At 42.2% G+C, this 72,089-nt stretch overlaps 1 long non-coding RNA gene across 1 annotated transcript; it reads left to right on the top strand.

The window, feature by feature from the left end:
• The first annotated feature begins 21,364 nt into the window (after positions 1-21,364).
• LOC132249063 (uncharacterized) lies at positions 21,365-47,487 on the top strand. Its single transcript, XR_009460450.1, has 3 exons — positions 21,365-21,487; positions 29,637-29,708; positions 46,960-47,487. It is a non-coding gene; the product is annotated as an uncharacterized LOC132249063 (long non-coding RNA).
• The last annotated feature ends 24,602 nt before the right edge of the window (positions 47,488-72,089 follow it).

Raw genomic sequence — 72,089 nt, 5'->3', positions numbered from 1 at the left:
TTTCACAAGCCTATCCCATGGTGCTTGGTGCTATATTAAAATGAGTTGTTTTTTTTCCCCCCACATGTATTGCAATGGAACTTGTTTATCCTGAACACACAGAAGGAATTGTGGGAACAATTTTGAAAGCTGTCATTGCTTGAATGACTTGGCCTCTGTCATTTCTACAAAACTAGTTGAGTGAAAGCTAAACCCAAATTCAAATCCACATTTTCAGTCATGCCAAGTACCTTTTAACTTGAGTGAAAGGTTTGTTTGTGGACAGCAACTTCCGAGTATGAATCCAAGCTAACCCTGCAGTGAAGACACATTCTTAAACTGTATACATTTGGAATAGTTATCACTGTATTTAAGGACTGGCAGACCTCATGGAAACATTCTGGCCAGCATAATGCCTAGAAACCCTAGGGAAGAGTTTGCCGAGATAACTGTATTAGAGAAAGCTGTTTCTGTTAAGCAAGCCTGAGGCAGAGGCTCACAGAATAGTAACTCAACATCATATCAGTGAAACAACAGAATATCATTGCACCGAGAGGATTTGGAGTATTTTTTTCTCTCCAGATAATGTCATTATCCTTTGATATTTACCTTCAGTTAAAATTCTGTAGGGAAAAAAAAACAACAACTTTGGACATTTATAGACATGCTCTGGGAGGTGGGGGGGCACTTTAATTAACACAACTTTGAAAGCCATGCTAATTAAAGAACCCAGTGTCATGTGTATCAGTGTCCCTGTATTGGAGCTTTGAACTAAAGCTTGTTTGATGAGCTTTAGTTCCAAGCACACTGCTGCCCCATTTTTCAGTACAGGGACACTGATACACATGATGATGGCTTTCGCTGGAGCATGCTAATTAGCACACTCCAGCAGACTCGATTAATTGAGTATGCTCCTAGGCACTGTAATCAGTGGCAACGCGTAGAGGATATACAGGGGTGCATGTGCACCCCCTGAGAGTGTGGGTGCACCCCCTGACAGCCAGCATTCCCGGCTTAGGCAATGGGCCGGGGGGGGGGAGGTGGGAGCACTGGTGCCCCACTGTTCAAGTGCCTTCCCCCCCAAGAGCACTAGCCAGAGAGTGGGGACACCAAGAGAAATGCCCCTGGCATTTCTGGGAACACCCGTGGTACTTCCAAGTGCAACGCTGGCGCCCCGCTCCCTGGTCGGCACAATTGGCAATGGGGGGGGGGGGGAACCCAGTCTCTGACTGGCTGCTGGGGGGGCAAGTGCCTCCCCTGACTCAGGAGGCATCAGTCACCCATGAATGTAATTACAGTGCATCACAGAAGTCTTCCTGCATGTGTATAGGAGCCCTTTGTGACTATGTCCTCTGCCTTGCTAAAGTTGAAAACTTAGTATCTATATACTGAGCAAAACCTTTACTATCTGTTTGTGGAAAAATATTCAGAAGTAAGTAACAATTAGACAGAAGACATATCTGCATCCTACACACATTTATTTGGAAATGTTTGGCAGCAAAATAACTTCTTTGGCACCAATCATACCCTCTGCAACTCAACTGTAGTCCTCCTGGCCCTATCTGTTCTGTGCCTTAGGGCACAGACCACCTTAGGGCTGTTAGTTATGGTCTCCATCCTCCCCTGTAGCTACACCCATACCTCATAGGTGTTATTCACGATTCATGCACCAACCTGTATAGGCTACACCCCTCCTGGTCTACTTTAACTGTAGGCTTCTAGTCCAGGCCCACTTGCTGTGGCCTGGCTTCTGGGCCTCAGCCTCCCCTTTATTATGCCTCACTCTCTCAGGACACAGGCTCTGGCTGTCTTAGATCTGGCCTGCCCCCTATCTCACACTCTTGGGGCACAGACTCTGGCCCTCTCAGCTCTAGTCTGTCCTGTTTTGCTCACTCTCTCACCCATTAGCAGGGCATAAAACCCCAAGAGCCCCATGCACTCTGGTGTGTGGTCACCAATCATCCCTGGGAGCCTCTAGTGTTAAACTTGCACAAAACACAAATAAAAACAACTGCTTCCAACCAAAAGTTATCCCCACTCCAGGTCAATGCCTCTATTTCAAGCCATACTTCCCCCTTAGCTGTCTCCATCTAGTTCCCTTTCATAGCTTAGCTGTCTATGGGCTAGTTTCCTGAACCCTCTCTCTTCTAGGACCTCCTTCCTCTGCAGCCTTTAGAGCCAAACTGACTTTCTTGCTCCAAACATTAGGCTTATATACTTCTAAGCACCACCCCTTCTGGTCATGTGGTTCCTCACCCATCTGTGGGTGTTCCCCTTTGGCAGGATGACCAACCACCCTCTTCTGCAGCCCCACACAGCTAGCCTAGCCTGCTACACTTCCCACTTAAGGTGAAAGGAGGGACAGGCTCCTTGTCACATGTGGTAGATAGGCACACCTTATTTTGTTGCTACAGTTACAAGGTATAAAAGTAATTTGTCCTGGATGCACTATACATACATAGAAGATACTTCAACTCATATTTTTACTAGATCTTTAGTCCAACCTCAGTTTTGCTAAGGCCAAGGCTGATTCATATTGGTTCAGGAGTGGCTGTAAACATTGTGTGTAGCCATTTTTGTTTCTCCTTCCCTGGTCTTGCAGGAAGTGCAACAGGCCCTAGATTGAATGTTCTAGTCTATTCTTTCTCTGATTTTTTTTTTTAATTTCCCCGCTTCATTGCTTCCTTTGCACAATTTTCTGGCATTAACTGTTTCCTCATTTTTCAAGCTAGTTTTATTCTTCTCCTGCATTTACATTGTGTCTTAACTGGAATGTTTGAGTTATACTTTTGACCTCACAAAAATTCAGACTGTTTTTGTATTCTGCATCCTGCCAAACTTGGGTTTGATTTAAGACATCTGAAATGAAACCATTGCAGTATAAATACCACCCCCCACCCCCACATAAGGAAATGTATCAAAAGTAACTTTTCTTACTAATCAGATTCTCAAACTAAAGCCATAAATCTATGCACAGTTATATTTAGCATGCTAGAGTTATGGAGACACACACCCTCTCTTGCTTTACTCTGTCATAAAAAAGAAATGTGGTTAAAAAAATGGTGAGCCTCAGAAGAGACAATGGTCAGGGCTTGGGGGTTTGTGTTCTCTCTCTCTTGCTTTCACCACATTTGTTGCTGCCTTTGTTATTCTGAATATAAGTACTGAATCCTTCCAGAAACCTATTTTAACTGCTACTTTGCAATTCACCACAGGGAATTATACAGAGTAGGGAAAGGGAATAAAGAAAAATAAGCATCCCCATATATTGCTGCTGTGTAATATATGATATACACTTTTGATGGAAGACTTTGGGTTTATCTTGTCCTGATTAATATTTAAGGCCTTGTTACACCTTACGCTGTGAGCCATATGAATGTTGATCAGTGTTAGTGTTAGCTCCAGGTTGCAGAAGTCATACTTCAGGCCAGTAGGGGTTGAGGACTGAATTTTCCCACCCCCTTTCTGGGCTTCCCTCTTGCCTTCCTGCTCCTAGAGCACCTCTCTCCCCACTTCCCCCCATGCTTACTTCTGGCTGAATTTAGTGTCTGTACCAGGGAAGCAGGCAAGGAAGGGTTAACCTGTTTGCCTGGCTGCCCCAGAATAAACTACTGCTCTTCTCTGAGCTGAGTCTACACAGGGAACAGCAGCTCCAGGGGTGGCTGGGCAGGCAGGTTAACCCTTCTGTGCCTGCTTCCCCAACACAGAGAGTATGGGCATATGGACAGCCACAAGTAAGCAAGGGGTAGGGGCAGTGACTCCCCAGAGCTGGGGTGCTGGAGGCAGGTGTGGCGTGGGAGAGGGGAAGTGGTCTTGATCCAAGCCAATGGGAAGGGGTGTTTATATTAAGGTGTAGCTACTCTAGGCTAAACCTTAATGTAACACAAGCTGGGTAACATGGATCAGAGATGCTCCTTTCCTGGTATTATGTAACTTTGAGTTGCGTCACGAGTACTTAAAACTATTTTCAGGTATTAATGTATGGACAACCTAGGTGTTAGGGGCTCTAGGAGCCACCCAAAATTACTGTGTAACAAGGCGCTTAAATGGTGACTCTACTGACTTCAGCATATGTGCCTTAAAATAACAGGAATCCTGGTAGCCATGTTTGGAATGCCTTGTCTTTTATGGAAGCACCAAATTCCTCTTCTGGGATCATGATGTATAATTATGTAGGACAGCATTCCAGGAAGAGCCCAAAACTATGTCAATGGTAGAGTTTTATGTTGTGGATTTTCAATGTAAATAGAAAAGACTTCAAAGCCACATTGTTCCAAGTACATCTTTTTGATTAATTAAAACAAACTTTTTAATTGAATGACCAAGAAGAAAATCTTGCAAACAAAGAAAAGGCACAAGAAAACAAAACAAAACAGTGATGGTTCACTTTGAAATTGTGGTATGCAAAAACTTAAAACACTTTGAAACAGCGTTAATGACCTTGTATGTGTGTTTTCATTTGACATCTACTGAATATATGTGTATGTACACTGCTATGGGTAGCTTTTGAGCAAATCAAAGCCAGGCATGTTTGGTCATGCCAGCAGAGCAGACCACTTTTACTTTTGCTGCTGGCTTTGGCTAAGGACCCACTGTTCAAGGCCCTTGCCTCTGCTGCTGCAGAGCTAGTAGATAACACCATGAGGCCACCTAGGGCTTTTTAAAAATGCAAAATAAACTAACAAAGTTAAACAAATAAACTGTCACTTAGCTCTTTGCTGGCTTCATGCAGCTCTTCCCAGGCCTCACCTTCTGGTCACCTATCTTTCAGAGGCTTTGACAAGCCTGCCAGGCTTGTGCTAATAAAGCAAATGCTTCATGTTTGGTGTGCTGGAAAATTTGTGTGTGTTTCTGTAATGTAATGTATGTATTTATGTAATATATAAATATATGTTCTATAATATATGTTGTTCTTTTATGTAGAGAAAGAATTATAGATAATAATAAAAACAAAAAGAGGATTTTGGGGGAGGAATAAATTGAAAGGAATGGATTAAGAAAGGGTATTAGGGTGTTTTGAAAAGGATTGGGTCTCATTTGCTAGGAACAGAATAGCAAGTAGAAAGTGAGAGATTTCCTGATGCTCCTGATGCTGATGGAGGACACAGTTCAGTAAGCTGACAAAGGCACAGCTGACAAAGCTCATTGCAAACAATGCTTTTACGCTCCTTCTCTGTCCCTCCCCCAGAGCACTGGGATTGGAAGGGACCTCAGGGAAGGATTACAGTCATTGGCCAGCTATACATGTTAATATCGGAGCAGTCCTTCCTCCCACTTCCCCTCCTTCTCCTTAGTTTCTATTTCCCTGCAAGCCCGGCTTGAAAACGTGAAACTCTTCAAAATTTTTTAAACGTTTTGCTCTAAAGCCTTGCATTTTATTTTGGTTTCAGTGTTTTAAGCTCGAAATGTGTCAAAACACCTCTGAAATGCAGCATCCATCAAAATTTTGCTGAAATCTAGTTTTCAGCATCTTTTATTCTCCCCCCTGCTGGTCCATGTAGCTGGCTCTTCCTCATTCATCACACCTGGGTTAGCACCCTTGCTGGGAGGCTCACTGTACCCCTGGACCTGGATCCTCAGTCTTTGAGACCTTCCAGGGCTGGGGTGGGCATGGGGAAGTGCTCCCAGGATGTGGGGCTGTTCAGCAGAGCCCGTGGTGGTTGGGCGGGGGGGGGGAGGAAGAGGTGGATGTGGGCTGCCCACTGTGGGCCCAGGGCTTCCTGCCTGCTGCCATTCCCCTAGGCTCTCATGGTCCAGTGGGCAGGACCTAGCACCAGTGGGCAAAGAGGCTGGGTGATACTGCTGGGAGCCCCATACTGACCTATCCATCATGGCAAGGCATTCCTGCCCACTCCACAGCAGTGGCAGTGTGAAATTGTGCCCCCTTCTGCTAATGGGCAGGCAGGGAGCACCTCGCCATGGTTGTGTGCCTGCCATGGGGCTCCAAACAGTGGCACCAAGCCTCCCTGTGCTGCTTTGAAGTGAAGGCCCCTGGTGAAAGGTCAGCAGGGTAGGGAGCCCCCATCTGTCCACACAAAAATCTGGGGAGCACACGTTCCCCATGCCTCCCCCTCGAGGAGTGCATCCCCCACACTGCTTCCCCAGAGGAGCCACCTGTGTCTCCATCCTGCTCCCTAGCTAGGTCCAGCGGTTGCACATTCTCACCTCAGCCCCAGGCCCCAGGGAAGGTTTCAGTAGAAATACAACTACTTTTCTGGTCAACTGTTCTGGAGCCTGCATCAGTTATCCATGCTGAAATCTCCAGACTCCCAACCTTACAGCTTTCATAAGACTAAACTGCACCCCTTGCTAGGTATGTATTACTCATTTCATAAATAGAGAAACTAAGAAATGATAAGTTGAATTGACTTGCTGGAGGTTCCATAACAAATAAATAACAGAGGCCAGAACATTAACTAGTCAGCATTTAAGATGTAACAGAATATGCTCCATTTATCAATAATATCTGAGGGTCCTAAAGGATTTAGGCACCCACCCTTAAGCTCCTCTAAATTGCCCACCTAAACAAAGGTATTTTTTAATTAAATATAAAGAAACAATAGAATGGAGAAGAAATAAGGCTTACATTCAAGTTTTAGAACAGTTTGCAAATAGCATTTACAGCATTTAACAACCTCTCTTAAAGCTTCCTGGTTGTTTCAGATGCACCCTGTTCATTAGCCTGTGTACTAGTGCTTTTTAATCTTAGTTCTGGTAAAAACACCTTATTTTCAGCCAGCATGTTCATAATAGCAATTTTCTTTTTATCTTTCTACTTTTAAAATGGTTTCACAATGTGTAACATATGTGAATTATAAGACAGACATAAGAGAGGAGGATCATTCACATACATATGCTGCTTAACGATAACAGAAATGAAACAGTATATTTTCAAGTGGCATATTACATTATTAAAGTTAGTAATAGTAGCTGATACTATGCCGGTATGAACCTAAAAAAACAACAATGCAATCAGAGCAAAGCTTCTGAATGGATTAATATAGATATATGAAAGTAATAAATGCTAATATCCCCCCACCTCCCACACACACACGCAGTGTCTGAAGTCTGTCTAGTTTTGTTCTCTAAGGTGCATTAACCTATTTTAATGTCCATTCGCTAAAGAGCAAGTGTTTATGATGCTTAAATGCACATGAAAATAGGTTAATGCACATTAAAGCACGTGTAGATGCAACCTATATGATTTCCTAGTAAACTAGTTAATTTGCAATTGAGAACTAAAAATAAATAGAAAAACCTAATGAAATGTCAAGCACAATCTCGATACAATAACTTATCATATTTTTTCCATATTGTACATTGTTCCATATTTCTATATTATAGAATAACTTGTTGTATTTTTTCCATATTGTCATTCTGTAGAATAGTATATACTAATAAGTTACAAACTTGCATGCAGGATATTTTAAGAATTATTTTGCACTAGTTTACCAGAAGCATGACATTTCTCTAACATTTTCTTTCTTCATGTATTGTAGATGTCCGAATTCTTACTGTTTTTATTCATATATTCTATCTGCACTTAATAACATCTATTAGACTAGAAAAAATAAAGTATACATTTTGATGGTTTCACATAAAATAAAATGGAGCAAGATGTGAGTCAGTATAGAAAGAGAAAGACAATGCAAACATATTTTAGAATTAAACTATAGATATAATTGTTAAGTTTCTGCTTCTGCATATTGTGTACCACAGAAAAATTATTTCTGATTTTTATGTGACTAAAGAAGAAAATTAATTTTTCGCATATGACGTCAAGCTACTCCAGCTATCTTTAATATCCTAATCTATACTATGTCAGTTCTTCAGTGCAAACTAAAATATGCAGCCTGGGCCCCTACCATGTTACATATATTATATAAGTAACTGGTAAATCATGCCTATACATTTAAATTGGACACGTGCAAAGTAATTATCACATCATAAAAATGTCCATCCAGATGTAAGTAGAGCTAACCATCTACATAGTTAATACTTGAAAATGTGTAACATCTTTATAGCTGGTTTCTATCCAGCTTATATTTGAACATGTGGCAGGGCCCTAGTTTTCAAAGTAGTAGCAGACAACTATTAAAATGAATAGCATACATTTTAATCTTATGCTACTGCTTCAAGTATTATACTAAGTATATTCTGCTGTTGATTGTTCACATGCTTCTGTCAGCTTTTAGTACTATGTATTTTAATATTAGTACTTGGCTCATCAGTCCTTTTTACTAGAAAAAGTCCAGTCTTCCACCAGTGGACAGATGCCATAAAAAATATGGAAAGTCATCCCTTAAAGGGAAACTATCATTCTTTAAGATGCCTCATATAGTAGAGCCTTTCATATATGCCCTTTTGATATTGACACTAAAAGAAAAAAGATACCAATGTTAGTTTCTTAATCTTAACAAGTATATTTTTTCTTTACTGCTAAAAAGATGTAGATTAACAGCAAGGTAACTAGTATTATCTTAATGTAGAAACTAGCTGGAACAAATATCTATAGTCTTTATTTAAATGTGGCTAGTAGAGCTCAACTGTGAATAAAAGGGGCATAACGTTAACTTATTTATTTACCTTCATCTTGCCTCCACTAATGTACATTAACTATCATGCAAGTAGAACACAAAATGAAATGAAACAAAATTAAAAATAACCCAAACAAATACTATTTTAGCTACAAAGACCTGGCCTAATTTTTTCCTGTAAGGTACTTTGATTCCTCTAGGGTTTGTGTGACAAAATCACTTGTAAAATGTTCTCTTTGAAATATGTAGATTTCTTTTTATTGCACTTGTATGCACCATTATTCTACTTGTTCTCCAAGAAGCTTAGAATAGGTTAGACCTCTCTCACACCATTTGATCTTAAATCTGCATGACAGGGTTTCTGGATGGTGGCAATATTGGAACGGTATCTGGGTTGACCTCTGTTAAGTTTTTTAATTAGATTTTTCAGGAAAAGGGAGGTTTGACATGGTTTAGAAGTGAGGCAATTTGTTGCTTCAGAGAGATGGCATCCATAATAGGAGAGGCTAATAATTTCAGTTATCAGGAGTCAGTGATCCTAACACTTTTTAACTGGATCAACCCAGTTAGGGATTGATTGGTTTTCCTATAGCCTAATTTGAATTTTTTACTGGTGAATGACCTACTTCAGAGATGGAGGATATCAGTTTAGCATGCCTAAATTGACTCTGGATTCTGACAAGCTAAGAGCCTTTTTGATGTGTAATTGCATGCAAGGAAATCCACTAAAAGCACTGTCTACTATTAAACTTCTGCCAAAGCAGCATTTGCTGAGTAATGGAAAGAAACTATTAAGTTGATTAAATGCAGCCAACACTAAAAATGACTATAAAACATGTGCCCTTATTGGGCAAACATGCTGATAGGAACTTGCCATAAGATTAGGTTAGTAAAACACATCTAAAAAAGATATATAGTAGTGCCTATTAAGTGCCCTCCTCACCACCAACTCTTTTTCAAGACATGGTGAGCCACTACATTGCATACCTTTTGACTTCGTCTTCACTCTCACAGCCGAACTGTGCCTTTCTTTCCAATTTCCAATGATTCCTTTTTATTCACCAGCCATAACTGTTTGGTAAATTTCACTAAGCAGAGCACCAAACAGTTTACCCAGAATCCCTCTGTTACCTCCTTCTCAGCCTGTTATACATGATTAATGTGACTCTCCCTTCCATGAGGTGAAGCCAGATACGGCTGCTCTGAAATTCTTTTGTATATATATGTTTGAAGGATCCTAGGACTCATGACAAGAACGCTCTGTTCTAGTCATGAGTAGGGGGATAATTAGCACGTGGATCCTTTGTATCTGGGGGATCTGGACTACAAACCCATACTGAGCAGAGCTGAGTTGTGGGGTCATCCTGGCTTGAAACATTTTTTGTACTGCTGAGGCCCAGCCCAATGATCTATATGGTAGGTCATGTGTAGTGACCTACCAAAATCGCAGCAGAAGTCCGCTTTGTGGCAGCTCCTTGAATCTTGCAGTTTCCCCTACATGCCTACTGATTTGTAGAGAGGCTCATTGCTCACTGATCACTTCTGATCAATGGGGAGGCAAAACCCTTGATTTTAAATACGGCATGTTTTTTGCCTCCTGCTGCTGATTGGTTGAGTGGCCCCAACAGCCCCACTGTTCACTACTGACTGGCTAGGAGGCAAAAAAACATGCCATATTTAGAAATGTAGTTTTCTCTTTTCCACCAATGAGGAGTGAGCAGCAAGCAGTGGGGCCCCTCTGCCAAACAACTATGGGGGGAAATGTGGGTGAAACTGCAACATTAAAGGAACTGCCATGCAGCACACTTCTGCTGCGATTTAGGTAGTTCCCTAATCATGGTCCTTTGAACTAATATTATGCATAGCCTATACTATATGTAAGTAGATGCTAAAGTGTTGCTTAAAATAATATATATAGAGAGTACCTGTGCTAAAACTTCCAGCGGTTTCAAAAACAGGTAACATGCATCAATTCTGGATGAACTACGTCTATGGATACTATATGTAAATTACTACAGCTATGTGGAATTTCAAGGTTAGTGTTTTCAGATTTGCCCCTCATTGCTATGTTCTCAGGGAGAGTAGGGTTGGATACTAAGGAGGGGTTTGTGGGGAAGTGGTTGCAGGGTGAAGAAGGTGGGGGGAGGCAGAGGGCAAGAGAGCTTCTTGACCACCCAGATTTATTTTCCCTGATGTAGCAGTGGAAGAGAGAAATATTCAAGGAAAACCTCCAATAATTAGATTCTATACCTGAAAAATTATAAGAAACGCATAATTTTTCCATATATAGAGTCTTTTTATTGAGGGGTGGCCATATAATCAGGGTCAATTTATAGTCAAGTAAATATGGTAAATAAATCAATGTTGCTATCTGGGACATTGGGGTTACATGATAATTTTTCACAGTCCTACATTATATTTGTTTATTTTGAAAGGGCACACTTATCCAAGAGATGCAACCCTCATAGTCTATATTAATTTTGAGGTATATCCTATTGACCACTGGGAACACCTCTGTGTCTCCTGATTAGGTCCCTTTAATTGCCTAAACTTGGAAAACAAGTGAAGTATATAGAAAGAAGGAGAAGAAGAAGAATAGTGCAAAAACACTTTATCTAATAAATATTGCCCTGCAAAACCTCTTGCAAATCAAGTAGTGGAATCTTTGAAGACCAAATTTGTCCTTCCAACAGTTATATCAGTTGTTCCAGTAATGTCCTCTGGTGAAACACAATAAAGACCATAGATCTGATAAAAATCAACATGGGCATCTAGCTGGAAGCATACTGTTATTTAAGATTATTAATAGTCTGGGTCATAATCCAGGTCTGGAACTAGATGGATACTGATCCATAGGTACCTGGAGCTGCCCTTCTACAAGCATTGATAACTTTCCTCCAAAGTTCTGTACTAATTTTGTTTTGTTTTGTTTTTACTTCCTTATTTATTAACTATAGAAAATATTGGTGTTAATTTCTGCCAAGAAAAATTCAGTATGATTATAGTTAGGTTAGATTCTGACTTTAAATCATTTTGAAATACTTAAATTATATCAAAAGAAATTCTAAGTAAACATCCTTTTCATAGTTTTGTGGTTTCATAGTTGTTTTTTAGTTAATAAGCCAGTCTTTAAAGAATTCAAGATTTATTCCAATTGAAAGGAATAAATAAGAGAACGGTGACAAAAAAGCAAAACCCACACCAAAACAACAGAACCTTAATTCTATATTCTTTTCCTAATATCATTCACTCAGAGGATCTGAACTACATCAGGCATTAATACTATAAAAGCACATTGGGTGAAGTATGTTTGAGACCTGTGGTTTCAGATGGAAAGAATCTATGCTGTTATATCAAAGACATTCTCAAGATAAGAAACCCACACAGAATTCTGGGGTATATACTCGTTTAATGGTTTCTGCAACAGAATTAAAAAGTTACCATAGCAATTGGTGATTGGAACAATGTGTATCATCTATATTTCTGATGCACTTTGATATTTGACACTATATCACGTCACTTTATCATACTTACCAAAACTGTAGTTTGAATGGATTGTTTTTATAATTAACAATTAATAAGACAACACATTTGCATAGAGTGAAGAGTACTTCAGTCAGAACACTCTGAAGTGAAGGTCATGTATTTGCATTTTAATATAACTCACTGAAGAACTGGAGGAGAGGTTGGAATACTTAGCATTGTCAACAAAGCTAAACTGGATGACATGAAAAACTCATTGATAAAGACCCTAATTAACCTTGCAGTTAAAGCTTCCTAATGATATTATGTTTCTCCCCAGTGAAAGGAAGCACGGCCCACTGGATAGAACAAGGTATGTGTGAGATCTGGATTCAGGTAGTGCTATATTCTGGGAGACTTTTGCAAGTGTCTTAGGGATATTCCTTAGATCTGCACTAAAAATTATTTACAAGCATCTAAAATGTGACAACTATCTCTTGTTGGAGGGCATTGCATTGGGAAGCCCTTGACCATCAGCACCCTTGCATCCATTGCTCAGGAAAATATTATCCTATCTTCTATGTTCCTTTTTGGTTATGCAATAGTTTTGCTCCACTGTAAATTGCTCTACTATAATATTACCCCAAGTTGTAAAATATCAACAAGCTGAGAAATTATTGTCACATATCTGCATTGAGTATATGAAACTTATTATATTATTAAGAATATAGGCATGTCCTCTTCTTAAAACATCTGTACAAATGAGAAGGATGGACATTTACCAAGAGAAAACACATACACAAAAAAGATTATAGCACCAGGGCTACAGATTTATGCTAAGGGTAGAGGTTAAACTTGTGGTGCATGGAGTAGTTCAGGTTTGATAGCCAATGGAATTTTTCCTTGAGTCACCAAACTGCTGTAAAAAAGACCTGCTTGCAAACCCTCTTCCTTAGTATTGATGCATGCAAAGATTTCAGTCCTGGGTGCGTTTAGCACATAATACTTGAGAGCCAAGCTCTTCCATTAATCATTATTTTTAGTGTTGTTTCCCAGATGGTGCGTGGGTGCTGTACAGTAGCTCAAATGAATGTTGAGTGCCAGAGGTCAGTTCTTGATAATTAAAACAAAAGTATGAGCTGCTGATCCTCACATAAAAAGGTTATGAGAACCTGTTGAGACTTTGTAAAATGCTGCATCTTTTTGCAAAGCCATACTTCAGGAATTCCTTCCTCACATGGACCACAAACACTAGTGAGCATCCTGATGAGGTATGGCAAGATTTAAGATAATCTGAGTAATCATGTTTTTACAGCACTTAGCAGAGCTAACTTTAAATAGAAAGTGCCTCTCAGTTTTAACTGGCGCCTTGAAAATGCAAACTTATGGCAACTCATTGTTCAAAAGGAAAAAAAAACAAACAGATGGACTCTATGGGCATCATTACAGATGCTCGGGGGGCGGGGGGGGGGGTGGAAAGCAAATGCTTTAATTAAAGCGACTCTTGGGAGCCCCTCTAATTAAAGTGCCTGCAGCATCACATCTATTTAGCATCTTGCACTTCAAAATGGCAGCAGGGGTGCTTTAACTAAAGCTCATTGAACTATATTTAAAGCGTCCCTGCCACCATTCATTTTGAAGTGTGGGGATGCTGATACATGAGATACCGAGGCTGTTGGAGTGTGCTAATTAGCATGCTCCCACAGACTTGATTAATTGATTCTGATCCAATGTTCTGTAAGTTACCGTATGTCTGCAAGCAAGCATGCTTGTAGGGGTGTGAGCATCATTGACATCACCCTTGAAGCCCAAATCTGCAAAGAGAAATGTGATTATCAGCTCTTTCAACATTGCCATGTTATATGATGTGGTCATCAGTGGAGCTGGATTAACCCCTCACTCTCCGTTGGCTCCTCACTGTCCTTTGGATGCTTAGTAGCTGTACTTTAGAAGAGAGGTTGCCTGCTGGCATAGGAATGGAGTATACAATAGTTCCACATCTGGCTCTGTTCCTTAAGGAACAAAGGACGGTCTGTAAGGGAAGGTCAAGAGCTGTCCAGGAGGATCTAGCTTTCAGGAATCGATGACCTGATGGGGGAGTGAATTGCTGGGTTGACATATTTTGGGTTCAAGAACTGAAGTGAGGGAGCAAAATGAACCCATTAGTTGTTATGTGAGCTCTTGGAGAGAAGCAGAGAACTCAGGCATGCAGCAGAATGGGAGCAAGTAAAAATGTATGGGCTGAAAGAATGTAACAAAAGTAATCTAGTAGTAGCAGCAACCTAATGTAAGGAAATCCCAGCGAGCATTAATTGAGGGGTTAAGATGACTTGTATTCAGGTACAAAAAGGGCAGGATATTAAAGTGCAAAAGGAATGTAGGCTACAGATTACATGGCACAACTTTGTTATGAATAGTAATTACTTTCTTCCATAGATAGGGATAGGAAAGAGAGAGAAGGAAAGATGCTGTGACATTAGGAAAAAAAAAAATCCTTATCTAAGTACAACTTACAAGGTGCAGGGAAGAGAAGAAACTGTGGATAGCTATAAACATGGACAATTTAATGGTAAATATTAAAGGAAAGACATGGTAAGAAAAAGTAGCTGAAGCCTTGCCATACATTTGGAGCCTGTTATGAACTCCTAAGAAGTTAGGAGAAAATATATGTTCACATTCTCTAATAAACCATTTTTATTCCCTGTATTGTCAGGGTTGCCAACAAATATGGATGTCTATTTGGCAATAATAGCTTCATGGATTAGTAATTCTCCACACTGAAGAGTGGGTCAGTGTCTGGAGCATCTAATCCTTATTTCAGAAGAGATAAGATATTCTTAAAAGCATCCTAGATCTTGCATCAAGCTTTTTTGGTGCAATGCTTGTCTCTTTAAAACACAAGAGGTTCAGTGACACTGACAGCTCCAATTACGTATAGTTCAAGTACCTTTGGGGTTCACTGGCAAAGGAGAATGAGACTGAATTTGGGAGAATTTGGAATATATTAACCTTGATTCTGAAAAGTTTGCATGTTATTGATTTTATCATCCTTCTGAGCTAACATGATTTGCAGAAGGTACAGCAAAGAAGCAGAGACAAAATCATTGTTAGTTATTTGAACTGAAATTCCTGGTACACCTAATAGGATTTAGAACAAATAAGAGAATGTATACTTCACATGTTAAATTCTGGGCATGGATGTTGCTTAAAACTTTGGTTGTTTTTCCCCTCCTTACCTATTCAAAGTGTAAATAAATAAATACATGCATATTTGGTTTTTATCAGGGCCTTTGAAGAACATTCACATGAACATTCATATGAAATTACCTTAATGTTAAGAAAGTGCATATGCTTGTTGTACAGCAGAATCCTTATTATCAAAATCCATTTCTCAGTCCCTAGTCAACAAACTTCCCTCACTTATTAAATGACAGCACATCTCTTTTTTGTCTGTTTACTCTTTTTTATTTTCATATGATTTGTACATTGATCTTCCATAAAATAACTTAACCCCTCTATCACAGGACTTGCTTCTAAAGATGGCTGTGGCACCACCTGGCGGCCACACTAACCCTGTCTCTTTCCCTGCTACCCTCCCAGAGTACCACCCTGTTAATTTTCCTGCCACGCCTTGATAGTAGATAAATATAAGTTTGAGAGCTGCCCAAAGAATACCAAAGTGAGTCTTGGGTGCTTCACTTGGAAGCTGTATATGGTGTAACTGTATAACATGGTTGCCTAGCTCCACTGCAGAGATAAACTTATTTCAGTGATGACTGAAGTGATATCTACATTCAGTTTATATATTTCTTTGGGATGGTTCTTTATGCAGGAAGACATGAGAAGTGCTACCCCAGTGTGCTTCGAGGGGCACAGATTACTTTTTAAAAGGTATGGTAAAGGAAGATAAAGCCAAAGTTCCTTGTCTTCTACATCAAGCTCTGGAGCTGGTTAAAGGTAGAGAATGAGACAGCACATATACCTGCCTTACACAACTGGAGTTTTAGGATGGGTTGGAGATCCTAAAGGATTTTTGAAACTCCTGTTGGAGTAATCCAGAGCTATACTAGGTCTTATATTGTTGCTAAAAGCCACAGTCTGGACACAGTCTATGCTAGATATCATCAGGCATATAGTTTTACAGACTGTTAGCTCTGAATGTCACAGAATTTGTTTCACTCATATAGCTATGTTGGTTAGGGGTCCTTTTTGTTCCCCCTTTACACTCTTAAAAGACATACATATGCCTGTAAAACTTTGAGGATTGTGTGCGAATTCTCTGTGAAACACATGGCTTAGTACAATATGTTTATTTCATTCCTTTTACAATAAGTCTACATTATCCCTTATAGGACTGCTTGTAGCAGCACTTGCCCAATTTGCCATTGCAGGATTAAATAATGAAACTTAATCTACATACCCTTCTTTTGGTAGACTTAAGTATTTTGATGTGTGTTGTTTCACTGATTCCATTTTGCAATTGTGAATGAACATCTTAGTATGAAGGTACCTTGGAAAGTGTTTGCCAGTATATGTATCCTTATAGGTCTATATTGGGAAATCATAGTGAAATGGCAGAAGAAATCTCTTCCTGTCTACTTTATACTATTTTCCATATGAAATAAGTTGTATTGGCCAAAGAGTGATTTTCCCCCAATATAACTGCATCACCACTAAGAATATTTCTAGCATTGTCATGTCAGTTGAGCACATGGTTTGTTTTATACTGCTAGCAGATGTAGCTATGTCAGGGAAACTTTGGAGCAGCCTTATCTCAGGTAAATTTCTACAACTTGTTCCCCTTCCCATATGGGAACAAAGTTATGTACTTAGGATTTATACTATGTCAGTTGATCTGTGGTATCTGCTTGGGTGCATTCTTTTACCACATAATACATGCAAACTAATCCCTGGAAGGTTATCCCTCTTTCATTGAGTTCTAAGCTACTTCAATTTAGCTTCTTCGTTTGTAGGCATCTGGGCAATGGCCCCAGACGCTGCCTTTGGGGCTGAGCATGGAAGAGAAGCTGCCTGTGCTACCACTGCCAGCAGCTTCATTTGTTACTGCTGCCCAACATGCAGATTACCCTGTGTAAAAGCCTATGTATAAGCAGTTACCACATGGAAGCTGTCATTCAGTAATCTCTTGTAATTTTTCCTGTGCTTATATCCTAAACTATACTGGTATAAGCCTTTAATACTACACTCAAAATAGGGGAGTGTGTATTCCACTGATACAGAACTGAACACTTGTGTATGGAAAGGCCTTAAGAAATACAAACAGAATTATATGTGCCAGAGAAAAGGCAAAGAAACATATTCAGTCAAAGGCCGCCAAACCTAGGAGGCAATTATTCTTCTCTCTCCTTTCCCACTCATATTAAAATCTGGTCCCTGCACTCCCCCACATTGCTTCTTGTGTAGTCACTTACACCTGTGCTTTGTACCCAGGTTATGTATACCTTTGCTAAATGAAATCAAGCTTTTTCAGTTTCATTTGGAAGCATTTTCTGTCTTGCACACTCAGCTGTAAATAATCAATAGTATTGCCTGGAGATGAACTACCCCTTTTCCAGTTCCTCAAGTACATCCCTTTGAACAGGTTAGCTTGGGTCTCTACATCCATTTATGGTGGGACCTTGCAATCTGACTGCTCTCCCCTTGCAATTCAAAGTCTCCTATTCAATCTCTGACTTGGACCTTGCTGTTGGCTGTCACAACCCAAGGGTGTGGTTTTTTGTTTGTGTGTGCTTCGGCACTGCTGAATTATTTCCCGCCACTTGTAGCTTTCTTTGCAGGGTGCATTTCTTAGCTGCAGAAAAGAGATGCGCGTTGCAAGGAGTTCCTGCCATTTGTATTCAAATTTGTGCCCCACTATTGGCCAGTTCTAAATTATTCCTACATGGCGGCTAGCGATTGGTTTGCTAGCCGTATAAAAGGCTTGAGTGGTTTCCGCCCAAGTTGGAGATCTCCGGAGGAGAACCCTGCAAGGGGGGACTCTGTAAACATCTTGAGGAGAACTCTAGGTGCACTGCGGAGCCTATCGGACCCAGCGCGTGTGCCTTAGAGCTGGCTATAGAGGTCTGATCAGCCTCTGGCCTCTCCCCGTCGCCGAGTGCAATCCTTCGACAAACTCCTCTTCCCTGCACGCAAGTTCCATGGAGCCTAGCAAACTTTGTGTGAGTGAATCCAGAGCTCTGTCCGAGTCCTTAAACTGGGACTAAAGCGAAGTTTTCCTGGAAGTTTTCCAGCCTGCACCGCGACCATCTACGGTGTAAGTAAACAATCTTAAATCAATCATTAAGCGTCCATGCCTAATTCTAGCGTGCCGCGTGCCTTCCCCGACCCGGTGTGTCCGGGCTGCTGGCCACAGCCCGCTGCGCGGAAAAGGGCCTCAGACTGCTCCCGGCCCGCACATTGGCCAGCTGTGACATCTATCAGACAACAGACATTGCACTTGCTGTAGTTTTGCTTCAAGAGCCTGTAACAGGAATAATGTACGTGGCACAGAAACAGCTTCCTCCACACCAAAGATCCAGAGTACTAAGATAAATAGATGTAATAGAGATAATACATGCACTGTTTTCCCACACTTGGCATTCCCCACCAGCCTATAGATGGCATACCAGCCTTAGTCCTAATCTTTTAGGGACCAAATTACAGCCTCCCTGCTGCTGATCCTGGCTATGTCGATTTGTGTCAGATTGTAGTAGCTGCAGGGCAAAGATTTTAATTGTTGTTTGATCTCCAGGTTCTTTGCCTTAGGGAAGTAGGTATGGGCCCAAGGAGCTGTCTCTTATCAGTGATTAACTTGACTAGTGTGTTGGTTAGGATGCTTCTTGTCTAGGCCATTATACTGTCTTCTTTCCCAGATTCCCCTAACAGCTCCTTTCCGATCCAGCTCAATATCAAATTAATCAGAAATATAGATATGCACAATATTCATAAAAATAACCTACATCTTTTCCAGTGCTCCGCATACCATTCAAGGAGGCTGGTAGTAAACCAAATCTGTCATTGTCTTATGCTCGAAAAATATATCTTACATTTCATATCTTCCTGACAATGCACAGACACTTCTATAAGATACTTTAAATTCTTGTGCTCTTCCTTCCTCTTGCTTGGCCTTACTTCTTTAAAAACAAAAATTATGCTAAATAAGAAATCATGGGATTAACAAGGGCCTCTTATTAAAAAAAAAAAAAAAAGTTTGGCCTAGTTAACCTATAGGAGTTGCTTAGTAAGTTGTCATGTTATTCAATGTTTACAGTAAAAGACAGACAAAAGCTGATAATCAGGTTTTTAAGATAACAAAGAAACTGTGATCACAGTTCAACTTTCTTTTTCCCTTTCTCAATATACTGAAGAAATATATTGGGCTGCCTTTGTGCCTGGCCCAGTCTGGCAGAATCGATTCTAGATCATTCTCTAATTACTGGATTTCAGGAATACTGGTATGAGATCAGTATTGACTGGCACCTGCAATAGTAGCCTAAGCATTTTTTTAGTCATGAAAACATCTGTTCACAGAATCTGATTAGATTCTTAAAAACTTTACATCAGATAGGTTTTGCTTTTATAAAGTAATAAAAATGATTTTGTCCCACACGAATCATCTGTGATTGCAATACAGGAGAACTGAGTACAGATATGAAAGAGCTTTCCTTAGTGATATTGCTACCTATGGCTTAACTATTGTTTGCACTCAAAGATAAGCTATGAACTAGTTCATCTGTTGCTATCACACTAGAAGTATAAATCTTCTGCAAACACAGACAATTTCTTCATGAAAACTTCTTATTTTGGACCAAAGAAACATTTCCTATAGATTAATTTATGTCACATTGGGATAAAAGATCTACTGTGAAAATTTTGGAAGGCACAAGTCCTTTTAAGGATAGCACCAGGCACTGATGGGCTCAAGGTAAGTGAACTGTGAGGTCTGTACTGCAAGTGTCATTGTTGAAGCACTGTTCCCAGAAAGTCATTGCTCTGGCTTGCACAGTCCAGAGTTTAGTAATGGCTTGAGATGGAAATCACACCACAAACAACATTAAAAAGGAATGTTTTAGCAATGTGTGAAATAGCTCCTGTCAAAGAGATTATTTTTCTCAACCTGAAAATATCATGACATTTTTGTTGAGTTAAAGGGCAAATTTCCAGTGAATTTTTTTGCAGAAGTACAGTACTTCTTGTATTTACAGATAGGACATAGTTTAGCATTTCTCACTTTAAGTGCCAAGAATAATGTTAGAGGCAAGCATTTTTGGGGGTGATATCATTTATTGGACCAGTTACATAGCTAGGATCAAGGTTCAACAAGCTTTTAAATGCAAATCATGAGACCCAAAACTGACCATGCAGGTGGTCATATAAAATGCATCATCCAGAAAAATCCTTTTCTCTTGCATAATTCCTGGGCCATCATAACTACAATATCAGTCTAACAATACCAAAAATAATATTGAAATTTGGGCTATGTTAGTTGTTCCTAAAGCCTAGTGTCTGCAGAAAGTTTTGTAGTTTTAATTTATGTCAAAATAACTTATCTAACACATTTCTCACTATAGATATTAGGTCACTGCAGGAAGCAGCACACTGTCATGAAAATCAAATCTGTAAACAGATGGTCTTAAATGTATCATTCACAATCAGGTTTTAGTCTTTCATAAGCAGAGCATAACTTCCTTATTATATAATTGCATTCTTTGTGGAAACTGACCAGTTTTTAGGAAGAAAAAACCTTTTTGTATTCAACAATACTATTCAGTCAATCAAATACATCTGTCCTGTAGTAACAACTTAGCATCTGTCATTTTGATTCCTTTCATTTAGTTCAACAGATCTGTTTTGAGATGGTATGGTATATATTCGAGTATAAATAGAATGTTTCCATTGCTCTAGATGCCATTATAAAAGTGATTTTCAATTGAAAATGGTGATTCAAAGGGTTTTGGAAACCTTTTTGTGTTGTAGTTTCATTTTCATATCTGTTTTCTGTAATGATTTACACTATGGTGGATTATAGAATATATTGATGAAAAGTAGAATGGAAAGTAACTTATGATTCAGATTGCCATATTCATTTCCTGACATTGCAATAAGTTTTCCCAGTATGATATATGTGAGTTCATTAAAGATACCTTAAAGATTGTAACCATTTTCATTTTTCAAAGGGAATTTTTTAAAATATTCAAAGTAAAATATTAATTCATGAAATAAAAATGTGTTCCTTCTGCTACTTATTATAGAGAATGTCAACAAGGTAAATTATTAATTATACTGGCACCATCATATCACTGTAAAACAGTTAAACATTTGCCAACATCAGAGTTGCATTCCCTGGAGTTTGTATTGCCTGGAGTTTGTATTGCCTATAAAACTTTACCCAAGTTGAAGCTTGGTATGTAAGGCAACAGAACAAAAGAGAGATTTTTTTTTTCCCCAATAAATTTGAACAAGTAATGTACTGAAAATAAAGGAAAAGAAAGCTACACAGAACTAGTCAGGTAATCTTTTGAGATTTCTGCTATCGCTAATATTTCTTATTCATTTATATTATGCAGATGGATCAATGATTCCACACCACTAATTGTTCACACAGCTAGGCTGCTTAAATCCATAGTCATCTTCCTTTTTATTTTTGTCCTTTTTTCTCCATTTCCTTTGATTCATTATTACTTAAAATTGCTGCATGGTGGTTTAAGCTTAAAAGTTAATATTTAAAAAAAAATCTCAGTTTCAGTCTAACTCTGTTTCCACTGAAGGCAATGATAAAACTCCATTGAATTAAGTAGAAATACAGCACTTGCAAAAAGTGGCTGTCTTTTATTACATCTTTGTTTGGTGTCTAACACAGTCCTGTCAGGACTCATCCTCACGCTGCCTTTAACTCACTACTCAGAAGAACTCTCCTTCTCATGTAGTGAGATGACCCAGCCCCTCTTGTCCATAGCCTTATTAGTAGTCCTGCCTTTGATTCAAATTGGCCTATACAACACAGGAACCATGAAGCCACTCATTCATTTAAGAGGCTTGCAGGAAAATAGCAATAGTTGGTTCTGTACTGTTAATTTCTGGTGGGGTTAGGGGTGGTATTTATTTATTTATTTATTTATTGAGGACTGTCCTCTGCCCTGAACTCTGGCTATGAGTCTGGAACGTGCCCGTAGTCGAACATTTCAATCCAGGCAGTTTGATCAGACTAAAATCCTTGTTAGACAAATTGGAGTCAATGATGGGATAGCCAGTCAAACAGATGTATGTATAAACCCTCCTTAGCAAATCACATGCAGTGTTTTGGTGAGCCATTGTAAATGGGCCTCAGTTCTGATTGGAGCCTAAGACTGTGGTATTTGAAACTTACTTATTTGGTACTAGAGAGCCATATCATGAATAGGGATCTACCTAACTTGTGCAAAGGCAAAAGAAAAATCACAGGCCGCCTGTGGCACATGACACCATTTTTGTGGTCTTTTCACAGCCGCCCCCTCCTCCCCCCCACACTGATTGGCTGAGGGGCTTTGGGCTACTCATCTCACCACTAATTGGTGGAGGGAGTGTGGCCACATGATGGTCAGTTGTTGGAGGGACCCCAGGAGCTGTCATGGTGAAGTTGGTAAAGGAAGGAGCGGTTATTGCAGGGTCTACTACCCAACCCACACTCCCCCACTGGGGAGGGGCAGTTACAATGCACAGAATGGCAGACAAGAGACAAAGACATGTTGTTCAAGTGAGTGTGACAAGAGGCAAAGAGACGTTGTTCAAGTGAGTGTGCAGAATGAGTTTAAGAATGGAACTGAGACACTTGCTATGACATGAGTGGATTTCAGCAAGGAAGTGTTCAAGAACCACTTGTTGGTTTGTGCAGCTGGTGTGGAGACTTTAACAGAGCTCCCAGGTGGACTGGATTAGGAGATGAGCTTTTGAGCACTTGGTAATTCTAGAAGGTTCCCTGGCTTAGAACAGCCCTTTTCTGAACCTCCTTTATAAGTTCTTCCACCATGCAAATGTGGTGCTTTATGCAACCACTAAATAATCAGTGGATTTAGAAATACCCAAAAAGTCAGTGATTAGTATCCATAGATTGCATGAAAAATCCTTCTTTAAAAATATCCTGAGTTTAGGGAACTCTATTCTGAATAATATCAACTCTTACTGCTGGGTAAGGAAGCATTACAAAAATTCATAAATAGGTACCTAAACACTGAAGACTGTGTAACACTTGCTATTATCTGAACTAAAAGTGGTGGGTTGGTCATTTTGTTCTGTTTTTGTGAAACCAAACCGTACTATCATTATTTTCAGTAACTCCTCCCCCCTTTTAAGATATTATACGAACAACAAGGAAATAACATTTGCTCTCACACGAATGCCACTAGTCTGATCAAAAGCTCATGGAACTAATTGTTATAGCATGAGAGTACGAATATAGACATTAACAATCTGGGGGCTGGATTTCCAAGACAAGGTCTAGATAGGACATTTAAAGCATTTGTTCTTGTCATGGCCAGCCATAGGAGAACTTGTATTTTGGTGCCCTTTCTTGGAGTTTAGGTATGTAGTAGTATTAGTGAAAGTTTTAGAAATAAAGCCCTGTGGGGGAGCTGCTGGCCTGAATTGGGAGAGTTGCTTCCCCACTTGCAAATGTCACTGCTGACGTGTGAAAGCAAGGTGGGTGGAGAGGAGCAGGCACCACCCTGCCTGCACTTGCCTAGCCTGGCTCCTCCTGAGCAGTGGCTAGAGGCAGGGGGTGGGCTAGGCTGAGCACTGATCCTCCTGCCTAGGATGGAGATTGGTTAGGGCAGGGTGGTGCAGGGGAGAGTGCTGCTGTGAGCCCAGGCTGCTCACACATGAGTGTGCATGTGTGTGTGCATATGTGTGCCTGTGTGTGCATGTGTGGTGCCTCCTGACCACAGTGCCCTGAACAGTTGCCCATGTCACCACCCTGTAAGGCTGGCCTTGGCTATTAATATACACAGGTAGTTGGAACCAGCTATGAAATAAAAGAAATCTCTTGTGACCACTTTGAGCCATAGATTATCAGTAAATGTAGACGTTTGTTGCAGGAAAATGTAGTTGTCTAGTTTCTGGAGTGTAGGAGTGACTTCCAGAATAGGTGGGGCTTTCACACCTGATCAAACAAACAGACCAGGGCCTATCTTTTGGAAGGTGCAGTGTGTGTGCATGCAGGTCACTTTTTGTATGCTGGGACGATGGGAGGGAGGCAATATATCTGATCCAGAAAAAAACAAAACATTTCAGGAAATTCATCAGTCTCATAGACTTAAGGTGCGCACATATTGAGCAGAGGCAAATCTTGTAAAGTGAGTGACCTGGGCAGAGATGCCATAGAGCTGTGGATGGGAGTGTTGTTCCAAGCACTGGAGTACCTGGAGGGACCAGAAGGGTAGGGTGTTGCTGGGGTGGATGTGTGCATTGGGAAAGGAGAAAGACTCAAACATTTCAGCTCTTGCTACTGTGCACAGTCTCACTGTGTGTGGCTAGTTGTGGCTGCTGCTCCTTGAAGGCCAACACCTTGGTGCTACTCACCCACCTCTAGTTATGTTCCTGTGTTCAAGTATCCAGGGGCATCATTCAGCATCTGCTATTCTGCCTCACACTGTGGCACTGCATGCCAAGCAGGATGCTTGCAACACCAGGCAGGTCCGCAGTGTTTCTGTGATAAAAGACCAGGCTCCTATAGATGTACCTAAATGGTCTGTGGTGCTCAGCGTGCTCTCATCTTTAAAATTAATTATTGCCTACTCTGTCTGCCCAATGCAGGGGAGGTTTCTTTCTTTCAAGGAGAAAGCTCTCCTCTGTGAGATGTGGAATGATAGTGACTACACAGCAGATTTGCTAGACAAGTGAAAGGCAGTCTGAAGTTTGATCATTCTTGGCAGTACCTGAATCATGAAAGAATGCTGTGGCAGATATGAAATGTCCCTGGATGTCCTCTTAGGTGACTATTAACTTACAGAGATATCTCACACTCTCTCTTCTTTGTCTTTTAACATCAGAGGCATCAGTCCGGCTACAGGAAAAGTAGAAAATATCACATAACATAACGGTTCACATTCATGCACAGGATGATTGCTTACTGTGATATTTGTATATTGAAATCAATCACTCAGCTACATTATTGGTAAAGTACAGGATACATTAAGTTGCAGTGGGTCTAGATTCCTTTAGTTTTGCTTGTGAACATTTTAATGAGCCTGTGCATTGAAGTGCAGTATGATAATGAGAGTGCAAACATTGAATGCTTCCCAATTTCTCATAATTACAGAGACATACTAAATAACTTGGTGTTAATAACTTTTTATAGTGTTTAATAATGCTTGTTGTTTGTTTCCTGCAGCACAGTGGTAACTACTAAATAGATGCAGTATAAAAATAGAGGGATACTACTTGAAGCCACTATTGTTTTAATTCAAGTTAACAACTAGACTAATTTTATTAAGCACAGTGACTCTTTCTGTTATCTAGTTTTGCATGTTGTATATAAAAGATATTTGGTCTCTGCTTTCCAGCTTAATGAACTGCCTGGGTTCCAAGTCTGCCTTTGATCAGCTCCTCATTTGGAGGGACTGCCCTAGCACTTGGCCTGTTCCCCATAACATGCTAAGTTTCCCGTCTGTTAGTAGTGCTGTGTTGTGTCTTCTACTCCCCAGGTCCCTGCTCTCTAACCCTGTGTTGTCTCCTGGCTCCTTGATTCCACTTTCTAATTTTACCTTTGACTCCTGATGTTGACTTGTCTTGTCTCATAGTTTCTAGTCTTTGTCTCTAGACCAGTGATTTTCAACCAGGGGCTTGTAGCACCCTAGGGTGCTTTGAAATCCTTTCAAGGGTATTACAGGGTGCCACAGAGTGTTAGCACCGTTAGGTGTGCAAACATGATTCACAAAATTTCAAATAGGAATTAATCGTGTTAAAAAACATCCTGAGCTTTTGTGAGCTTTCTGAGTTTGTTGCAACAGAATAATTTTTCTATCATCTTTCTGAAGTCATAAACTGAGTGAAAACTAAGAACTAACACTTTCTGAGGCATGCCTCAAGTGTAAAAAGGTTGAGATCCTCTGTACTAGACCCTTAGTTTTAGGTCTCAGCTTTAGACCCTTGACACCTGACCTCAGCTTGATATTTCAGACTTGCCTTGCTCTTGCATGCTTTACCCTCCCTAACTTGGCACCTGACCTAGAATTACTTAAAAGATTGAAAGTCAATTTCATGTTATAGCATATGTCACATAGACATTCTTCTGCAACATTGGTACCAGGCAATTATGCTGGCATTGTGTTGTTGGTGCCAACATGCCAGTTGCAAATTTAAGTGCTCCATGGATTTCATTCCTGCATCACCTGCTCTCTCCCTAAGAAAGTAGCCAGTTTGTTCTATTATGCTTCCAGTCTCAGGGTACTGTATTCAGGTGTTCAAATCTGAATCACAGTAACTGGAATGTACTGTAGGACAATGCAAGATGCAAGGATTTTTGGGCGGTGACATCTTTTTTACTGAACCAGCTGCATGGCTGGGATAAAGTTAGACAAGCTTTTGAAATGCAAGTCATTTGTAACCTTGTCTAACATTATCCCAACCAACCAGTTGGTCCAATAAAAAATGTCATCCCAAAAAATCCTTGTCTCTCATAATTCCTGGACCATCATGGCTACAATATCACTAACACTACCATAGTGGAATGACTGCTCACCCCTACTTCTTATCCATTTCCTCTACTGGCAAACCTTCTTCCAGTGGGATGATATCAGGAATATCTGAGCTTCTTGTGTGGGTTTTACTGGGGCTACAGATGGCTTGTCCTGCTGACCTGAGTTACACCATTATTTACTTTATATTACTGTGATATACTACTCTTTATTACAGCTCTTTGATTCATGTGTCTGTATTTAATCAGACTAGTGCTTTACTTCTTACCCAGAGTTATTTATTTTCCTTAATAACATCTTATAAAGAACCTTATAAAAGTTTTGTGAAAATCCCACATAAATTATATATACCAGGTCACCTTTATCTCCTGCCTTATTTCTGTTCCTTGATGGTAGAAAATCTTTATATCCTGCTTAGAATCTCTTAGCAAAACTGATTAAATCTTGTCTGAATTCATGATGGTTATAATTAAGGTGAACATTTATTGGAGCAGACATTAACACTGAGTGTGGTCAATACTAAACTTAATTTGCCCTGCAGGAGTTGCAGAATACATTAGTAAATACCAAGCAGACATCAAATTGTGCTGGCTGTTATTTATTTACATATGTATTTTTAAACTAATGACACAAAAGACCCAGTTTCTACAACATTAACCAAATATGCTTTTATAAAACTCATAAAATCAGATAAATGATAAGGAAAAAAATATCTTGGTTACTAAAACAACTCCAGATAGAGCCAATCTGCAGCAAGCTGTAAGCTTGCTCTAAACTATAAACTTCTCTTTTATGGGAAAAGTCAATTTGATGAGATCAGACTAGTCATGGAAATACTGAACTAAAGAAAGAAAGGCAAACTAAGGTGCCAAAACCAATAGATGATTACATAAATATACTCTTAAAGTTCTATCTTCACTCACCTGAGTCCTCTTCCCTACTATTCTATACTGCTTTGAAGCAGCATGCATGTACAGCACCTATCACAATACACCTTGATATAACTGAAGTCCTTGAGAACTTCAGTAATAGAAACAAAAAAAGCAATGTGAAGTACTTGGCATGTCTACACATGCACTTCAATGCACATTAACCTATATTAATGTACATTAAAGCATTGCTTTAAAAACCATGGGCACCTATACATGATGTGGAAGCTGCTCCGAAGCTCTGAAATTACACAGCATTGGAGCAGACTCAGTTAAGCAAGTCTGCTGGAGAGTGGCACTTGCCATACTCTAGTAACCTCCTATGTCTCATGTATCAGTGTCCCCACATTTTAAAATGGCAGCAGGGTACTTGAACTAAAGGTTGTCGAATGAGCTTTAGTTCAAGTATCTTTGCTGCCATTTTTAAGTGCAGGGACACTGATACAGGAGACACAGAAGTGCTTTAATTACAGGTGCTCTTGGAGCCATTCTAATTAAAGTGTTGCCCCCAGAGCACATGTAAAAGTGCTATTTACTTAATGTGCATTAAAATAGGCTAATGAGCATTAATCTTCACTTAAAAACATATACATATGCTCCAGTAATGATGGTGTGGGGTGCTTTAATTAGAGCTGCTCTAATTAAAAAACACAGAGCATCTAGTGTATCAATGTCCCCATGCTTCAAAATGGTGTGGCAGGGGCATTTTATCTAAAGCTCGTCAGATACGCTTTAGATAAAGTGCCCCCATTGCCATTTTCAAGCATAGGGATGCTGGTACATGAGATGTGGGAGGCTGCTGGGGCATGGTAATTGTCACGCTCGAGAAGACTCAATTAACTGAGTGTGCTCCAATGCGCTGGAATTACAGTGCATTGGAGCAGCCTCCCTGCTCATGTATAGGCACCCTGTGTTCTTTAGTTAATGCTTATTAAGACAGGCTAATGTGAATTTTCCTAGCACCTCACAATGGAGGTACCCAATTTAATGTGCATTAAATGAAGTGTATTAATTCACATGTAGACATGCCTACTGAGTAGTGATTGTTAACTTTGAGGTGGATTGTTACCTCCCTTTAGAAGTCAATAATAGGGTTACCTCTTTTGCATAGAGGACTTGAAATAAATATATCTAAGCAAAGTTTCACTCTGTTTTGCCATAACCACAGTGGGACTTAGTTATGCTCTAAGCTGTTGACAGACAGTGTTGCTGAACTGGTGTGATCCCTCCCTTCTTTCAATCCATATACAGTGTATAAAACAGCTGATCCTTGCAGTCCTGCTTTTATTTACTGTCAGGTCACAGCAATTTTATTTTAGGCTCAATTTGGAGCAAATCACTAGAGTGGATAGTGTTTCAATTGCCCATATGGCTTTGACTCCAGAACTCATATGTGAAAACTATAACTCATTTGGCAGGTATCCATTCTAGACTGACAGCATTTATCTCCACAACTGGACGGAGATATGGTTTCCCTGTCCCATGAAACATTTACTTCTCCCCCCTCCCCCCACTGTTTTAAACAGCAGGAGCAGTTACTGGCAGACAGGGGGGATAAAACTAAGCTTTTCAATTAGTTTTTTGCCTCAGTGTTCCTGAATGTGGGTCAAGACAAATCTCCTAATGGGTTCTTAGATGAGCATCAGAGGCACACCAGCCCACCAACTGTTGACACTGGCTTGGTGCAGAGACACTTGGATGGACTGGATGTGCTTAAGTCAGCAGGCCTAGATGAGCTGCACCCAAGGGTGCTGAAGGAATTGGCTGGTGTCATAGCAGAACCACTGGCACAGCTGTTTGAGCACTCATGACTCTCAGGTCAGGTCCTGGAGGACTAGAAAAGGGCCAATGTGGTCCCTATTTTCAAGAAGGGGAGGAAGGAGGATCTGAGTAATTATAGGCCAGTTAGTCTCACCTCTATCCTTGGAAAAGTCTTTGAAAAAATTATTAAGTATCGTATTTATGGGAGTCCAGTGGGAAAAATAATGCAGGAGGGAAACCAGCATGGATTTGTACCAGGTAGATCATGCCTGACTAATTTTGTTTCTTTCTATGACCAGGTCACAAAATGCTTAGATGCAGAAGTAGAGGTGGATGTCATTTACTTGGATTTTCGGAAGGCCTTCAATATGGTATCTCATCCCATTCTCATAAATAAATGAAGAGGTTGTGACTTAGATGATTACACAGTCCAGTGGGTGGCAAATTGGCTGGGGGGCACCCAGAGATTGGTGGTGGATGGGTCAGTATTCACCTGGAAGAATGTGGGCAGTGGGGTCCTGCAGGGCTTGGCCCTCGGACCTGTAATCTTCAATGTCTTCATCAGTGACTTGGATGTGGGTGTGAAGTGTACTCTGTCCAAGTTTGCAGACGATACTGAATTATGGGGTGAAGTGAAGACACCGGAGGGTAGGGAATGATTGCAGGTGGCCCCGCACAGGTTGAAAAAGTGGGCAGAACACAATAGGATGCAGTACAACAAGGACAAGTGCAGAGTGTTACGCCTAGAGCATAAAAATATCCAGCACACTTACTGGCTGGGGAATTACCTTCTCAGCAGCACAGAAGTGGAAAGGGATCTTGGAGTCATAGTGGACTCCAAGATGAACATGAGTCATCAGTGTGACAAAATCATCAGCAAAGCTAACCACACTTTATGTGACCCCAGCACTGTTTCCTGCCCAGGGCAGGGGGTTGGACTCAATGATCTGTTGAATTCCCATCTGACCCTAGCATCTATAAAGCTATAAATCTATGAATCTATGAAACGCATTTAATTCAGGTGTAAGTGAGTCACACTAAAATAGTATGCTGGTCAGGACAAGAGGGACATGGAAGGTCTTAAACCATCAGGCATTTCTATATCCAAGGAAAACTTTTTGTGATCAATCTGTCTTGATAAAACTCTTTCTAAACACTCTTTTTATGTATTTTATGTTTCAAATAAAGCACAGAATATATACATTGTCTCAAAACTTATAATTCAGAACAAAGTTTTCTAAGAACAAAGTTTATTAGCACACCCTTCTGTTGCTGTTTCTTCTGTCAAAAGCCTCTTTTATACTTTTCTATTAGGGCATGGATTAATGACACTTGCAAAGATTAATTAAAAGCTCATTTCAGTTCTAGAGCTACTACTCCTAATAGTTTCCCCAATTACACTACAGGGTTTATGTCAAATTTTATGTTACTTTATGTGAAACAGCAATGTTTCATTTTGACTTCCATTTCACCATTTCGAAGGGACAGTGTTTCATTTCATTATTTCATTTAATTTTGAAGCACTGTTCCATTTCGTTTTGTCAACACTCTTTCACTGTTTGGACATGTTTCAACATTTTGTCCATAGGCTATAATGGGGAATCATGAAAATGCCTATAACTTGGTCACTTCTTGCCTGATGCAGATGAAAATTGCTGGAGTGGTATCCCATTCTGAGGGCATAATGTCTGCCAAGTTTCAAGGAGATAGGTGCAGGGGTTTATAGGAAACTGCACCTCAAACTGCTGACAAGCAAACCTTGTATCACTTGCCAGCAGCGGATGTTGTCATCCAGTGGACAGATTCAGGAGCCTGCGCTCCCCCCCCCCCCCCCCCCAGAAGAGTTTGGCACAGCCCTGAATCCCTCCTGGGGGGGTGCAGACCCCCAGTTCTGTGTGCAGGATGACAGCATGCTGCCACTGCCAGCTGGGGCCAGCGGCAGCACCAGGCTTCCCAGCGCTCAGCACAGACTGCACCCAGCACCGGTCCCAGCTGGCAGTGGCAGCTTGCTGTCATGCTGCGTGCAGATCCAGGGGCCTGCATCCCCTGGGAGGAGTCTGGCACAGCCCCGCAGCCCTCCCGGTGGGCACAGGCCCCCAGATCTGCATGCGGGATAACAGCAGGCTGCCGCTGCCAGCTGAGACTGGTGCTGGGTGGAGCCTGTGCCAGGAAGCCTGGTGCTGGCACTAGCCTCAGCCAGTAGCAGCAGCATGCTGTCATCCTGCACTCAGATCCAGGGGTCCATGCAGATCCAGGAGCCCATGCTGCAGCAACCCTGGCTTCAAAACTCAAAATGTTTTGAAACTTTTGAAACATTTTGAGTGCCCTCATTTCATTTCAAAACTGTTTCGAAGCCTTTTGTTTTATTTCGATTTTCCTGTTTTGATCTCGAAACACATCAAAGCAGCTTTGAAACAAAACACCCATTGAAATTTTGCACAGCCCTACTAAATATATCTTATTTTACTTCCATACACATACCAATTCCAACAAGAGACTCAATCTTATTTTGTAGAACTCTCAGTTTACATACTGATTCCCCAGAAGCTGTTTTGTCACAAAATTGTAGAGAACTATACAGAAAAGCAGTGGTCCCCTCAGAAGGGGACAATAATACAAAAACTGTTTCTTATCCATAAGAGAGAAATTGGCTGATTGAGTACCAACTAGTGACTCTTATTTCAGTTTTAGATGCTGTCATCATGTCTTATGTGTCCCATTTAACTGGTTTTAACTAATTTAGATTCCTTTGAAATATCTAGAGCACAATTCCACCATGTCTCTGCTCACATTCTACAGCACAAATTCAGAGGGTTGATGAAGAAATGAAGTTAGGGAGAGTACTAATCCCATATCAGCACAATAAATAAGATTTCATTGTGGATTTCCTTTCTCCTGAAAGTAAGGCAACAAAAATCAACATAAGCTAAAACGTCATGACACGAAAGACATAGGATTTAATGGGGTACTTCTAGAGCACTCCTGCAGCTCGAAATACCAGGAACGCTAATTTACCTGGGTTGTTTACATAGACTCCCCATCCTTTGCTTTAAAGTCCATTTTTTATTATTTTGCATGGTAGAAGTGGCACTAAGCATCCAGAGAAAACCAGAAAATCTGGCTCAAGTTTTGAAAGTTTACAGCTGTGCAATATAGTTCAAAAGACTTGCTCATTCCTACTATTTTTACAGGTCAAAGATTATTCTCTTCATTTTAAATAACTGCCAAAAATAAGTCTTCTGTAGCCAAATAAATCAACTCCTTCAGAGAGTTATAGTTTTCTGTATCTCTGGAACCTCATTTTTGTACTTCTGCTAGAGTCTGCCCTTCTTTTTTTGTATAAACTTCATTTTGAACTGCCATTGTAACCACTCTGGTCTCCTGGAAGGATTGAGTATATCTCCCAAAGAAGCTTCTATAGGATTTTGTGTGCATGCTATATATCCTGCTGAAGACAGGGTAGAGTTTCACCTTATATCCTGCTGCCATACTGTTCAAAACTTTGTGCTCATCTTTAAAGGCCTGACTTCAGGCAAATGTTGGAGCACAAACTCAAAGGCTGAAAAGAACAGTGGAGCTAAAGGGAAAATATGATCACAGCTAAAAATTTCTAAGATCTCTGGAAATGACAACACTCTAGTGGTGCATTGACAGACTGGTGATGCTACTACTATTACCTTCAGAGTAGAAAAATCCCTTCCCAATAAATAACATTGGTTAAGGCAACTTAAAGCCCTTCACAACTAGTATTATTATGACTTGGTACTCTCTTTAATAATACTTAACAAGGAAAGGAAATTGTCAGGGTTATGGCCCTGACAAGTTTTACCAATTATGTGAAGTTTTTTTGTCGCTCCTTTTTGTTCTGACAAATGTGTTGCTTTTCTGGTTGGAGGCAGTGCACTCAACACTTTTATGCTGCCTTTTAATTATGGATATCTTAATGATCAAGGTACAGCCAATGATCTAATAAGTAACTGATATTATATGTTTCTACATGTGCACCTAAAAGCGGTTAGCTGTGGTTAACTTAGTGCAGTGCTGGAAGACTGAAGGCCAAGATTCTAAAAAGGTATTGAAATGCCTAATTTCTACTAATGATGCATTAGGTGCCTAAATGTCTTTAATACTATGGAGCCAGTGTCTTAAGCAAAGTTAGCTCAGAAAGAATGTCAAATTGATTGATGCTCACTTTGCTATGGAGAGCTGGAGCAAGTAGTTATTGCTCCCAGCAGAGCCTGATCTGTCTGGGCCATACAGTCATGAAATGCTGAGGTTATGCTTATTGGTTACTGGGGACAATGCAATGAAAGAACGTCATTTTTATGCAAACTGGGAAGTATGGTACCAGAAGGATTCCTTGATGCAAAGATACAGAGGCAGACTGCAAGTGCTTCTAGTAGTTTTCTGCCTTGAGATCTTGCATGTGGGAAGGGTGGTACCAACAGATCTCAGATTATAAAGCAAGGATTTTCTTCAGTCTCCTTTATTGCTGTGGAACTTGGTCCATGCTGCAAAGTTGTATCAGGTCTTGAGATTTTAGGTACAATGTCTGAGGCTGACCACCCTGACCATGTTAACAGACTGAGAAGGGAACAGAAAGAGAGAAATAAGGGTCAGAGCTGGGGATATCGAGGGTAGGTCTACATCAGGAAGTCAGCGGCACTACCTCTTTAAGAGGACAGTGACCAGCACAGAGATGGCCTGCTAATCTGGAGATTAGTCACTCCTAGGGACTGTGAAAGGAGATAGATAATTTGTCGGCCAAAAGGGGCCCATGCACTTTAAACCCAGCCAGAAGCCAGACAAGAGGAGGGAGGAAGGAAGAGACCTAGCATTTTAGCTAAATTCTCCTGGGGCCGCATGGAGGCTTGAGAGTCCTTGTGTTTCAGGCATTGTAAACTTCCATGGCTCAGGTGCTGCAGGCCCAGGAGGAGCTGCCAACAGCGGCGACTCAGTGGTGCCTGTGAAGGAGCTGCAACTCAGTAAGAAGACTGCTGTTACAGTGGTAACATTCTTGTTCTTTAATTTTGATTTAGGGTATGTGGATTCTTGGGGAGCATTGGACCTGCAACTGGAAAAAGGCTTTAATTTCTATCTCAGCAAAGCTGCTGACCACAAGGCAGAATGATATATATATTAAAAGTAACTTTGCGAATGCTTAGGCAAGTAATTTTAACCATATAATAGTATTGTTGTGAGATGTATAGCTTTTATATATATGATTTTGCTTATGTTAAGTAACCATCTTAATTGTGTTAACCATTTTTCTGGAAAAAGCAGCAATTAAGCCTCTTTATTGCTTAATTGGGACTCTTCAGCCTGGAAAAGCGCAGACTCGGGGGCGATCTAGTGGCCACCTATAAGTTTATCAGGGGTGCTCACCAGGATCTGGAGGAACATCTGTTCACCAGAGCACCCCAAGGGAAGACAAGATAGAATGGTCACAACTCTGCTGCGACCGATTCAGGCTGGACATGAGGAGGAACTTCTTTACTGTTGGAGTCCCCAAGGTCTAGAATAGACTGCCGCCGGAGGTGGTTCAAGCACCCACTTTGAACGCCTTCAAGGCACATTTGGATATTTCTCTTGCTGGGATCCTATGATCCCTGCTGACTTCCTGCCCCTGGGGCAGGGGACTGGATTCAATGATCGTTTGGGGTCCTTTCCAGCCCGAATGTCTATGAAATCTATGAAACTTTAAAGTTGTAAGCTGGGCCCACAAATGGAAAGCACAAGTGGAGAAGACCCATACAGAGAAAAGGGGCAGATACTGAGAAGGCCATAACCCTGACAAGTGTTTGAAGGCCAGGGCAGGCCTGGTGGAGTATTAAAATGAGATGCCCTAGAGGAATGATGTCCAATAACTCCTGCGAGGCATGGGCATGGCTGTGAAGGAGACAGGAAGTCACAGTTATTGCTCTTAAGATGTGGAAAGGGGTGGTTGTCCCAGAGAAGCTATCCCTCACAAGGACTAAACCAGTGAGGCCTGGGGAATTGAGCACTATGATGAAACACTGTGGAAGTGACCCTGTATCTGCTGGTAGCCTCTGAAATCAAGAATTTTAAAATACCATCACGTCATGGCAGGCAAGAGTTTGAAGACAGCATTAAGGCTTGTGAAGTGTTAGTTCAATCCACCCAGTCACCCAGAGCCCTGGACTCCTGAGGGTGGTGGGCTGGACCAGTTACACTGATGGCATAGGTTGTCCAACAATGAGACACTGCACAGAGCCATACTTAGTTAATGGAATATAGATGTACTCTAAGCAGAGTACACCTATAATCTATAGTTTCCACTGGTCACCTACGGTGTTCATCCTACTCATCATTGCATGGGGAGACTAATATAACCCCATCATTCTCTAGCCTCTCCCCTTATGCCCTGCTTACTTTTATACCTAAACACAACTATGTGATACAGCATACTCTGGAAGTACACAACTTTTGAGCCATGGTAGACCCCTAGAGCCAAGCACTGCCCTCAGAGGTGCTCTGCCTCTACTTGTTTCCTTTAAGTCAAGCAAGTTTTAGTTTGATTACATACTACTCAAAACTGTAGCCATATAGGATGTGGAGAAAAACAGTTTTGTATGGGAATCAATAAAGGGTGCATTTGCATTTTGTGTGCTTTTAATATTGTACACTTTGATTGCTTTAGCTCTGCTTAGGTGGGCACTTTGAATTAAGCCTAAAGAATTACAATAAATAAAAACAAAATAAGTATTTATAATTATGCAAAGCAGGTATTGAAAGTCTTCCTTTTAGCATTTTTCCAACTAAAACTTCATATGAGCTGGGAAGGTTTCTTAATACTCTGTCAGTTACAAGCTTGTGATTGATGGCTTCCTTAACAATTTTTTCAAAAGCTTTTCCTAGGACCAAAGTCAGATTGACTGGTCTATAGTTTGCAGGATCATCCCTTCCTTCCTTTCTTAAAGATGGGTACTAAGTTGGGTATGAAGTTGGCCCTCTTTTAGTCATCTGGGATCACTCCTGAGTTCCATGACTTTTCAAATATCTGTGCCAAAGGCCCTGCTATGAGTTCAGTCAGTTCTTTTAAGACTCTTGGATGTAGGTGGTCTGGCCTGGCAGACTTGAAAATGTCCATTTGTTCTAAGAGGACACTCACCTGACAGGGGCTGATTTCATGTTGTCTGTTGACTTTTCCATATTTGCTGGGCCTCTGGACAGGTGCACAACTCCTGTTAGCTTTCTGGAATACCAGTGTAAACTAACCGTTTAGGAGTTCTGCCTTTTCATGGGGATCTACTGTGGGCTGCCCCTCCATATTCAGTAGGACTTCCACAGTAGAGCTTAATTTTTTCTTGCTCCCCATGTACCTGTAGAACAGCTTTTAGTTGTCCTTAATTTTGGATGCTAGCTTGATCTCCATGCCTGCTTTGGCTTTCCATATCTCATACCTGCAAACCCTGGTTTTATAAATGAACTCTTCTCTGGTTGCTGATCCTTTTTTCCATTGCCTGTCTGTGTCCTTTTTCTTTTTCAAAAGTTCTCTAATATCCCTGTTGAGCCAAGCGGGTCTCTTGGCTCCTTTCCCACTTTTTGATCTCATGAGAATGGCTTATTTTTGAGCAGAGAGGATTGATCCCTTGAGGAAGTACCATTACTCCTGAACCCCCAAATCCTCCTGTTGTTGGTCACAGAGGGACTTTCTAACTAGACTCCTGAGTTTGTTAAAGCCTGCCCTTCTGAAATCTAGGACCTCTGTTCTACTAGTTGAAATCCTAGCCTTCTGGTGGATAGTGAACCTAATCAGATTGTGGTCGCTGTCACCCAGAGTACCACCAATCCTCAGGTCCCCTACCACGTTCTTCCCTTTAGTAAGCACTACATTCAGAGTGGTTTCCCCCCTACTTGGTCCTTCAACAACCTGTGACAGGAACAGGTCATCCATAGTTGCCAAGAAATTAGCTGATTTTCTGGAGCTGGCCAAATGGTCCCCCAACAGATGTCAGAGTAATTGAAGTCACCCATGACAATTAGGTTTTTAGTGCTGGCTGCCTCAGCCAGTTCCCTGGAGAATGCCTGATTGTTCTCCTCTTCTTGGGAGGGAGGCCTGTAGTAGACTCCCTCCATCAAGTCTCTCTCTCCTGAACCCCCTTGTATCTTGACCCAGAGGGTCTCAAGGGATCTCTCCCCACTATCAAACCTGACCTGCAGGGAGGGGTACCGCTCTTTGACTTAGAAGGCCACCTCCCTTCTTCCTAATGCAATACTTCCTGTAGAGCCTATAGGCATTGATACCCACTGCCCCATTGTGTGTGTCATCCCACCAAGTCTCTGTCAACCCTATGAGGTCAAATTCTTCATCTATCAGAAGGAGAGCCAGTTCCTTCAATTTGATGTCCATGCTTCTGGCATTCCCATAAAGGCCCCTGAGGTCCCCTCTGGTCATCTCAGGTTTTCTGTCACTATGCAATTCTGACTCAGGCTTTTTGAACCTCTGTACTTAGCCTTGGTTTCTTATCTTTTGCCCAGCCTTAGTCCATCTGATCCATAGATTAATATTAACTGAATGGGAATTTTATCTGTGTAACAACTGCAGGAACACTATTAACAAGGTAGAAAGAAATCTCTAGAGAAATTTCACCAGGACTTTAACAACTTCCAGCCCCCGTATCACACTCTATGCAACAGATTCATTTCTTAGGGTGTGTGTAGATGAAATGAGGGCCCTAAATTGAAGCGGTGGGTTGTAAAAGACACTGCTTCAATTTAGGGCCAATTAAACCCCCATGTCATGCACACACCCTGCTGACTTACCTGCCTCTCTGGCAGGGAAGGGAGGGCTAGCTGCTGGCAGGCGGAGTGGTCCCTGGGCTGCAGGGTGGAGTGGGGGTGTGCTTCCCTCCATGGCAGTGGTGGCCCCCACTAGGTGGCAACCACCCACAGGCACCCAGCTCAGGTGGTCTCAGGACACACCGCAGCCATGGAAGGAATCACTGGGCCCCCACACAGCTCAGGCAGGCAGGCAGGCAGGCTTGGGGGGGCTGGGGGGAGTAATGGGGGGAAAGATCAGGCTCACTGCTTTTCTTGGGCAGAGCCTGCTTTCCCTGGCTGCTGCCAAGCTGTCTGCAGAGTTTCCTGCAGAGCCACAGAGCTGCAAGGAGCCTGGTGCTTCACTCCATGGATGTAGGAGCAGCAAACTAAAACTCCTCAGAGGAGTTTGTTTGCTGCTCCCCAAGTCATTTAAGGCTCATTACACTGCCAAATTTCCTAAGGCAGGTGAAATTAATGCACAATATTCAGCCAAGGTGTGCCAACACTGACACCATTAAAGAAGTGCAAAATCATTTAGCCTGCTTTAAAGTGTTATGCACACACACCCGTCGTTACATCTACACATGGCCTTAGACACTACAAAGAAGGTCTGCAGTGGCCATATTGCCATCACATTGTATTGGCAACCAATTGACCACTACAGCTACCTTCAAATCACCAACTTTCATCCTAAGCACACCATTAGATCTACTGTCTACCAGTGCCATAACAAGGGGAGGGTGAGTGGTGCAATCACCATGGGTGTCAAAGTGAAGGGGTGCCAGCAGGCTCTGTCCAGCAGCAGTGGGCCATGGGATGGAGTCACAAGTGGCTCATTTGGGAGGGCACAGGGATGGGGGAAGGATGGCTCCTGCCACTGCGTGCACTCCTGGGCAAGCATGGGGGCATATTCCCCCCAGATCTGTGCATAGGGTAAGGGTGGGCTGCTGCTGCAGGCTTTGCTCGGGGAGCCAAACTTCATTGCTATGGCACTGGTGTCTACAGCCAAGCTCTATATTATGGCTGGTTCTGCTCTGATCCCACTGAGTGGGATTCACACTAAGGATCTGGAGCAGGGTTTCCTACAACAGAACCTCAGAACTGTAGCCACTCAAATCAGGAAAGTCAGGCTTGGACCTAACTCCCATCTGCTACACTATCAACAGTAGGACAAGAACAACAGAATATATCTGGCAGTCACCTACAGCTCCCAGCTGTAACACCTAAGAGTGTGCATCGTTAATTATCTCCAACCTTTTTTGGAAGAGTATGACTGCCTCAAGGGAGCCTTTGAGAACAAACCTGTTCTGGCTTACAGATAGCACTCCCCACCAACCCCCTGTAACCTCAAACAGCATCTGTCAGTCTAAAAAACTCTCATATTCACTGCGGCACCTGGCCTTGCAATAGATGCACAACAGACATTTAACCCCACTTCAATACAGACCTAATAACAAAGAGTACAACATCCAAGATTTGTTCACCTGCAACTCTGTCAATGTCATATACCATCACCTGTGTACAGTGCTGTACATTGCTGCTGTCTTTACATTGGACAGGCAGGTGATCTCTGCATGTAAAAATGAACTTACATTGCTCTGATATCATCTGCAAAAACACACAAAAGTCTGTGGCAGACTATTTCAACTGCCTTGGACACTCCATCACTGGCCGCGGGATTGCTGTTCTTAGGCAGTTTGAATGGGAACTTGTTGAACAAGAAATCATCTACAAACTGGACTGTGTAAAGTATAGTTTAAACAGGGATTATGGATTCTTATCTCATAAACTGGATTAGTTTTTGTGACCCTGTCACAAGCGCTGGTCTCAGGGGTGGCCATGATTTCCCCTGGTGGCTGCTTAGCTCCTGCTTTGCCCTTGCTTCTCAGACTCACTCCCCTTCCCCTTTCTTGCCGCGTCTCATTGTTATTACATCCTTGGAAAGGGAGGCTGCCCCAGAGATCCCTCATCCCATGCTGCTGTTCAGGTGTCACTACTCAGTGCCTTAAAGACTTATTACTGGCTCCAACTGCCTCATACACCACATCCAGGTCTCACAGATGTTATCAATTAGCACCACTCCTAGGCCTATACCGGGACCCAGACTCTGCCATTGCTGGGACTTGCAGTCCCTGTGCCTTCAACTTTTCCAGCTCCCTCCTGTCTCAGGCTGCTGTCTATGTCTGCCCCCACCCAGGCACTTCTCTCATTCTTGCTACTCCCATGGATCTATTCCCTCCTGGGCACTAGACCCTTCTGGTCCATGCCAGGCACTGGGCTTTCTCTGGTCCTGTCTTCACTCTATTCCCAAGCTCTGGCCCTGCTCCTGGACCTCTGGCCCTGCTCTGGCCCTTCTCCCAGGTCTCTTGAAAACACCACTGCCCCTTGTATCAACCTCTAACCAACAGCCCCTACCTCAGCTCTAAGGCTGTCTTCTTTTTACCCTTAGGAGTGCAGTCTCCCTTTATCTGGTGTTTGTTCAGGACCTCATTCCATGTCAGTAGCCATGGTGAGACTGCCTGTCCCAGCTCTGGCCCTGTGCTTATCTCCCTAAGGCCTGCTCCTTTTTGGTCAGGTGTTCCCTTGCCCACTGACTCAGCTCATTTCAGAGCCTTTTCCGTTCATAAAGTAAGAGGCATGCCCAGCACCTGTTATGGACCCCTGTGTTCCTAGGGGGTCTTTGCTTGCTTGCCTGTCAGCATTCTTCCATCCTCTCCCTCCTGCTTTCCTAGCTATTGTATTCTAATCACTCATTTCACTCTATACTCTACTTTCTGCAAGTTCTTTCATAGCATCTGATGAAGCAAACTTGGGTTCACAAAAGCTGGTGCTATATAATATATCTGTATGTAGTTGGTCTATAAAGTTGCATAGCTATCTTGCTGTCTAACAGGAAGATACCCATTTCATATATGGCAGACATTCTCCTAGTTTCAAGGAAGTTTCTGTCATGATTTATAACAAATTTAACTCTTTTATAAATACCCAGATAATGGCAGTTCCTACACACACTTCATATATGTTACTCAGACTTGGTAATTACATGTTTCTCTGAGGAATCTAATGTGTTTGTCACTTCTAAAATTATAGGAGTTGTCTCAGAACTTACTCTTCCAACACTAGGTAACTCAAGTTATTTTCAGTTATATTTGCTTTCAAAGCTCACACTGGGTAACTTGACACAGTAGTCATACATATTTAATGTGTATGAAGATTCTATTAGTAGTAATATCATTTATCTCTATTAAAACAAATCAAACAATTAGCTAGGAGTAATCATGAATGTGGCACTTTTACTCTTGTATAATTATAAATTTAACCATTTAACCAAATAAGTATTGCTTCTCAGTATAAGAGGAACCAATTCAAGAAACTAACTGAAAGTGTTAAGCTACAGCCTTTATAAAGCATAGATGTAATACTTTAAGGCAAAAGGAACTAGTATGATCATTTACCTTAAGATCCTATATAACACAAGTGTACGTAAATACACATAGTAATCATTTACCTAATATGCAACTTGTTGGTCAATATATATTAGAAATAAATAGTTATTTGACTGACTTCTACATCATTTGTTAATTTTTTCCAATTGTTAGTTATTCTTGATGTTTAAGATTTCTTATTTCTAGTTTAAATTGTGATGATTTCAGTTCGAAGCCATATATTGTATATATATGCCTGTTAAACACATTCATCAAAGCAGGGTCTATAATTAGTGCATCAAATCACCATTTTGTGAGAAATCCAGTGCAGTAGGTATGTAACAGGTATTTCCAACACATGCCTACAACATCAAGCCCTTCATCCCACATATGCAGAGAAATGCATAGTCTCCCCATTAAAGCTTAAGTGTGAGATATCCTCTGAGCAGTTAAAACCTTCACACTTCTGGCTGTTCTTGTAAAAGGAAGAGCCTTAAAATTCCACAGGGCTATAATGTCAAGGACCCTAGGGAGTTCAGATTCCTTCAAGATTAGGAGACACCTACATTTGCATTTTCATGGTTGATTTTGGATCTACACATACCTAAGGAACATTGGAAAGTAGGGGTGCAAGTGGGTCATGTATGTGTTTGTGTATAGTGTAGCAACTGGAACAATACATGTTGCCAGCATGATTATACCTAGGGGGACCATACAGTTCCCGTTTGGCTAGGACAGATCCAGATTTCATCGGCTGGTCTGGCCAGTTGGTAAAAATTAAAACAGACGTCCTGGAATTGCAGAGGCATGGGGTGTAGTCTGTTTGGGAGGTGGAGAGGCATGGTGCGCCAGGCAGGTTAGCAGGCAGGCACAGAGGCAGAGCGCCACTGCCTGCAGCAGCACTGCTGCCCATAGCAGTGCAACTAACTCGGGGCAGGGGGAGGAACAATGGATTTTCTTAAAAGTAATATGGTCATCTTAATTATATACCCTGATTATACACCTTACACTCTCTCTTTCTGCTCTCTAAACAGCAAGTTTTGTCGGTGATTCTCCAGTGTCAAGCCACAGTATCATGGGATGGGCAGGGCGGCCTGATCTGTTTGAAGATGCTCATGATCCCTTCTGTTGAAGCTCTTCTAATGGAGAAAAGAATTCAAGATTAATTAGGCATGGGAGAGGGGTTGCCTGGATTCCAGATCCTGCTCCAAAGAGTTCTTATACTGGCACTTGTGTGTTTCCTTTTCCCACTGACTTTTACATGGGTTTGAATCCTGTGAGGCAGAGGAGAAAATTGAACCTGAAGAAAGGCACAGAAGCTCCTCATCTCATAACAAAGAAGAGGGTTCTTGGCTTTGACTCCTCAGCAGAAGGGTTATTAACATGAGTAAGGCACTGAACTATCAGATGGGACTTAAGGCACAAGTTCTGTGTTTTGCCTTTTCTTATTGGCTAATTCTAGGCAGATTCCCTCTTAGTACTTGTCTTCCTCCACTTGTTTTACAGGGAGTCTAGATGCCTAATTCAAATATATATATTGTGCTCTTCAGGCCTGAAACCTAAGAGTGAAGCGTGTGTGTGTGTGTGTGCGTGTATGCCACCCTTCCCAAGAAAGGCTCAAAATAAATTTTAAACAGGACAGCAACTAGAGGACCAAAGCTATTTAAAAGGGAAATAGAACATCAATATAAAATACAGACCACATTGCCACCCACCTTAAAAAAAACCCTCATCCCATTTTTGTTTGGTAAATGCCTGCCCAAATAATAAGTTCTTACAATGCTTTTGAAAGATGTCCATGTTCTAAGTGGCTGTCTGCATCAAGTCTTAGATGTACAAAGACTCTGGTAAACAAAAGAGATAATGCTGGGAACTGGATTGTATGAAAGCCTATTTGGTTGTATCCATTGTTGTGTGTGGTTTGTTTGTGTGTGCTTGTGTTCTCTTTTTTTTAGAAATACCTCCGTTTCTTAAGAAAAACTCAATTGTATCAACTGTAGTTCAGAAATACTTCATTTTCAGATATGTTTTGTACATAATAAGGATTCTATTAAGGAATAGTTTAGGTCACTTCCTTTGAGAAGGAGGTGAGGGGGTGTACGTTCGTGTGTAAATGCATGCATGCATGTGTGTGTGTGTGCATGAGCGCATGTGTGGACACAAAGAATTTAAGCTAAGCTCTGCAATGCTAGGGATTGTAACATCAATGTTTCTCTCTTGTATTCAACGTGTAAACTTTAGTCATCTAAAGGGTTAGCTGATGGTGGAACAGAAATATTTTTTTGAATGGTAGTATTATCTAAATGTCCAGTTTGGATACTTAAGCACATCTTTGATTATCTAAATTCCATTTTTAAATCTAGCCCTCTGAGTATACAGAAAGAGATCCACTACTCAACTAGGTTAGTCTGTTAGGTACTGTGTCATCTAGAAAATTATTGACCATGCAAAATAACTATACATTATGGGACAATTCTGTGGATAGCTGGAAAACAGTAGAAAGATTTCCTGAAGGACACCATGCTGATCACCTGAAGGTAAAACCTGACTAGGGCAAAGTCTTTGCTGGCATCTCACTTTGAGGTGACCTCAACCATTTCATGTGCCACAGAAACTTGGCACACTTTGCAGACTGGTTCTTCATCCATCAGGCCCATCTCAACTGCCTTCCACTTAGTGATTTCATTCACTGCGGCTACAGAGACAAGAAGTAATTTAGGCGTGGGTATGAGAGCAAGAACCTGTCCTATGTCCTGTGCAGCTCCCAGCCCTACATGAGAGCCTAGCAACTCTGCCACAATGCCATATAGGACCAGCTGGCGTAGGATAATAGCTGTGAACCATTTCATCCCATGATGCAACAGTCAACCACATCTGGACATTATTGTAATAGATAAGGACAACATATATATCCTGATGATTGACGTGACCATCCCTTTTGAGAACCAGTGGCAGACTTTTAGTGAAGCCTGGGAGCAAAATATGACCAAATACAGACCACTGGCTCATACCCTGAAAGAGAAGGGGAATGACATGACAGTGCAGGCACTGACACTGGGGCATTTAGAGCATGGGACTCAAGCCACAAAAGCATCCTGTCAGCCTGCAGAGTATCCCACCTGTACTCAAAACTGATGAGGCACCACATGGTATCTGATACAATCTGATGGTTGCAGATATCTATGTTGAACCCATTGTGGGCCATCACCAGAAAGAAGACAGCTGGCCAAGAAAACCCACCAGACGTGGGACTGAGGGGACAGACTAAAACCACCCCCCTATACTGTAGACTCACAAAGACTGTTTTAATGCCCTTGAACACTGACCACGCTGGCAATTGTTCACCACAGGTGCATCTACATATGCACTTTACTGCAGAGTAGATTAATTAGCTCCACAATAAAATATCATCCTGTACATTTGCACTGGTGTTAGGATGCAGTAAACTATAAATTAATTAACTCTGCTGTAATTTAATACTGTTGGGGACATTACTGTCTTATTGCAGAGTAAGTAACTGCATTGAAACACATGTAGATGGTGATGGAGCTGGCTGTGGCATGAGGGTGCTAAAGTTCAGGGGCTGTCTGCTGGCTACCCACCCAGCTCCACACCCTCGTGTCTCAGCCAGTCCCTCTGTCATCCAACACCGCCACCCAGAGCGGCCCTCTGTGCCCTCTACCATCCCAGGGTTGCTCTGCCCTGGCTCAAAATACTGCTGTCCTGTGTGAAAGTATGGATGCTGCACCCAGGAGCAGTTGACTCCAGATCAAACAGCTCCAGAAGTTTATCATCACATTAACTGCACACGTAGATGCACCCGACATGCTAAAATCATTATCTGAGAAAGTGTCTTAACATCTTAAAACTATGTATTGATATGGTTATCACTTGCAAGGTGTTGTCTCTCTTCTTTCCATAGCGTTGTGTTGGAACCTCTTAACTCCTTAACTGCAAGCTAACATATGCTGCATGACTAACTGCATGTTTTACTGCACTAACATACACCACCTGTGAGTCTACTCACAGGGCCCTTTATTGTGTTGCAACTGTACAAAGTTACAAAGCCATGTCATTAACCATATTTTTTTAAAAATTCTAGTAAAGCTTTATCTCAAGTAACTACAATTCTTTAAGTACATTTGGATAATGCAAATAATACTATCTCTGTTTTGAAGCCTTCTTTTTGCTGTGAAGCCTCGTGAACACATTGATTTTGTGTCTCTAACAATTTAACACTGGGTAAAGGAGGGGTAGGAATTTACCTCATGTCAACTTCTCTATGGTAATTCCATATGTGTGTGTACTTACCCTGTGGTAAGTGGAAGCTAACACATTCATTGTAGACAAAATTTCTCAGATTAGCTTTCAACACATACTGCATGGTAAGAGTCTGCAAATAGGAACTACTGTGAAGCTGAGGATAGCTGGGGCTCTTCTTATCCTTCTTCCTGATAAATTTCTTTGTATGTCCATATCCTTTAGTATTTTCTATTTTATTTTACTTGTGAAAAGTCAATTGTGCCTAAACCTTATGTAATAGTGCAGGGGATTAAAGATACTTGTGTATGCATAACCAGCCTGTTGTGAAGAAACCACTGTCTGAAAAGTTATTAGAGAGAAGCTTGGAGAGCAGAACAATAGCACTGTACCCATGCCACCTCAAGTGGGTGACTGGAAGATATGTGAAATGTATTGAATAATTTTTCAATGGCAGTGCTAGTTCATTCTTCCCCATTCTCCCATGGGAAGGGGAAAGGGAATCTTCACTTTCTTGGGATAATGCCTTTATACCTTCCTAGTTATTGTAGTGCAGGTAATAAAAACATGGTGTAGTCCCCCAATTATTATCAATGCTCTCATTTCAGAGGCGGGGGGGAGGATGAGAACTTTTTTATAAAGCTCTCAAAGGAAAAGGTAATGAGTGATCTTTATATAACCAGCTGAATTTGTCATTTGCTTGCTACCTGCTAGAGAAGGCATAGGTTGCTGTACTGGTACCAGAAGTCAGACTGGAAACAGAAAAAAAAAGAGGGAAAGGAGAAGATGAGAGAGAGCCAACTTGTAGGAGGAAAAGGGAAGCTATAAAGTCTATGGATGAATAAATGAGTAGCCTTTGTGGCACAAAGATTCAAAATACTAAGTAGTTGAAAGAAGTTGCAGATATTAACAAATGAATAAATACAAATTGCTCCATCAACCTTCATTTTCAATTATTTGTTTGTGTTGGAAAAGATTAAATGACCAAGGATGAATAAACAGCTTAAGGTATGAAAATGTGCATTTTTTCCCTTTCCAAACTTTAAGGAGTAAACAGGAAATGAAAGCATGATTTACAAGCAACTCTACTTACAAGTAACTCTACTTTCATTAACAGTGCTTTCTCTTTTTTTTATATGTCTTTTTGTCTCAGACAAACAGGGCTACCAAGTACACCCCTGAAACATGGAAGATGCCAAATTTCAGCCGATTTTGGATTTTAAACTTTACTGCAGAACAACAAGGAAGGGGTTTTTTTTGCCTCCCTACCTACCATCTGACACCTTCAGGGAAGGAATTCTACCTGATCAACACATCAAATTGCTACTCAACACAGCTCACAAAGACACTCTCATGGACCCAGAGGGACAGCCTTCCATCTTCAGTTCCCTCTGTGCAAAAATGAAGTTTATTTCCGACCTATGGGGACTTTTTACCATCTTGTACCATCTACACTTTTCCCAGAGCCTGACGAAGGGACTTTGATTCCCAAAAGCTTGCAGAAAAGGACAATTTTCTTGCCATTTTCCAGTTGGTCTAATAAAAGGTATCATTTTGGAACCAGGAGTTCTAGTTTTTTGTATGTCTTTTTCTCTTAATACGGAAGATTGAGTTATGTCAGTAGAAGTTGTTTTTGGATCCCAGTTGTTATTAAGTAATTGTTTCCTCAGGATATCTCATTTTAAACTATTTTATATGGACCAGTTGTGGCAAAATAACACAAATTAAAGAAACTACTATTTTTTAAGATCCTGTTTTGGGGCTATAGCTTCATGGTTTGTTTATTTAGTTTTGACATATAACCAGATAAATAACGCCTAGTTTGACGTGGCTTCTTTAAGCTTACTTCCCTGAGCGGTTCCATTGACTTCAGTGGAATTGTTCGCTTTAGTAAGTAGTACTTTTGTGAGTAAGGCTTGCTGAATTGGATCAATGTATTTCTGCTTAAAATGCCATATATTTTTCTCAAGGCTTTCTCTTATATCAGGACTATAGCATTATGGTTTGGCTGCAGTAGAAAACTGCAACATGACACACCTCTATTTCTAACTGAAGCAGTGTTGCTCCATGGTTTGAGAATATTCACAGGCAAAACACATTTATTTATATATATACGTTACATTTGAGTAACAAGCCAAAAAAGGCTCAGGATGATTGACACAAAGAGAGCAGAATAAAACTGGGAAACAAACAAAAGAACAAAACAGCTTGAAAGGCAACTCAAGTATCAATATAAAACAAAAACTGCCAAAATACTATCTCAGACTAGCTTTGTTTGCTAACTGTCCACCCAAATAGGAAGACCTCAAAGTGTTTCTGAAAGATGTCCAGGCTTGCACTGGGGTGGGCTTCAAGAGGGAGGAGGGGAGAGAGCTCCAGAGCTGAGGAGTGACTGCTGAGAATGATCTAAGCTTGGGCGCTGATGTGACTGTACCAAACTGGAAGGTATTAGGAAATCTGGATATTAAAATTATCTCTCAAATAGCTTGAGATGCCAGCTACCAGCAGCTATACTGACCAACATTCCCAAGAAAAGGTATAGCTATAAATCCATCAGGAAAAAGCTGACACAACTATGCTGTTAACTTGGGAGGCCAGGATTGTGCTGTTTAACTCATTCCTAGACAAAAAACGTGGATGTTAACCAATTGGTTTCAAATTGCTGTATGGGGGGTGGGAAGGGAAAGATTTATTCCTACAGCTAACCTTGAGGTCCAGGAATTTTCCCCCACCTCCCTATCCTAAAGGCTGAACACATCCTTTTCATTTATTTGGCTTTGGTTTAAGAAAAAATTCTAGACCAGAATTTTCTTCTGCTTGCTGTAATGCTAATATGAAATAATGCCATTGATGTCTCTTATCTAAGCCCTGGCAGAAAAGCTGTCACTTTATCATGAATCAACCTCCTTCCCCTCCCCGGCCAAAAAAACCCCAAACGAAAAACAACCCAAACAACCTGGTGCAGATTACAGTCAGTGCAAACTGCGGCTATATCAGCAGCTTCCGTGACTGAGTGGAGGCAGCTAAATACTGGATTTGTTTCTAAGTGAAATGAAAATGTTCCTAATTTTAGTCTGGTAATTAACCTAAAAGATGATGCTACCAAAAGGTATTATTTCTAGCTGAACTTTCCATTCACCTAACTTTGCACTGGACTGAGTCAATTTTTAAAGTTCTTTATAAAATGCTCTATTACTGCTAGAATGTTGTTAATTTCCCCCCTACATGTCTGGTTATCAGTTTTACCAGTATCCTGTGGGTGGGAAAAGAGGTGTGAAAGTACAGCTGAGAGAAGTGTAATTTGGCAGTTTCATTTTGACCCCCAACACTCTCTTCTTGTGGCTGTATCCATATGAAGTTTCTACTAGTTGCTGATGGTAATGTTGTCCAGGAAGACTAATTCATTTAAAAATCTCTCCTCATCATCTTCATGCTCAAGATTTCATTTTTTGTCTGTAGTGAAAGCAGGTGCAAATCACTGGACTAGAAATATTCCATAGTTAACTCCAGACCTCTAGGCTATGTTACCTGGTGTATTGCCATTGAAATGAATGATAATACCTACTTTATGTAATACAGTTACAGAGATGTCCCTTTCTCTCCAATGTGAGTGCCTCATAAATATTAATGAAGAAAAGCTTACAACACCTGTGGTTGGGAAATAGTGTTATTCCAATTTTACAGATGAGGAGCTGAAGCACTGATTAGGAGCTTTAACTGATTCCAGTGGATCAGTACTTAAGCACTTCTAAAAGATGTCTCTGAAAAATCCTGGTAGGCACTTTCCTGAATCTCTGCCAATATACTTGCAAAAATCCAGTGCTTATCTACATCTTTAGATAGAAAAAGGAATTTTGGAGAAAGTATTGGAATTGAACCCACGGTTCTAAACCACAGACTGGTCAATATGCCTGTTAATAGAAATCTCAAATGTGTTGAAAAGTATGCCCTTTATTTTTTTTTTTTATCAGTGTCTGAACCAAAGGATAAAACAGCCTTAAACATGTCTTAAATCTGGCTACTGTTCAACCAACTCTATCCTGGCAGATCATGACCTGCCTTTGGTGGTCCATGTATTTGTCATTTCTTGACTGATCTACAGCCGTGTGATTCTTTCTGTCTCAAACACCAAGTACCAAATACTGCAGCACAGGCTTGATAAACTCCTTCTGGCCCCTCTTTCATATACTGTTTCCTTTACAACCAGTTGATTTCATGGCTTTGGCCTGTTCTTCACTAGGCCCAGTGGTCTGGGTTCAGGATATCTAAAGAGCATTTCTGTGGTGGCTGAGTGTTAGATGCACTTTCCCTTCTGACAAATCTTTGAATGAGGCCCTGAACATATCCCTTTAGTTCTTTGTCTCTGGTCTGCTTATTGCCATTTGTTCCAAGCCACTTTAAGGGGGCAACAGAGCCCTACTTCTTGGTTCGGGGGGTCTAAGTGATTGTGGTGTTTATGCTTCACAGTGGCACTCCTGCCCATGGCATAGAGGCAATGTAATCAAGCCCTAAAACACGGCCTAAAGTTCAGGATGAAAACAGTCATTGACAACTTCCCTTTGTGGCACACTTCACAATAAGTACACAACTTGTTTATTCTTTCTGGGCCATTGGCCTGAGACTGTGGAATGAAATCTAGGAGAGAAGGCGGTTGCTAACCACAGTACCTTTCATTACGAGCGTGGAGCACATTTTTTTTCACCTTGCATTCTCTATATACATAGTAGCATAGTCCCATATTATATTTTTAAAAGGATGCCTGCCTCCTCCTCCATCAAAAAACACACTCATGTCCATGTTTCTCCTGAAGAAAGTTTGAGACAACAGGCTGGAGACAGATGTTAGTCATGTTGCTTAATGTGCTTCTCATTGCCACAGTAATGGGAAGACTATAAGAACCTATATAGAATCAAATACATTGTGACAGGCATAATGGAGAAGAAAACTTTAAGACTGTGGAACATATTTAAAACTGTGATCCATAAGTTGGCATCTGGCCATGTTAGAAAAGAAAGAACAGGGAAAGAATAGAAAAAAAAATAGGAAAAAATGTTAATAGGTAGGTGCTAGAATTTCAAAAATAACATGAACAATGATTTTAAAGTTAAGTACATTCATGTCCTATTTTCAAATGTGAATTAAGTGCTGTAGTTCAGTAAATTTAAAAAATACTTAATGCATGAAAAAAGGAACAAATACTGAATGCTACACAATGCAAATGTAAAGCTAAATTGAAACAGATGGCTTAGAAAATGTAAGGTTTTTTTATTCTGTAATTCATATATTAGTGCCCACCCTAGGGAAGCCTTTATTGATTGTGGTTGGTACCCACAGAAACATTTTGAAGGAAGAAACAAGATATTACCCCCAGAGACAGTCTGTTTTTGTCCTTTTAAACAATACAGTGAAACAAATAATCTCTAGGTACATTCTTATGTTCTCAAGATTTAGTTCCCAAGAATGATATCGTAACCTTTTAAAGAGTGCATGTGGTAGGAGGGAGAGAAATGCAAAGCAGAGTCTAGACAAAGCAGAGACTCCGGTCTGTGTTGGCAAGTTTATCTGCCATATTGTTTCTATTGCCAGGATTTTCTGTTAGAGACTCATGTAGCTTTTATGATTCATGGCAGAGATGGACCCTGTTGACACTGGATTTTAGGAACCCAGCCCCTGTACCTTTGTTCTGGGTGAGCACAACCCTCGGGCTTACCACAATACCTGCCCATTGATAATAGGTGAATTTATTGATGAAGAATAAGAACAGAAAAGCAACAATACAAATAACCAAGCAGTTCTATATCTACCAATCCTAGGGCTGTCAAAGTCAAAGTCCATCTGGTCAGGATGCAGTCTCCACTCTGAGGCTCTCTCTCTTACGTGTCAGCAGTCTGGAGGTTGGATGCTGAGGCCCACGGCCCCCTTTCAGTGAGGTGTCTGAGACAGGCTGCTGGTATGCCCTCAGTCCATGGTGGCCTTGGGGACCCTTCCCAGGGGACAAGGACAAGGATGGGAACCCCTCTTAAGGAAGAGAAGGAGGAACAGGGAGGGAAGGGACAAAGGGAGAAGGGACCCTTTGTTACTTTCAAGTCTCTGGTTTTGTATTCTCCTTCCCCCTTGCTGACTTCTGATGACTCTTTATATGTGGCTATCTTTGGTTGTTTGTCTCTCTGTGGTTACATGTCCAAGTAGCCTTCCGGGCCTTTATCTAATTTGGTCTGTTTCCTCAAAACTGGGACTTAGGCCCCCCTGCTGCTCTGGGGCCTTGTTGCTCGTATCACTTACCTTGTGTTATGGGACAGTATGGTACATATTTCTTTCATTCCCAGGCTATGTGACCTTGTTGTGTTAGACAACCTGTCTGCCTTGGAGGCTGTGATCTCATGTTATGGCATGCCCCCCCTTCATTCTCAGGCTGTGTCCTTCCATTGGCCTTGTTGTGCTAGACAGCGCGTCTGCTTCCAGGGCTAAGTGGAGCTCTGTGTGTGAAACCCAGGCTTTTAGAAATCCAGTTACCCCTGCTGCCCAGTTTGACCCCTTATAATGTATATATCTATACCTATAAGCCAATTCCCCCAAAACAGACCTTTAAATACCGTTTCTAAGCCAAAAGACCGCATTTCTTCACAAATAACTTTCTGCCTTCATGTTTCTTCTGTGTTTTTAAGTATCCTATTTATTTCTCATGCTGCTTTCTTGCTATAAAATAATCCCCAGTCAGCAAATGTTTGGCTTTCTCTGCCTGCCAGGAACATTGCTTCTACACAGTGTAGAATTTACTAAGTTGGACATGATGAGATAAGGTCTAGACAGCCTAGCACGGGGCCAACCAGAACTCTAGTTCTTTTTCTCAGATTGTTAGTACTATTCCTTCCCTTCTCTTTTGGTCACAAGAATGAGTGGTGTAAAGGACAACCTCTTCTCCAAAGCCCAGAACAGAAGCATAAAGGCAAACTGATGAAGTTTGAACATGGGGGTATTCTCTAGGTGTACCCTGGGTGTCACTACTTACTATAATCCCAGGTAGGTGATTCTTTATTTTTCAAATTCTATACAGTCACATTTCTACTCCTGTTGTTTTCTCTGCCACCTTATAAGGCTGAGTCTTTTGGAACAGTTCCACATGACATAAATAAACTGGAGTAATGTGGACTACAGTAAAATGCTATTGCTCACAGTTATTCAGTAAATCAGATATACACCTAAGGAGTAACTATTAATGGAACATTGTCAGAATAGCAGGAGATCATAAGTGATTTTTCACTGAGGTCCATTCTGGGTCTGGGTCTGATTAACATTTTTATTAGTAACTCAACTTGAGAAAGAGAGAGCTTCCTGGTGAAACCAACAGGTGGCAAAACCCATCAGGGCTTGCAAGCACTTTGAAAGACAGGCCTAGAATGGAGATTTGGGCTGTTAATAGTAAAAGGAAATGTAGAAAAACAACCAGAAGGTGCTACCCCTTGGAAAGTGAAATGAAATACAAATTCAAAATGAGGAGTAACTGATTAGGTACGAGCATTGCCAGTGAAGATACGGGGGTTACAGTAGAACAGAAAGTCAATACAAGTCAGCAATGTGATGTTGTTACCAAAAAGCAAATTCAATTTTGGTATATTTATTTTAAACATGTATTTATGAATGCAAGATATAGGAAGCCCTCTGTTTCTGCACCCAAGTCACTAATAAAAATGTTAAACAGCCCAAAGCACAGAATAACCCCTGTAGAGCCCCACTTGGGACCCCCTAACACTGAGTAGATGGCAATTTATTTAGAACTGTTCAGCCTTGTATTTTAAGGATAGACACTCGAGAGAATCCAGAATTGTGTGGCAAGGATGATAAAGGTATTGAGATGTAGACCATATCAGGAGTAGTTAAGAGAACTGGGTATGTTTAGATTGGAGAAAAGGAAATCAATGGGAGAGGGAAGGAGAAGGAACATAAAAGGGAACCATAAAGAGGGAGGACAGTTGTTCTCCTTTTGCCCACAAAAATCAAGACCTGTGGTAGTGGGTATAAACTTCAGCAAACAGATTTAGATTAAATAATGGGGAAAAAAAGTTCTTAACTGTATGAACTTGAATAGAACGAGCTATAGAATCTCCTCCACTACAGATTTTCAAGATTGGCCTTTGTTTTCAATCGTTTAGAAAAAAAGACATCTTGAATCTCTGCAAAGGGTTGAACTAGATGACTGAGGAAGGGTATTTTAAATTTAAAATCACAGGCTTGAAAGGAACACGAGTTCCTACTAAGACATCAAACTCTTTCTACATGTTTGTTCAGGAACCAGTAAACCAAATTCCATCTTTTTTTAGAATCTTTTGGTGAAACAGTTGTGCTTTACAGCTCATACCACGTTTTGTCTTGTTCTTTCTGTTTGAATTATAAACTTGTCTGGGTGAGGGACTCTTTTCAGTTTAGGATTGACCTGCCTATGTACAATACAGACCATTTTTACAGAAGGTAGGAATGAATTATAAATCATAAAAAAATAAAATAAAATAGCAAATGAGAACTAGTAAGCAGCTACTACCACCTAATGGGAAACAATTCCCACCTTAAGGAAAAGTTCATATGCATCAGTGTTTTTGCTTTCCTTTTCTTTTAAATGTGAAACAGGCTGTAGCATCCTCCCTCCCCCCATGCTTTAAAAAGCAAGTTCCATTTCTGGCTCATGTGCAGTGACCAAGAGATGCAGTGTTCAAATTGCAAGTGCTCCATTCCAATTTGCAGCACTATTGGTGCAAACAGGAGTGCACCTCCTTGCTGTTACTGAGAAGGAAGTGCTTTGCAGGAATTGTTCTCAGTTACAACGATCTCCTGGAACAAACAGAAGTTTACTGTTGTTCCAGGGGGAAGGGGAATCTAGTGGTGGCTGCCAGCCTGCAACTGGTTTCTTTTAGCTATGGCCCCAACTCCCTGCTAAGCTGCAAAGTTTTCAGAATGAGAGGAGGGAAAGGGAGCAGATGGAGCTTATTACAGGGGTTGCCCAGCCAGTACTGGATGGCAGGGTGGGTGAATTGGACCTCCCCCGCTTCGGGGGGTGGGCTGCAATATACTTGCCTCACCCTCCAGCAGGGGCTGAAACCCCCAGACTAAACCCCCTCTGCTCCTTCCCCCCCCCCCCGCCCATTCTGAAAACAGCTCAAGGCTGGCAGGCAGTGCAGACACTAGTTACAGAAGATGCTCTGTTTTGATGGGCATTTTTACACATACCTTTTTGTTGGGCAACACGCTGGAGATCTGGCAGGTTGGAACAGACTTGATTAATTAAGTCTGCTCCACATGCAAGCTGACATGCACTACACTGTGCATTTGTATAAGTGGTGAAATGCATATCAGCACGCCGAAAATGGCGGTGGTGCACATTTGAACTAAAACACTTCTGATGTGTTTTAGTTCAAAAGCATGCCACCACCATTTTCTCAGTGCTGATGTACATTTCACCACTTATACAACTGCATATGCCTGGCACTGTGGCACAAGCATATGTACAATGCCCAATATGTCTTCAACTGACCTCTCATGTAATGAAGGGTCAGATTTTCACCTGATTGGCCATTTTTTTAGCTGTCTACAGCCATGCACTTGTGTTTGGTCACAGCTATAAACTGCTTTCTGTGGCCAGATTGGGCAAAAATTGTCACTTCTGTCTGAAACCTTTACTTTTAACAAATCTCCATTGGGAACTCCTCCATTGGCAAGACTCTTGTCACTTTAAAGAGAGAAAAGGCTGCAATTAGGACCCAGAGCAGCGGAAAGGAGGCTAGCTATGAGAGGGCAGGCATCCAGGAATCCTGGTGCTTAGGTAGGGAGTAGCTTGTTATGGAAAAGGGGAATACTTGTGGCCAGTCAGGGGAACCACTGCAGAGAATAGACTGGATGCAGTAGACCTGGCAGCCTGGAGTCCAGCTAGCTATTAATGAGCTGGCTGCCAGAAAGTGAACAGATGGCCAGCTGCAGGCAAGGACTAGCTCTGGGAGGGTGACTCACCCAGGAACTGGAACCGAAGTACAGGCACTCCTCACTTAACGACCGAGTTCCGCTCCTGCGACTAGGTCGTTAAGCGAATTGGTCGATAAGCGACGAGCCACCCCTTGATACTGCGTGCCTTGGCTTGAGACGCCGCGCTGCCGTTTCCACAATACGTTTCGTACAATACCGACTGCTCGGAGAGCTGGTCGTAAATCCGCGCGGTCGTTAAACAGGTAGGTTGTTAAGTGAGGAGTACCTGTAGTGACTCGCTGTACCAGGTAGGCAACCTAGAAGCAGGGGTCTGCAGGCTGCTTGGCTAAGCCTGAGCTTAGAAGATTGGCAAGTCATCAGCCACAAGGAGTGAACACCTGAGGGAAACTGCAGAGTCACCTAAGAAGATGAGACAGGACTTATGAGGCACATAAAGCCAGTGTCTTAGCTTGCAACAAGATGCCTACAGAGTAGTAGGACCCAGTATGAGAGAGATGCAGATAACCTGGAGAGGGTCCAGAGAAGGGCCACTTGTATGGTCAAGGGCCTGCAGACCAAGCCCTACGAGGAGAGACTAGAGAACCTGGACCTTTTCAGCCTCCGCAAGAGAAGTTTGAGAGGCAACCTTGTGGCTGCCTATAAGTTCATCACGGGGGCACAGAAGGGAATTGGTGAGGTTTTATTCCCCAAGGCGCCCCCGGAGGTTACAAGAAATAATGGCCACAAGCTAGTAGAGAGCAGATTTAGACTGGACATTAGGAAGAACTTCTTCACAGTTAGAGTGGCCAAGGTCTGGAACGGGCTCCCAAGGGAGGTGGTGCTCTCCCCTACCCTGGGGGTCTTCAAGAGGAGGTTGGATATGCATCTAGCTGGGGTCATCTGAACCCCGCACTCTTTCCTGCCTATGCAGGGGGTCGGACTCGATGATCTATTGAGGTCCCTTCCAACCCTAACATCTATGAATCTATGAGAAGGGAAGTTTTGTTACATACAACCAGGAAGCTGAGGTCTATGTTGGAACCCAGTGTAGGGAAAGTTTTTTGTTACAGCCAGAGTGCTTTCTTATTGCATTGTGCTTTATATCAGTTTAAGACACAGGAGAGGTTTGGAGGTCTCAGCTGTGCTTGCAGGGAATGCAACTGCCTTGAGCCCTGTGAGGAGTGAGGCAAATAGTGAAAGTAGTGGAGAACGGGACAGGGGCCCAAGCAGGACATGAGCCAGAATCAGGGACCCATGACCCATGAGGGTTGAACCTGGGTCAGGGATCTGAGACCCTTGAGGGGCAAGGTCAGCCCGAACAGACAAGGCCTTGGGGCCCAGCAGTATGGATTCTGAGGTTAGGAACCTAGAGCAAGAGACAAGGGATAGAGGCCCAGAGAGACTGGCAACTGATAGGGCTGGAGCCCAGAAGCCAGGTCCAGGATAGTGGGCCTTGACTAAGGGACCAGCTAAATTGGAGGGATGGAAACAAGGAAGGATGAAGCCCTAACAAGGAAGTAAAGGCTTGAGGTAGCCTGGTAGCTTTGGGGACAAGTTTCCCACTTGAGTGATGATGCATAACACCCGCAAGGCATGAGTAGGGCTGGTGGAGAGGTCAGAGGCTATGTATAGCTCATAAGGCAATAAATGGGTGCCCTGGGGCACATACAGGCCAGGGGGGTTGGGCTAGATTTGGGCTATTGGGGTCTGGGAAGGGAGCCAGTGGTGAAGAAGGACAGGAGCATGTTCTAGGATGCTTAGGCTGCTTCTCTTTAACAATCTAATAATTACATAAAGGTGTAGCAGACAAGAGCAGAAGAGAAGGTATTCAGAACTGGAAGAAGGCAGTAGCTTTTTGGCCACCAGAGGGCATCATGGCCACTCCTGAAGCCCGGTCCTGTTACAGGAACACCGTGAATAATGGGTCACCTGAGAAACTGTACGTGATGCAATAACTAAACATAATGGGATTGAGTAAAGTTAAATTTTAGACTTATTTCTGAATTGCTTGACTTCTATCAACCTGTACTATATCATTAGTATTTTTTCGTGTATCACTTTCATTCTGTATATGTGCTGATAAACACTGTACCCGTTACCTGATCGTCAAAATATATCAAAGTGCCTATTTAAATTCACACTACCACAGCAATGCCTTGTAGCAATAGCCTTCAAATGGAATAAAATATATATTTCCTACAGCATATATTTTTTAAGGAATTTATAGATTACAACTTGTCTCCAATTTATCTTTACCTCTCTCAGCAGTACCCCATCCTTTCTTCTCTCTTTCCCTATCTTTTGTATTTAAATGAGCATATTCTTTTTTATTTAGTACCCCTACTCTCTTCAAGTTCATTGTCTTCCACCTGACAAAGTAGGCTGTAGTGTTCAAAAGCTCATGCATCTCTGAAAGAGTTAGTTTATAAGAAGCCACCCTGCCTTGCCTTCTGACTATTGGTCTGCTGTTAGATACAGAAGGTGATTGGGCACAATCAAATCTTTTCTGCCTTCAGAGAATGTTTCTTGGTTTCTGTATAAAGAAAGAATATTTTGTTATACACTTATTTCCTTACACAATTATATATTTTTAACAATAAGAACCTGTGTTGTATTTGTCTTACATAGTTTTGCTAATTGATACAATGAAGCTTTCATAAATATGATTAGACTTCAAGGTATTATGTTTGTAACAATGTCATATCTACTCATTCCAACTCACTTGCGACAATGCCTCTGAGCATAAAGGTATGACTCAGATTTTCATATTTATGAATAAAGCCTCTGTACAAATTCAGCATGACTAAATCTACTATTGCCTTACATTTATTAAAACTGGAACAGGAGGGTGATTTGTCACTGAATATCAACAAGAAATTGTACAAAACCTTTTTCCCAAAGCTTTGTTTGAGTTTTAATTGCTAAACCAGCACCGCTGAACAAACATTAGGAAAGTATCTAACTGAAAAAAAAAGTATAAATGTAGGTAAAAAGGAGTGCCATTTCCCAGGCCTCATTCTCCTTTACCTTGACCTTTGTGGTTACTGACATTCTTAAAACATGAGCTTTTACTAAAAAAAACAGTGGTAGAGGTACTCAGAATATCACAGAATTGAGACTTTGGTTCTTTTGGTATTTAAATGAATTGGAGAAATTCAAAGGTGATTGAAATCACACACAGATTGCCTAATGTCTGCACTTCCTAAAGGAGAATAGTAGCAAGTTTGTGTGTCATTTCTAAACATCTCTTCTACCCCAGCATCTCAAACACGCGATTGCATATTTGGATAGGCTCCTCAGTACCTTGCATCTTGTGTTATTTTTATTTATGCAAAGGGAGTTTAAAATGCTACCAATCTGGTTCTTTGGAACAAAGTTCAAGTAGAGAGCAAGAACTTGCCAGAAGTTACTGAGAAGTTACAGAGTTACTGAGTTAAAAATAAAACAAACAGTAAGCATAAGAAAAATGTTTATTTCAATTAAGAATGTTAATCTTGGTGTTAAAATATGGCAGGCTGGGGACTAAACTATTTATGTTCATACTTCCCTTCAGCTACAAACACACACAGTAGAAATATGTTCCAAAATGTGCAAAATGAGTGACAATCCCTACAAGTTATTTTATCTAGAAGTTTCTTCATGCTGCAGTGAAGACTACATTAGATGCTTTGCTGGTCAGCTGTAGGTGGACAGTGTTGGATTGAGAACTTCAAGGAGTGTTGGTTCGTACTGACTCTGTCTCCAACGTTTGTATTGTTTTTATTTTTAGGTCCTTGAAATATCTTTTAGTTTCAGTCCCTTCCTTTCCCTTCCCCTTTTTATAAAGAAACATTTTTTCTATGTACTCATTTCAAACAGAATTTTATTTTATTTTCGTGTTCCAAAATACACCACATCTGGTTTTATGATGTGGAAGCCAAACTGCCTTGGACATACAGCTGGAAAGAAATATGGATACAAAGTCATTCTTTGAATTCATATGAGGGGCAGATTGGATATGCCAGCTATGATAATTAGGATATTAGTAATGCTGTTTTTAAGTAGGTGCCTTGAAAACCAAACAAAATAAAACTGGGCCACCTTCAACTGGAAAGGAATATTGCACAAAGTGGTATAGGGAATGAAAAGCCAGAGGCAGTTAATAAGCAAAATATAACTTATTGAATGAATAGCACATGCTTTGTACTGGAACAATGACTATTTGCTTACAGATACGTACAGGGTCAGAGCATGATTAAACACTTATCTTGTTTGTACAGAATTGTATTAGAAAGTGACCTTTATCTGCATATGCACATGATCCTTGCCCAGGAGACAGGCTTGTGACCTAGGAAATATTTTTTGTTTCTCTATTCAGTGTGTGTATAGTGCCTCCTTTTTCATCTGAGTGAGACAGATTAAATTACTATGATTTTATCCATTTGACTATTTACCTGTGTTGATAGAAAATGGTCAAATTGAGTGTTTGATGTTACAAACAAGTTATTTAGTGAAACACATCCATTCTGAGTGATTTAAGATTGGAGCCATTTTGAAAAATGATGCCATGTGACATTGTTATTTAGTTGTAATGTTATAATGTGTTTTGTTTCCTTTTGTATTTTGCAGAATTTGAACGTCTAGAATATGATGTATCATTTTTATTCAAATATCTGTTGTATTAACCAAATTAGTAAATAACAACTATAATAACAATAATAGTAATGTCAAGGATGTTATGTCTAAAATAACTGGAAATCATTCCTTCAGCACAATGATAACATGGCAGAATTCCTCTATGGTTCGGAAAATATTATACCCAAAAACTTTAAGTCACTGGGGGTGCGCCTACATAAGACATTTACTGTGGAGTAGACTAATTAGCTCTGCAGTTAACATTTCACATTTATACATGCAATGCTATTAGGCAGGAGCAAACTAATTAGTTTTTTACTCTGCAGCACTGCATATGTAGATGCTGATCTGGCTGGCTGGGGCATGAGGGTGCTTCAGTGCAGGGGCTTCCTGCCAGCTAGCCCCACATTGGAGCATCCTTGTGTCCCAGCCAGTCCCTCCACAGCATGTTGAGCTGGAGAGGAGCAGCCCTGGGATTGCAGGCTGACCCCCTGGGTCTCCTGCAAGCCATGGCTGCTCTAACCCCACTCAGTGTGATATGGTTCCAGGCACATATTCAAATGATGCACCCAGGGGCAATACACGCTGGTGTTTTTATTGTGTTACATTAATTGCATGTATAGATGTGCCCCGAGATAGACAAATGTAATTATAATGGATAAAGATGTGTTATCACCGTGACCTTAGAACATATCATGAAGCAAAGCGTGCAATCATAAGGAGGCAAATAGGGTATTGTTGCACATACAAGCATAGAAAAGGGCTCAATTGTGTTATCGTAAGGACTGGTGATACTGATATAATGGTTGTTAGTATTGCAGCTGTTGTAAGATTGGAAAATTTAACTCTCCCTTGCATTTAGTATGGGAAAGGATTTCTCATTTATTAACATAAATGATATTACTCTTCATTGATCAGAAAGAGAGCCCAGATGTTTCCATTGTTCTATGTGCTAACAGATTTTGACATAGTTATGTTCTGTGCAGGAAGCTTTAAAAATACTCAAAACACTAGGGATGTGTTTGATGTCACAGGTGCATTGCTAACTATAATGTTTAATCCATGGATTATCACTGTTGAAGATCTTGCAAAGTCTGAACAATTTATTGTTCATTCTCTATGGTTACACAGTGACGTCAAAATGGTTTATAATATCCAATTAATCCTATTTGCCTATAATAACTGGAACACTTTGAAAATACTACACCCATTCCAGCTGCATTGCATCAACATCTTCACTTAGAAGCCCTACAAACTAACTGCTGAGAGCAAATGTTTTCAGGAGTACAATCATTAGGAAATTCTGAGTCATGAGAATGGAGAAGAACGATGGCCCCACAGACTGCAAACCTCAAACTCTGCCTGAAGCAGCTGATGCATTTTAGAATATTTATCAAGTATGGTTGCAAAAAAGACTATACAAAAGATAGTCAAGATGTGGAAATGTCAAAGGAATTGAATGCAATGTACTCCTTGTCACTGTGCTAGTGAATGCAACAGATGACAAAGGTACATAGGCACATAGGGCTTTGTTACATGTTAATTTTAGATGGCTCAGGGAGCTCCTAATCCCTGGATTGTCCACAATTAAGATGTGTAAACTAGTTTTAAGCACACTTTAGGCATCTTAAAGTTATGCCATGCCAGAGCAAGTTTCTCTCTGATCCACCTTACCCAGATTGTGTTCCATGAATGTGTGGCCACTGCCCAGAGATAAGCCACCCAAGTTTCAGGCCTCCAGCATGACAGGATGCAGTGTCCCCTATCCCCACTCTCCTGTTCTGTATGGACAATTCACAACTGTAGCTCCTAGTCAGGCCTCTGCTTCCTAGTCCTCTAGTGGCAAGTCACTGCTGCAGGTTGGGAACAGTCGCAGAAGGTTTTTAGTTTGAACATGTAACTACTCCAAACTTGAATTAACAATAACACCAATTCACATTTAAAATGCTTAACGTGAAATGTGTAACAAGGCCCATAGTCCCAGATCCTAAGTGACCTACTATGCACTTTAGACTTAATGGCTGTTTGTCTCTGAAATATACACCTCGGCCCAGAAGAGCTATGCTATTCTGTTCTCCCATTTTTTCAAAGGGCCTCAGTGTCCCTTCAGAGACCAATCCTACTCTACTCTAGCAAAAACCATAGCTTTCCCATTCTGACAATGAGCAGAGAGTGGCCTACAGACTACCAACAGGAAATACGAACTTCTACTTCCTAAGGCTATACATTACACACCTCCATCATCTAAAGATCATATACCAAATATGGAAGAACCTAATATTTATTATTTATGGCACTCACAAAGGAAGTCCGAAACCTGTATTCTAAGCTACACTCAGCCAGAAGTTTGGCTTTACACCTTCCATTTCCCAGGAAAATTCACTGACCAGGGAAGAAGACCTGTGTTCCACCCCAAATGCTTCTTATACATTTTATCCAATGACAATTTAATGCAAAATGTATAAATCAGAGTTAGGACCAAGGACTTCTTCTTAGTAAAGTGACCTCCTCAGTAAGTTTCCTCTTTTTGCTTTCCTTCTGGCCACATGAGTCTCACATTCCTTTCTGAGCAGTGGGCCAAGTTCAACAAGAAGGATGGAAATTACTGAACCACCATGCTATGAGATGGACAGAACTGAGGGCAATTCTTCTGGAAAGCAGGAGATACAGGTTAACCATCCCCACACCCCCTGGGTCAGTGGGGAAGCTCAAACCTAGGTCTCTCACTTTCTGGGTATGTATTCTAATCACTACTATACAAGTGGTTCTCAACCTTTTCAAACTCAAGGCACCCTTCAGTAGATACAAGGCATTCCTTGTTAGACTCAAGGCACTCCTCAGAGAATTTCAATTCTTAGTTTTCACTAACTTTTTGACTACAGAAAAATAATAGAGCAATTCTCCTCTTGCCAAGAACTCAGAAAGACCATCATAAATCAGGATGTTTTTAATGCTATGGACTCCTATTTTGGAATTTCTGGGTTTACCTTCTGAATCATGCTTGTACACCTAATTGCTTGGCAGCATCCCTGAAAGGATCTAAAGCACTCCAGGGTACTGTGACACTGGGTGAAATTCACTGCACTAGACTTGGTCAAAAGTGGGTGCATCCCCTGCTCTCATTTTTACATAGAAGCTAAGCTGAAGACACATTGCAAAAATAAATGTATAAAATTTTTCAGGGATTTAAGTAGGGTCAATCTCACTTATATACTCTAAGGTGTTTCAGTCAGTAAAAGTGCCACTGAGACATCTTAGAGGCAGAACAAGATCAAGACTGTAATTCCTATTTAGTTACTTAAATTCTTATTGAAATCAACAGGTGCCTAGCTATCTTTGCAGATCTGGGGCTAAGCAGGCAAATAACAAGGTAACACCCATAACAACCCAAAATCCAAACAATCTAACAGTCTAGTTCAGTGAATCTCAACCAGAGTGCCATGGTACCCTGCGTGCTTTAGATCCTTTTATGGATGATACAGGATGCCAAGTGTCACGGCGGGGTCCTTTAGGAGGGCCGTGATCTCCCCGAGGTCCCTCGCTCCGTGTCAAGGCTGGCCCAAGGCACCCTCTTGTTCTCGCCCGCCACGTCTTTGATGTTTGTATATATAGTTGGGAGGCTGCCTATGACTCCCTGGGCACGGCTACTCAGGACCTCTGTCCCCGTGTGTTCCTGGACCCCTGGGGGTCTCCCGATACGGTGGGTGGTCCCCCGGACACCCTAGCCTTATGGGCTATGCGTGGCTCCTACCACCCCTAATACCACGCCCCAAGCCTCGCTGATGTGAAAGACGTTGTTGTGTCTGCACGCCAGCTTCCCGGGCCCTTCTTCTATAACCTAGCCCACTCTTGGGCCTTCTCTATACTAGGCTAGTCCCCTCTGGGACGTCTTCTCTGGCCACCGGTCTTTTGGGCCCACCGCACTACCACCCTTTCTGATACGGGCTCACCGCGCTGCTACTCCCTGTCCTCTCGGGGCAACCACAGCACCTTGCCCTTCTCTGGGTTTTCTGCAGTGCTAGCCTGTTACTGGGCTCCTCAGCATGGCCCCGCTCTCAGGCTCCTCAGTAATCACCCCTCCCTGGGGCTGGGGTCTATGCATCCCACAAGTGATGCCCTTGCTGGCATCTGCTGTGCCCGTCCTGGGCTTCCTAATATGGTGCTCCCCCTCTTTGGACTTTGCCGTGCCCACCTTGGGCTTCCCAATAGTTCAATATGGCGCTCCCTCTCTTTGGGGCTCGCCGTGCCCACACTGGGCTTCCCAATAGTTCAATATGGCGCTCCCCCTCTTTGGGGCTCGCCGTGCCCACACTGGGCTTCCTGATAAAATCGCCCCTCTCTCTGGGGCTGGGGTCTACATACCCCACACATAACCCGGGGGGCTGTGTCCCCCATTTGCAACCCACTGGTTGCACCTGCAACCCACTGGTTGTACTCCTCACCTCCAGTTGCTCCTGCACTGGCGCGTAAGCTGTGCCTTCACTGGCGCTGCAAGAATGATGCGCCCTCCTGGCACTAGACTGCACCCTCACTGGCGCTGGGGCACCCCACATTCTCTGGGGTCCCTATGAGGACACTGCACCCTCCTTGGGCGCTGGGGCCCCCACACTACCATGGGGCCCTTTATGAGGCCTCCTCCAACCCCTACAGCCTCACCCAAACCTCCGGTGTAACACAAACATTAACCAAACACAACACAAGCCTCCTGGCTGTAACTCAAACCCGAAGCCTTATGGCTATAACAACGTTGCTCCATATGACAATGGTACTTGCTACTAGGCTCCTTTCCACATCCTCACTCCTGGAGCTCCTGCCTCCCAGGCTGCTGGCAGAGAACTGCCAGCCTGGCCTCAGCCCTGGGCTTTATAAGGGCCAGGCCCTGCCTCCTATAGGCAGCTGGCTCCCCTTAGTTGCTCCGGCAACCCGCAGCTGCACTCGTTACCCTGGCAACCCTCAGCTGGGCTCCTTCTGTCCGGCCAGGGCTCACTCTCTCTCTCCCTGGCAGTTTCTCCTCTCTAGGAGCAGGGGGTACCGAGGTGCCCTGCGACACCAAGCAATTAGGTGTGCAACAATGATTCACAAGATAAACCCAGAGATTTTAAAATACGAATCCATAGCATTAATCCAAGGTAGTGTCATAACCCAAAGTTGTGAGTTTTTGTTTGTGTGCGCTTCGGCATCGCTAAATTATGTTCCCGCTAAATTGCAGCTTCCTTGCGCAGTGGAGTTCTCTGCTGCAGAAGAGAACTCTGGGGCAACGGGGAATTTCCCACCAATTTGTAGCTTTCTTTGCATGGTGCATTTCTTTTGCATCTCAGAAATGCACAGTACAAAGGAGTTCCCGCCATTTGTATGAAGATTCGTGCCACATTATTGGCCGATTCTAATATATGCACACGTAACGGCTAGCGATTGGCTTGTTAGCCATATAAAGAGCTTGAGTGGTTTCCACCCAAGTTGGAGGACTCCACGAACACCAGGAGAGAAATCACTTAGAGCGTGAAGATCTCTAAATGCTGCGGATCCTCACGGACCCAACGCATCTCTTAAGAAGGCAACAGAGGTCTAAACAGCCTCTGGCCTCTCCCCGTCGCCGAGCGCAATCCTAGACATATCCCTTTCCTATATACTAAATTTTTGAACCCACGGAGATTTAACAACTCCGGGGCCTGAGAACCGAACAGAGCCCACGGAGCTTCGACAACTCCGTGGGAAAGAAATTGCCGAACCCGCGGATCCTTAACAACTCCGGGGCCAAAGAACCGAATTTGTCGTAGTCCTCCAACGAGGATCTAAGTGGAGCTGCACCTGGAAACTGTCCAGCCTACACCGTGACCATCTTGGGTGTAAGTAAATAATCTTTAAATCAACCATTACGCCTCTGTGACTAATTCTAGCCCGTGCATGCCTTGCTGCCGCACGGTCTCCTCCAATCCCGCGTGCCTGGGCTGCTGGCCACAGCCCGCGTGCACAAAGACGGGCCCGGCTCGCCCCCGGCCCGCACATGGCAATGAGGATGGGATCAGGAGGAAACACGTTAGAGCTAGAATTGGTTCAGAACTGCCCTTGTTGCAATAACCAACGCCAAGTGAAAAGCTTTGAGGAACTGGAGGTGCATATCGCTTACCACCAGGCGGGCGGAACGGGTGAAAGATTTGTGAGTGGACGCCTGTCGCTAAAGGGAGAAGAGGGAGTCTCCAAAGACGGAGCCCCGAGAGAGAGGGAAGTGTATTTGCTCCCCGCGGCATTCGGGTGTATAATGAGAGACAAGCGAGTCCTGTTCAGGCCCCTCGACATTGTGTCCCTCGCCGGACCCAACCCGGCGGGTGAAACAAACCCGACTTTCACCTGGGAGTGTGCCCGATGCCTACAATGTGCTCAGGAGAGCGAAGAACCGGAATCGATCGGCCGGTTCCCTCCCCTCATGGTGGCTAGATTAAGGGGTCGTGAGCTACCGTCCGAGCTCCGCGAAGACCTGGAAGCAGAGGAACGAGCTGCAGATGAGAGGGTGGCCCCGTGGTACAACAAGGGGGGAGAATGTAGTGCAACTTTTCGTACTGTAATGAATCTAATGCACAAGAATTTAAGTTTGAAAACCCAGCTGCAGATGGCGATCCAAGCGGTCAAAGAAGCGGCTGAGAAAAAAGAGCCTGAAACGCCAATCCAAGATGGCGCTGAGCAAGAGGGAAACCGCATGGAAGAACCGGAAAAGAAGGGTAGAGCTTCGGAAGAACCCGCGAGAGTTCGGCCAGCGACTCCGCCCATCAATGCAGCGTCGTCGCCAACCCCGCCTAGCGACGCAGCGACGCCCCTACCGACCACGCCTTCCTGCCGATGAAGGAGAGAGTCAAGCGGAGGAGTGCATCTGCCCCTCCTGCCTGAAGCAACAACAGCAGCAGTGACTCCAGAGGCAGCAGTTCAGCCTATAACAGCATCAACTCCCGAAAGAACAGCATTCCCTACAACAACGACCGAGCGAATTGCTACTGCCTACTATGCTCGCACCAGAGCTGAGTTGCAGGATTTATGTAGAGCATCAAGAATCCAACCTGAAGAGACTCTAGCTGTATTGTTGGGACGTTTAGTCATGGAACTTGGATCCGACCTGCTGAACCAGGAAGAAGCAAGCTTCCTAGTTAGACAAGCTTCGTGGATTAGAGGACATGTCACTGACATCGACATGATAACAGTTAATACTCACTGGCCTATTCCACTGCCAGTGCTTGTTGCAGAACTGATTAGTCAGAAAGCCCATGTGTGGCATGCAGGACGGCCAGAATATACTGGCGCAGAGCATCTTATGCTAGCAATCATCGGCGTCTCGTACTGTGCCTGGAACCCGAGAGCATGTGCGCTGGGACTAACATCACTCCAGCGAATAAGACCATGGCCTCACCGTCACCTATGAGATCCTGGAACTGTTCCACTAACTGTTCACAGCTTAGACAGTTGTCTCGAGATCTATAGGCGAAAGAACATCGTCGTCCTCCGGATTCTGCTCAGTCCAATGGTGAACCAACCTGTGAGTAATCTTCTTTGTCACTTGTCACGACTGCGTATCCTGATGGAGCCAAGATTGTCTCTTGATCGGGACTGTCGACACCTGACTGGACCTCAAGGCACCAGACGTCGTGAATCCGATCGTCCACCACTGCCACCGAGAACCCTAGAGGAGCGATACATGTTTGGATTTCTCCTGCAGCATTCCGGACTTAACAAGCGGCAGCTTTGGATTTTAGGAGACGCAGGCCAATGGCAATTGGCTTATGAGTTAGGTTTTCATTATTTAGAAGAGCCAGATGATGGATCCTCAACAATTTCATCTAATTGAGTCATGGAAATTGTTTAAATCTGTTGAATAAGATCATTAATCTATTTTTTTTGAGAGTTTTCTGTTTACAGAGCCGAGATTCAGAGTGTGTGGCGAAGAGGAGCCCTGAGAGGGATGACATCACCGAAGGAAGTGAGGGCCTGACGCGCAACTTTGCCATGACGTCCACTGAAGCCCTGATCGTGCAATTTTGTTATGAATCAGATTATGTGTTTGTGTTGATTATTGTTTTTTGATTGTTATGTAACTTAATTCCAGGGCAGCGAATTTTATGTTTGTTTATTTGTTTGTTTGCTTATCTGTTTGTTGACGACTTACGACAAGGTTCTAGAGTGATGAGTGTATAGCATAATTTAGCTATGCTCTCAGCAAGGGGGGGATGTCACAACCCAAAGTTGTGAGTTTTTGTTTGTGTGTGCTTCGGCATCGCTAAATTATGTTCCCGCTAAATTGCAGCTTCCTTGCACAGTGGAGTTCTCTGCTGCAGAAGAGAACTCCGGTGCAATGGGGAATTTCCCACCAACTTGTAGCTTTCTTTGCATGGTGCATTTCTTTTGCATCTCAGAAATGCACGGTGCAAAGGAGTTCCCGCCATTTGTATGAAGATTCGTGCCACATTATTGGCCGATTCTAATATATGCACACGTAACGGCTAGCGATTGGCTTGTTAGCCATATAAAGAGCTTGAGTGGTTTCCACCCAAGTTGGAGGACTCCACGAACACCAGGAGAGAAATCACTTAGAGCGTGAAGATCTCTAAACGCTGCGGATCCTCACGGACCCAACGCATCTCTTAAGAAGGCAACAGAGGTCTAAACAGCCTCTGGCCTCTCCCCGTCGCCGAGCGCAATCCTAGACATATCCCTTTCCTATATACTCAATTTTTGAACCCACGGAGATTTAACAACTCCGGGGCCTGAGAACCGAACAGAGCCCACGGAGCTTCGACAACTCCATGGGAAAGAAATTGCCGAACCCCCGGAGCCTTAACAACTCCGGGGCCAAAGAACCGAATTTGTCGTAGTCCTCCAATGAGGATTTAAGCGGAGTTGCACCTGGAAACTGTCCAGCTTACACCGTGACCATCTTGGGTGTAAGTAAATAATCTTTAAATCAACCATTACGCCTCTATGACTAATTCTAGCCCGTGTGTGCCTTGCCGCCGCACAGTCTCCTCCAACCCTGCGTGCCCGGGCTGCTGGCCACAGCCAGCGTGCGCAAAGACGGGCCCGGCTCGCCCCTGGCCCGCACAGGTAGCACCCATAAAGATAATACCCACAACATCCAAAAATCATATCTAGCACACTGTAAAGTCATCATTAGTTTATGATGTTAATGTATATCCCATAATTATTCCTAAAATAAAAATATTATTAAAAATTTTAATATATTATGTAACAAGGTAAAAATTAAAAAGCATAAACTGATAGATAAAATTGTATATTTATATATAAACAGATAGTTTTGTGAAACACACATTCAAATTTTACTAAGAAAATTATAGTAAGTATTGATTTTGTTCAAGGCTAATTCAATTTATATGACTGATATTTTGCTTAAAAATAGTTTCAAATCATAGACTTTTGTTTAGAGATTCAGTCTTTGCAAATAACTAAAGCTGACATGTTATATTAGTGATATTATACTGTTTCATTTCAAAGTGATTTCAAATAATAATTTAATCAGAGCACGTAAATCTGTCACTGCACAAAGTAACATGCTTTCAACATCAAACCCATTGTTTTATACATCAACTCTACTAACTGGGTTATTCAAGCAATGCTGATGATCTGGAGTACTCCACATCTGGTGTCCAGTTTTCAGCCCCACACTACAGAAAGACTGTGGACAAAGTGGAGCAAGTCAGGTTGAGGACAATGAAAATGGTGAGGGGGCTGGGGGACATGACTTCTGAGGAGAGGCTGAGGGAACTGGGCTTATTTAGTCTGAAGAAGAGAAAACTGAGGGGGCATTTAATAGCAGTTAGGGCTGTGCAAAATGCCTGTGTTTTGTTTTGATTTCAGATTCGGCATTTTGGAGGGACAATGTTTCGTTTCGGTGTTTTGTTGGGCAGTCCAAAATGGCTGTGTTTCTTTCCATTTTGGATTCAGCATTTTGGAGGGACAGTGATTCATGTTGGTGTTTTGAATCACTGTCCTATTTGGTAAGCCTAAACTCTTTCAGAGCTGTTTCGGCATTTCAGCGGTGTTTTGGCCGTAGGCTATAATGGGAAACACAAAACTGCCTATAACTTTGTCATTTCTTGCCTGAGTTGGATGAAGCTTGCAGGACTGCTAGCCTGTTTTAAGGTCATGGTGTCTGCCAAGCTTCAAGGAGATAGGTGGAGGGGTTTCTGGGAAACAGCACCTCAAACTGTTTAAAACAAAATTCATGACATTTGTAAGTGTGAAGGCAGAGTGGGATGAAAATAGCAGGTATCATAGCCCCTTCTGAGGCCATGAAGTCTGCCAGGTTTCAAGGAGATAGGTGCAAAGGTTTCTGTGAAACTGCACTTAAAGGTGCTGACAAGCAAAACTCATGATGTGTGACTGTGTGTGTGTTAAGGTGCAACGGAGTGAAAACTGCAGACATGGCAGCCCCTGTTCTCACCCTCACAACTCCACTGCAACCAGTAAGACTCAGTCCTCTCAAAGATCTTACAGGTCTGGGCTTTCCCCAGCCAGGACTGTGCGGTGGCTGAAGGTTATCATCAGGTGCCTCCTAGCCGCCTTTCACCAGGGAGGCTTGCAGTCCTGGCATTTCCTGGGGCTGCTGCATCACTGGCAGTCCTGGCAGGCCTCCTAGCCATGGCAGGGTGCAGTTTTGGGTTATGCCCAGGATGATGTGGGGCCTCCTCCTCCCCATATGGCCCCAGCCCCTATACCTCCAAGTTCTTCCTGGCATGGGAACTCAGCAGAGAGCTGTTATTCCCCTGTTGATTGGTGAGATACTAAACTGCCACCTCCAGCTCTGAGAGCAGGGCATTAAATGGCTGCCCTCATTAGCACATACATAGCCCCTCATATGGGCATGAGGGATGCCTGCCTGGTGTCAGGGTGAGTGGGGCAGGGGTTTCTGTGAAACTGCACCTCAGACTGCTGAAAGCAAAACTCAAGCCACTTGTGTGTGTTAAAGGATGTAGGTTGTAGCCATGTTGATCTAAAGACATAGCCCAGACAAGGTTCTTAGGGGCAATCTGATATCTTTTATTAGACTAACTGAATAGTTGGAGAAATTCTTCTTTGCAAGTTTTCAGGTTTAAAAACCTTTCATCAGGCTGAGGAAGTTGGGGTGTGTGTGCTCTTCCTGGCTGGAATTAATTGTCCTCGGTCCCCAGAATTTATTTTGCTAGGGTGCTCAGATTCCAGATCCAGCTCCTCCTCTGGCACTGGAAAGCTCAGGCTGGAAACTGAAATGGGGGTGGAGGAGACTGTCATGCCATGCTGATGCTTTTTGTTATGCTGGTGGTGCTGGGGGTTATTATTATGGCTGGTGCTATTGGATGGGGTGGAGATGCAGACACTGGTCCCACCTCCTTGCTGCCACCAGCACCAGAAGCCTCATACCTGCTATTGCTAGGGAAGAGGCTGCATCTAAGTTGAGGGGAGGACTTACAGCTCTCCCTCTGCCCCCTCTTCCTCCCCAGACAGAAGATCTGGCACCTGCCTTTCCAGCACTCTTCATATTTTGTGTGCTGGAAAAAAATGTGTGTCTGTGTGAGTATGCGTGTAATAAATGTATGTGTATTGAGTACTTTCCTGCAGTGCACTGTTGTGAGTCACTGCCAGGCAAAGCACTGCTTTATTTTTGTTTGGGGGGAAAAAACTAAGAATAAATAACAGGATTTTTGAGGAAGGGTAGGCAAGGGTAAATAAATAGGAAAGGACTGG

Source organism: Alligator mississippiensis, chromosome 3 (assembly GCF_030867095.1).
Source record: "Alligator mississippiensis isolate rAllMis1 chromosome 3, rAllMis1, whole genome shotgun sequence".
Lineage (NCBI taxonomy): Eukaryota > Metazoa > Chordata > Crocodylia > Alligatoridae > Alligator > Alligator mississippiensis.
This window is presented reverse-complemented; position numbering and strand designations above follow the sequence as displayed.